Raw genomic sequence first — 71,511 nt, 5'->3', positions numbered from 1 at the left:
AGGGAGGTAAGAGGAAAAACTAGTGCGGGGCTGCAGGACTGAAACGGAGGAATTGAAAGACGAAAGCCAGGAAGCAGGAGAGTTTGAGAAAAGGAGAGAGGAAAGAAGAGACATGCAGCCAGACGAGGGCTTAGTGAGAGAGGCTGGGACAGAGAACAGGATGAGAAGGAAATAAGGCAAGGCTAGGCCAAAGGACGTTTCTTTGATTTATATTTTCTACCACATTCATCTGGAGATGAGGAGGAAAGCCATCAGACCTTATGGATTAGGCCCAAACAAAAGCCCCGGCTACTTGAGACACTTAGACTAAGCCTAAACCACAAAGATCTCTCCATAAAGATGGTTTTTATACTGTACTTCCACAATCTTCTGGCAGTACAGAAGAACAAGCGGCAGATGTACTTAGGCTGAGTCATGGTGGTTTGGTGCAGAGACCATGCATATCATGGGAATAGTTCAGCATTTCTGCTCTGGTTTTCAGTGTATTACACCAAAACACCCACCTGATGACATCATTTCAAGAGCAAAAGCAGCAATTTGCAGAATTCGGCTTCTTGGGAGAACTGAGCAATTGCTGAGCTGACACCACGTCCTGCTGGGTCCCTGTCACCTGCAGAGTGCCCGCATCCTCACCACGGTAGCGGGCATTGTGACAAAGGTTCTATGTCAGCTGGGTGTGGCAGCCGAGCGCCCGCTAGGGGAGGGGGAGCCTGTCAGCCCCGGGCCTGTCACTGCCTGCTGTCCCCCCTGTCACCAGCGAGGCCTCTGAAAAGTTTCCAAAACATCCCCAGACTTGGCTCCAAAGTGGCCAAAAGTCTCCAAGAGACAAGTCGGGAAGAAGGATATGGAACAGAGGGAGACAGGCACGGGAGCAGGCCAAAGGGAGGTAAGAGGAAAAACTAGTGCGGGGCTGCAGGACTGAAACGGAGGAATTGAAAGACGAAAGCCAGGAAGCAGGAGAGTTTGAGAAAAGGAGAGAGGAAAGAAGAGACATGCAGCCAGACGAGGGCTTAGTGAGAGAGGCTGGGACAGAGAACAGGATGAGAAGGAAATAAGGCAAGGCAAGGCTAGGCCAAAGGACGTTTCTTTGATTTATATTTTCTACCACATTCATCTGGAGATGAGGAGGAAAGCCATCAGACCTTATGGATTAGGCCCAAACAAAAGCCCCGGCTACTTGAGACACTTAGACTAAGCCTAAACCACAAAGATCTCTCCATAAAGATGGTTTTTATACTGTACTTCTACAATCTTCTGGCAGTACAGAAGAACAAGCGGCAGATGTACTTAGGCTGAGTCATGGTGGTTTGGTGCAGAGACCATGCATATCATGGGAATAGTTCAGCATTTCTGCTCTGGTTTTCAGTGTATTACACCAAAACACCCACCTGATGACATCATTTCAAGAGCAAAAGCAGCAATTTGCAGAATTCGGCTTCTTTGGGGAACTGAGCAATTGCTGAGCTGACACCACGTCCTGCTGGGTCCCTGTCACCTGCAGAGTGCCCGCATCCTCACCACGGTAGCGGGCATTGTGACAAAGGTTCTATGTCAGCTGGGTGTGGCAGCCGAGCGCCCGCTAGGGGAGGGGGAGCCTGTCAGCCCCGGGCCCGTCACTGCCTGCTGTCCCCCCTGTCACCAGCGAGGCCTCTGAAAAGTTTCCAAAACATCCCCAGACTTGGCTCCAAAGTGGCCAAAAGTCTCCAAGAGACAAGTCGGGAAGAAGGATATGGAACAGAGGGAGACAGGCACGGGAGCAGGCCAAAGGGAGGTAAGAGGAAAAACTAGTGCGGGGCTGCAGGACTGAAACGGAGGAATTGAAAGACGAAAGCCAGGAAGCAGGAGAGTTTGAGAAAAGGAGAGAGGAAAGAAGAGACATGCAGCCAGACGAGGGCTTAGTGAGAGAGGCTGGGACAGAGAACAGGATGAGAAGGAAATAAGGCAAGGCTAGGCCAAAGGACGTTTCTTTGATTTATATTTTCTACCACATTCATCTGGAGATGAGGAGGAAAGCCATCAGACCTTATGGATTAGGCCCAAACAAAAGCCCCGGCTACTTGAGACACTTAGACTAAGCCTAAACCACAAAGATCTCTCCATAAAGATGGTTTTTATACTGTACTTCCACAATCTTCTGGCAGTACAGAAGAACAAGCGGCAGATGTACTTAGGCTGAGTCATGGTGGTTTGGTGCAGAGACCATGCATATCATGGGAATAGTTCAGCATTTCTGCTCTGGTTTTCAGTGTATTACACCAAAACACCCACCTGATGACATCATTTCAAGAGCAAAAGCAGCAATTTGCAGAATTCAGCTTCTTTGGGGAACTGAGCAATTGCTGAGCTGACACCACGTCCTGCTGGGTCCCTGTCACCTGCAGAGTGCCCGCATCCTCACCACGGTAGCGGGCATTGTGACAAAGGTTCTATGTCAGCTGGGTGTGGCAGCCGAGCGCCCGCTAGGGGAGGGGGAGCCTGTCAGCCCCGGGCCTGTCACTGCCTGCTGTCCCCCCTGTCACCAGCGAGGCCTCTGAAAAGTTTCCAAAACATCCCCAGACTTGGCTCCAAAGTGGCCAAAAGTCTCCAAGAGACAAGTCGGGAAGAAGGATATGGAACAGAGGGAGACAGGCTCGGGAGCAGGCCAAAGGGAGGTAAGAGGAAAAACTAGTGCGGGGCTGCAGGACTGAAACGGAGGAATTGAAAGACGAAAGCCAGGAAGCAGGAGAGTTTGAGAAAAGGAGAGAGGAAAGAAGAGACATGCAGCCAGACGAGGGCTTAGTGAGAGAGGCTGGGACAGAGAACAGGATGAGAAGGAAATAAGGCAAGGCAAGGCTAGGCCAAAGGACGTTTCTTTGATTTATATTTTCTACCACATTCATCTGGAGATGAGGAGGAAAGCCATCAGACCTTATGGATTAGGCCCAAACAAAAGCCCCGGCTACTTGAGACACTTAGACTAAGCCTAAACCACAAAGATCTCTCCATAAAGATGGTTTTTATACTGTACTTCCACAATCTTCTGGCAGTACAGAAGAACAAGCGGCAGATGTACTTAGGCTGAGTCATGGTGGTTTGGTGCAGAGACCATGCATATCATGGGAATAGTTCAGCATTTCTGCTCTGGTTTTCAGTGTATTACACCAAAACACCCACCTGATGACATCATTTCAAGAGCAAAAGCAGCAATTTGCAGAATTCGGCTTCTTTGGGGAACTGAGCAATTGCTGAGCTGACACCACGTCCTGCTGGGTCCCTGTCACCTGCAGAGTGCCCGCATCCTCACCACGGTAGCGGGCATTGTGACAAAGGTTCTATGTCAGCTGGGTGTGGCAGCCGAGCGCCCGCTAGGGGAGGGGGAGCCTGTCAGCCCCGGGCCTGTCACTGCCTGCTGTCCCCCCTGTCACCAGCGAGGCCTCTGAAAAGTTTCCAAAACATCCCCAGACTTGGCTCCAAAGTGGCCAAAAGTCTCCAAGAGACAAGTCGGGAAGAAGGATATGGAACAGAGGGAGACAGGCACGGGAGCAGGCCAAAGGGAGGTAAGAGGAAAAACTAGTGCGGGGCTGCAGGACTGAAACGGAGGAATTGAAAGACGAAAGCCAGGAAGCAGGAGAGTTTGAGAAAAGGAGAGAGGAAAGAAGAGACATGCAGCCAGACGAGGGCTTAGTGAGAGAGGCTGGGACAGAGAACAGGATGAGAAGGAAATAAGGCAAGGCAAGGCAAGGCTAGGCCAAAGGACGTTTCTTTGATTTATATTTTCTACCACATTCATCTGGAGATGAGGAGGAAAGCCATCAGACCTTATGGATTAGGCCCAAACAAAAGCCCCGGCTACTTGAGACACTTAGACTAAGCCTAAACCACAAAGATCTCTCCATAAAGATGGTTTTTATACTGTACTTCTACAATCTTCTGGCAGTACAGAAGAACAAGCGGCAGATGTACTTAGGCTGAGTCATGGTGGTTTGGTGCAGAGACCATGCATATCATGGGAATAGTTCAGCATTTCTGCTCTGGTTTTCAGTGTATTACACCAAAACACCCACCTGATGACATCATTTCAAGAGCAAAAGCAGCAATTTGCAGAATTCGGCTTCTTTGGGGAACTGAGCAATTGCTGAGCTGACACCACGTCCTGCTGGGTCCCTGTCACCTGCAGAGTGCCCGCATCCTCACCACGGTAGCGGGCATTGTGACAAAGGTTCTATGTCAGCTGGGTGTGGCAGCCGAGCGCCCGCTAGGGGAGGGGGAGCCTGTCAGCCCCGGGCCCGTCACTGCCTGCTGTCCCCCCTGTCACCAGCGAGGCCTCTGAAAAGTTTCCAAAACATCCCCAGACTTGGCTCCAAAGTGGCCAAAAGTCTCCAAGAGACAAGTCGGGAAGAAGGATATGGAACAGAGGGAGACAGGCACGGGAGCAGGCCAAAGGGAGGTAAGAGGAAAAACTAGTGCGGGGCTGCAGGACTGAAACGGAGGAATTGAAAGACGAAAGCCAGGAAGCAGGAGAGTTTGAGAAAAGGAGAGAGGAAAGAAGAGACATGCAGCCAGACGAGGGCTTAGTGAGAGAGGCTGGGACAGAGAACAGGATGAGAAGGAAATAAGGCAAGGCTAGGCCAAAGGACGTTTCTTTGATTTATATTTTCTACCACATTCATCTGGAGATGAGGAGGAAAGCCATCAGACCTTATGGATTAGGCCCAAACAAAAGCCCCGGCTACTTGAGACACTTAGACTAAGCCTAAACCACAAAGATCTCTCCATAAAGATGGTTTTTATACTGTACTTCCACAATCTTCTGGCAGTACAGAAGAACAAGCGGCAGATGTACTTAGGCTGAGTCATGGTGGTTTGGTGCAGAGACCATGCATATCATGGGAATAGTTCAGCATTTCTGCTCTGGTTTTCAGTGTATTACACCAAAACACCCACCTGATTACATCATTTCAAGAGCAAAAGCAGCAATTTGCAGAATTCAGCTTCTTTGGGGAACTGAGCAATTGCTGAGCTGACACCACGTCCTGCTGGGTCCCTGTCACCTGCAGAGTGCCCGCATCCTCACCACGGTAGCGGGCATTGTGACAAAGGTTCTATGTCAGCTGGGTGTGGCAGCCGAGCGCCCGCTAGGGGAGGGGGAGCCTGTCAGCCCCGGGCCTGTCACTGCCTGCTGTCCCCCCTGTCACCAGCGAGGCCTCTGAAAAGTTTCCAAAACATCCCCAGACTTGGCTCCAAAGTGGCCAAAAGTCTCCAAGAGACAAGTCGGGAAGAAGGATATGGAACAGAGGGAGACAGGCTCGGGAGCAGGCCAAAGGGAGGTAAGAGGAAAAACTAGTGCGGGGCTGCAGGACTGAAACGGAGGAATTGAAAGACGAAAGCCAGGAAGCAGGAGAGTTTGAGAAAAGGAGAGAGGAAAGAAGAGACATGCAGCCAGACGAGGGCTTAGTGAGAGAGGCTGGGACAGAGAACAGGATGAGAAGGAAATAAGGCAAGGCAAGGCTAGGCCAAAGGACGTTTCTTTGATTTATATTTTCTACCACATTCATCTGGAGATGAGGAGGAAAGCCATCAGACCTTATGGATTAGGCCCAAACAAAAGCCCCGGCTACTTGAGACACTTAGACTAAGCCTAAACCACAAAGATCTCTCCATAAAGATGGTTTTTATACTGTACTTCCACAATCTTCTGGCAGTACAGAAGAACAAGCGGCAGATGTACTTAGGCTGAGTCATGGTGGTTTGGTGCAGAGACCATGCATATCATGGGAATAGTTCAGCATTTCTGCTCTGGTTTTCAGTGTATTACACCAAAACACCCACCTGATGACATCATTTCAAGAGCAAAAGCAGCAATTTGCAGAATTCGGCTTCTTTGGGGAACTGAGCAATTGCTGAGCTGACACCACGTCCTGCTGGGTCCCTGTCACCTGCAGAGTGCCCGCATCCTCACCACGGTAGCGGGCATTGTGACAAAGGTTCTATGTCAGCTGGGTGTGGCAGCCGAGCGCCCGCTAGGGGAGGGGGAGCCTGTCAGCCCCGGGCCTGTCACTGCCTGCTGTCCCCCCTGTCACCAGCGAGGCCTCTGAAAAGTTTCCAAAACATCCCCAGACTTGGCTCCAAAGTGGCCAAAAGTCTCCAAGAGACAAGTCGGGAAGAAGGATATGGAACAGAGGGAGACAGGCACGGGAGCAGGCCAAAGGGAGGTAAGAGGAAAAACTAGTGCGGGGCTGCAGGACTGAAACGGAGGAATTGAAAGACGAAAGCCAGGAAGCAGGAGAGTTTGAGAAAAGGAGAGAGGAAAGAAGAGACATGCAGCCAGACGAGGGCTTAGTGAGAGAGGCTGGGACAGAGAACAGGATGAGAAGGAAATAAGGCAAGGCAAGGCTAGGCCAAAGGACGTTTCTTTGATTTATATTTTCTACCACATTCATCTGGAGATGAGGAGGAAAGCCATCAGACCTTATGGATTAGGCCCAAACAAAAGCCCCGGCCACTTGAGACACTTAGACTAAGCCTAAACCACAAAGATCTCTCCATAAAGATGGTTTTTATACTGTACTTCTACAATCTTCTGGCAGTACAGAAGAACAAGCGGCAGATGTACTTAGGCTGAGTCATGGTGGTTTGGTGCAGAGACCATGCATATCATGGGAATAGTTCAGCATTTCTGCTCTGGTTTTCAGTGTATTACACCAAAACACCCACCTGATGACATCATTTCAAGAGCAAAAGCAGCAATTTGCAGAATTCGGCTTCTTTGGGGAACTGAGCAATTGCTGAGCTGACACCACGTCCTGCTGGGTCCCTGTCACCTGCAGAGTGCCCGCATCCTCACCACGGTAGCGGGCATTGTGACAAAGGTTCTATGTCAGCTGGGTGTGGCAGCCGAGCGCCCGCTAGGGGAGGGGGAGCCTGTCAGCCCCGGGCCCGTCACTGCCTGCTGTCCCCCCTGTCACCAGCGAGGCCTCTGAAAAGTTTCCAAAACATCCCCAGACTTGGCTCCAAAGTGGCCAAAAGTCTCCAAGAGACAAGTCGGGAAGAAGGATATGGAACAGAGGGAGACAGGCACGGGAGCAGGCCAAAGGGAGGTAAGAGGAAAAACTAGTGCGGGGCTGCAGGACTGAAACGGAGGAATTGAAAGACGAAAGCCAGGAAGCAGGAGAGTTTGAGAAAAGGAGAGAGGAAAGAAGAGACATGCAGCCAGACGAGGGCTTAGTGAGAGAGGCTGGGACAGAGAACAGGATGAGAAGGAAATAAGGCAAGGCTAGGCCAAAGGACGTTTCTTTGATTTATATTTTCTACCACATTCATCTGGAGATGAGGAGGAAAGCCATCAGACCTTATGGATTAGGCCCAAACAAAAGCCCCGGCCACTTGAGACACTTAGACTAAGCCTAAACCACAAAGATCTCTCCATAAAGATGGTTTTTATACTGTACTTCCACAATCTTCTGGCAGTACAGAAGAACAAGCAGCAGATGTACTTAGGCTGAGTCATGGTGGTTTGGTGCAGAGACCATGCATATCATGGGAATAGTTCAGCATTTCTGCTCTGGTTTTCAGTGTATTACACCAAAACACCCACCTGATGACATCATTTCAAGAGCAAAAGCAGCAATTTGCAGAATTCAGCTTCTTTGGGGAACTGAGCAATTGCTGAGCTGACACCACGTCCTGCTGGGTCCCTGTCACCTGCAGAGTGCCCGCATCCTCACCACGGTAGCGGGCATTGTGACAAAGGTTCTATGTCAGCTGGGTGTGGCAGCCGAGCGCCCGCTAGGGGAGGGGGAGCCTGTCAGCCCCGGGCCCGTCACTGCCTGCTGTCCCCCCTGTCACCAGCGAGGCCTCTGAAAAGTTTCCAAAACATCCCCAGACTTGGCTCCAAAGTGGCCAAAAGTCTCCAAGAGACAAGTCGGGAAGAAGGATATGGAACAGAGGGAGACAGGCACGGGAGCAGGCCAAAGGGAGGTAAGAGGAAAAACTAGTGCGGGGCTGCAGGACTGAAACGGAGGAATTGAAAGACGAAAGCCAGGAAGCAGGAGAGTTTGAGAAAAGGAGAGAGGCAAGAAGAGACATGCAGCCAGACGAGGGCTTAGTGAGAGAGGCTGGGACAGAGAACAGGATGAGAAGGAAATAAGGCAAGGCTAGGCCAAAGGACGTTTCTTTGATTTATATTTTCTACCACATTCATCTGGAGATGAGGAGGAAAGCCATCAGACCTTATGGATTAGGCCCAAACAAAAGCCCCGGCTACTTGAGACACTTAGACTAAGCCTAAACCACAAAGATCTCTCCATAAAGATGGTTTTTATACTGTACTTCCACAATCTTCTGGCAGTACAGAAGAACAAGCGGCAGATGTACTTAGGCTGAGTCATGGTGGTTTGGTGCAGAGACCATGCATATCATGGGAATAGTTCAGCATTTCTGCTCTGGTTTTCAGTGTATTACACCAAAACACCCACCTGATGACATCATTTCAAGAGCAAAAGCAGCAATTTGCAGAATTCGGCTTCTTTGGGGAACTGAGCAATTGCTGAGCTGACACCACGTCCTGCTGGGTCCCTGTCACCTGCAGAGTGCCCGCATCCTCACCACGGTAGCGGGCATTGTGACAAAGGTTCTATGTCAGCTGGGTGTGGCAGCCGAGCGCCCGCTAGGGGAGGGGGAGCCTGTCAGCCCCGGGCCCGTCACTGCCTGCTGTCCCCCCTGTCACCAGCGAGGCCTCTGAAAAGTTTCCAAAACATCCCCAGACTTGGCTCCAAAGTGGCCAAAAGTCTCCAAGAGACAAGTCGGGAAGAAGGATATGGAACAGAGGGAGACAGGCACGGGAGCAGGCCAAAGGGAGGTAAGAGGAAAAACTAGTGCGGGGCTGCAGGACTGAAACGGAGGAATTGAAAGACGAAAGCCAGGAAGCAGGAGAGTTTGAGAAAAGGAGAGAGGCAAGAAGAGACATGCAGCCAGACGAGGGCTTAGTGAGAGAGGCTGGGACAGAGAACAGGATGAGAAGGAAATAAGGCAAGGCTAGGCCAAAGGACGTTTCTTTGATTTATATTTTCTACCACATTCATCTGGAGATGAGGAGGAAAGCCATCAGACCTTATGGATTAGGCCCAAACAAAAGCCCCGGCTACTTGAGACACTTAGACTAAGCCTAAACCACAAAGATCTCTCCATAAAGATGGTTTTTATACTGTACTTCCACAATCTTCTGGCAGTACAGAAGAACAAGCGGCAGATGTACTTAGGCTGAGTCATGGTGGTTTGGTGCAGAGACCATGCATATCATGGGAATAGTTCAGCATTTCTGCTCTGGTTTTCAGTGTATTACACCAAAACACCCACCTGATGACATCATTTCAAGAGCAAAAGCAGCAATTTGCAGAATTCGGCTTCTTTGGGGAACTGAGCAATTGCTGAGCTGACACCACGTCCTGCTGGGTCCCTGTCACCTGCAGAGTGCCCGCATCCTCACCACGGTAGCGGGCATTGTGACAAAGGTTCTATGTCAGCTGGGTGTGGCAGCCGAGCGCCCGCTAGGGGAGGGGGAGCCTGTCAGCCCCGGGCCCGTCACTGCCTGCTGTCCCCCCTGTCACCAGCGAGGCCTCTGAAAAGTTTCCAAAACATCCCCAGACTTGGCTCCAAAGTGGCCAAAAGTCTCCAAGAGACAAGTCGGGAAGAAGGATATGGAACAGAGGGAGACAGGCACGGGAGCAGGCCAAAGGGAGGTAAGAGGAAAAACTAGTGCGGGGCTGCAGGACTGAAACGGAGGAATTGAAAGACGAAAGCCAGGAAGCAGGAGAGTTTGAGAAAAGGAGAGAGGAAAGAAGAGACATGCAGCCAGACGAGGGCTTAGTGAGAGAGGCTGGGACAGAGAACAGGATGAGAAGGAAATAAGGCAAGGCTAGGCCAAAGGACGTTTCTTTCATTTATATTTTCTACCACATTCATCTGGAGATGAGGAGGAAAGCCATCAGACCTTATGGATTAGGCCCAAACAAAAGCCCCGGCTACTTGAGACACTTAGACTAAGCCTAAACCACAAAGATCTCTCCATAAAGATGGTTTTTATACTGTACTTCCACAATCTTCTGGCAGTACAGAAGAACAAGCGGCAGATGTACTTAGGCTGAGTCATGGTGGTTTGGTGCAGAGACCATGCATATCATGGGAATAGTTCAGCATTTCTGCTCTGGTTTTCAGTGTATTACACCAAAACACCCACCTGATGACATCATTTCAAGAGCAAAAGCAGCAATTTGCAGAATTCGGCTTCTTTGGGGAACTGAGCAATTGCTGAGCTGACACCACGTCCTGCTGGGTCCCTGTCACCTGCAGAGTGCCCGCATCCTCACCACGGTAGCGGGCATTGTGACAAAGGTTCTATGTCAGCTGGGTGTGGCAGCCGAGCGCCCGCTAGGGGAGGGGGAGCCTGTCAGCCCCGGGCCCGTCACTGCCTGCTGTCCCCCCTGTCACCAGCGAGGCCTCTGAAAAGTTTCCAAAACATCCCCAGACTTGGCTCCAAAGTGGCCAAAAGTCTCCAAGAGACAAGTCGGGAAGAAGGATATGGAACAGAGGGAGACAGGCACGGGAGCAGGCCAAAGGGAGGTAAGAGGAAAAACTAGTGCGGGGCTGCAGGACTGAAACGGAGGAATTGAAAGACGAAAGCCAGGAAGCAGGAGAGTTTGAGAAAAGGAGAGAGGAAAGAAGAGACATGCAGCCAGACGAGGGCTTAGTGAGAGAGGCTGGGACAGAGAACAGGATGAGAAGGAAATAAGGCAAGGCTAGGCCAAAGGACGTTTCTTTCATTTATATTTTCTACCACATTCATCTGGAGATGAGGAGGAAAGCCATCAGACCTTATGGATTAGGCCCAAACAAAAGCCCCGGCTACTTGAGACACTTAGACTAAGCCTAAACCACAAAGATCTCTCCATAAAGATGGTTTTTATACTGTACTTCCACAATCTTCTGGCAGTACAGAAGAACAAGCGGCAGATGTACTTAGGCTGAGTCATGGTGGTTTGGTGCAGAGACCATGCATATCATGGGAATAGTTCAGCATTTCTGCTCTGGTTTTCAGTGTGTTACACCAAAACACCCACCTGATGACATCATTTCAAGAGCAAAAGCAGCAATTTGCAGAATTCGGCTTCTTTGGGGAACTGAGCAATTGCTGAGCTGACACCACGTCCTGCTGGGTCCCTGTCACCTGCAGAGTGCCCGCATCCTCACCACGGTAGCGGGCATTGTGACAAAGGTTCTATGTCAGCTGGGTGTGGCAGCCGAGCGCCCGCTAGGGGAGGGGGAGCCTGTCAGCCCCGGGCCCGTCACTGCCTGCTGTCCCCGCTGTCACCAGCGAGGCCTCTGAAAAGTTTCCAAAACATCCCCAGACTTGGCTCCAAAGTGGCCAAAAGTCTCCAAGAGACAAGTCGGGAAGAAGGATATGGAACAGAGGGAGACAGGCACGGGAGCAGGCCAAAGGGAGGTAAGAGGAAAAACTAGTGCGGGGCTGCAGGACTGAAACGGAGGAATTGAAAGACGAAAGCCAGGAAGCAGGAGAGTTTGAGAAAAGGAGAGAGGAAAGAAGAGACATGCAGCCAGACGAGGGCTTAGTGAGAGAGGCTGGGACAGAGAACAGGATGAGAAGGAAATAAGGCAAGGCAAGGCTAGGCCAAAGGACGTTTCTTTGATTTATATTTTCTACCACATTCATCTGGAGATGAGGAGGAAAGCCATCAGACCTTATGGATTAGGCCCAAACAAAAGCCCCGGCTACTTGAGACTCTTAGACTAAGCCTAAACCACAAAGATCTCTCCATAAAGATGGTTTTTATACTGTACTTCTACAATCTTCTGGCAGTACAGAAGAACAAGCGGCAGATGTACTTAGGCTGAGTCATGGTGGTTTGGTGCAGAGACCATGCATATCATGGGAATAGTTCAGCATTTCTGCTCTGGTTTTCAGTGTATTACACCAAAACACCCACCTGATGACATCATTTCAAGAGCAAAAGCAGCAATTTGCAGAATTCAGCTTCTTTGGGGAACTGAGCAATTGCTGAGCTGACACCACGTCCTGCTGGGTCCCTGTCACCTGCAGAGTGCCCGCATCCTCACCACGGTAGCGGGCATTGTGACAAAGGTTCTATGTCAGCTGGGTGTGGCAGCCGAGCGCCCGCTAGGGGAGGGGGAGCCTGTCAGCCCCGGGCCCGTCACTGCCTGCTGTCCCCCCTGTCACCAGCGAGGCCTCTGAAAAGTTTCCAAAACATCCCCAGACTTGGCTCCAAAGTGGCCAAAAGTCTCCAAGAGACAAGTCGGGAAGAAGGATATGGAACAGAGGGAGACAGGCACGGGAGCAGGCCAAAGGGAGGTAAGAGGAAAAACTAGTGCGGGGCTGCAGGACTGAAACGGAGGAATTGAAAGACGAAAGCCAGGAAGCAGGAGAGTTTGAGAAAAGGAGAGAGGAAAGAAGAGACATGCAGCCAGACGAGGGCTTAGTGAGAGAGGCTGGGACAGAGAACAGGATGAGAAGGAAATAAGGCAAGGCTAGGCCAAAGGACGTTTCTTTCATTTATATTTTCTACCACATTCATCTGGAGATGGGGAGGAAAGCCATCAGACCTTATGGATTAGGCCCAAACAAAAGCCCCGGCTACTTGAGACACTTAGACTAAGCCTAAACCACAAAGATCTCTCCATAAAGATGGTTTTTATACTGTACTTCCACAATCTTCTGGCAGTACAGAAGAACAAGCGGCAGATGTACTTAGGCTGAGTCATGGTGGTTTGGTGCAGAGACCATGCATATCATGGGAATAGTTCAGCATTTCTGCTCTGGTTTTCAGTGTATTACACCAAAACACCCACCTGATGACATCATTTCAAGAGCAAAAGCAGCAATTTGCAGAATTCGGCTTCTTTGGGGAACTGAGCAATTGCTGAGCTGACACCACGTCCTGCTGGGTCCCTGTCACCTGCAGAGTGCCCGCATCCTCACCACGGTAGCGGGCATTGTGACAAAGGTTCTATGTCAGCTGGGTGTGGCAGCCGAGCGCCCGCTAGGGGAGGGGGAGCCTGTCAGCCCCGGGCCCGTCACTGCCTGCTGTCCCCCCTGTCACCAGCGAGGCCTCTGAAAAGTTTCCAAAACATCCCCAGACTTGGCTCCAAAGTGGCCAAAAGTCTCCAAGAGACAAGTCGGGAAGAAGGATATGGAACAGAGGGAGACAGGCACGGGAGCAGGCCAAAGGGAGGTAAGAGGAAAAACTAGTGCGGGGCTGCAGGACTGAAACGGAGGAATTGAAAGACGAAAGCCAGGAAGCAGGAGAGTTTGAGAAAAGGAGAGAGGAAAGAAGAGACATGCAGCCAGACGAGGGCTTAGTGAGAGAGGCTGGGACAGAGAACAGGATGAGAAGGAAATAAGGCAAGGCAAGGCAAGGCTAGGCCAAAGGACGTTTCTTTGATTTATATTTTCTACCACATTCATCTGGAGATGAGGAGGAAAGCCATCAGACCTTATGGATTAGGCCCAAACAAAAGCCCCGGCCACTTGAGACACTTAGACTAAGCCTAAACCACAAAGATCTCTCCATAAAGATGGTTTTTATACTGTACTTCCACAATCTTCTGGCAGTACAGAAGAACAAGCAGCAGATGTACTTAGGCTGAGTCATGGTGGTTTGGTGCAGAGACCATGCATATCATGGGAATAGTTCAGCATTTCTGCTCTGGTTTTCAGTGTATTACACCAAAACACCCACCTGATGACATCATTTCAAGAGCAAAAGCAGCAATTTGCAGAATTCAGCTTCTTTGGGGAACTGAGCAATTGCTGAGCTGACACCACGTCCTGCTGGGTCCCTGTCACCTGCAGAGTGCCCGCATCCTCACCACGGTAGCGGGCATTGTGACAAAGGTTCTATGTCAGCTGGGTGTGGCAGCCGAGCGCCCGCTAGGGGAGGGGGAGCCTGTCAGCCCCGGGCCCGTCACTGCCTGCTGTCCCCCCTGTCACCAGCGAGGCCTCTGAAAAGTTTCCAAAACATCCCCAGACTTGGCTCCAAAGTGGCCAAAAGTCTCCAAGAGACAAGTCGGGAAGAAGGATATGGAACAGAGGGAGACAGGCACGGGAGCAGGCCAAAGGGAGGTAAGAGGAAAAACTAGTGCGGGGCTGCAGGACTGAAACGGAGGAATTGAAAGACGAAAGCCAGGAAGCAGGAGAGTTTGAGAAAAGGAGAGAGGCAAGAAGAGACATGCAGCCAGACGAGGGCTTAGTGAGAGAGGCTGGGACAGAGAACAGGATGAGAAGGAAATAAGGCAAGGCTAGGCCAAAGGACGTTTCTTTGATTTATATTTTCTACCACATTCATCTGGAGATGAGGAGGAAAGCCATCAGACCTTATGGATTAGGCCCAAACAAAAGCCCCGGCTACTTGAGACACTTAGACTAAGCCTAAACCACAAAGATCTCTCCATAAAGATGGTTTTTATACTGTACTTCCACAATCTTCTGGCAGTACAGAAGAACAAGCGGCAGATGTACTTAGGCTGAGTCATGGTGGTTTGGTGCAGAGACCATGCATATCATGGGAATAGTTCAGCATTTCTGCTCTGGTTTTCAGTGTATTACACCAAAACACCCACCTGATGACATCATTTCAAGAGCAAAAGCAGCAATTTGCAGAATTCGGCTTCTTTGGGGAACTGAGCAATTGCTGAGCTGACACCACGTCCTGCTGGGTCCCTGTCACCTGCAGAGTGCCCGCATCCTCACCACGGTAGCGGGCATTGTGACAAAGGTTCTATGTCAGCTGGGTGTGGCAGCCGAGCGCCCGCTAGGGGAGGGGGAGCCTGTCAGCCCCGGGCCCGTCACTGCCTGCTGTCCCCCCTGTCACCAGCGAGGCCTCTGAAAAGTTTCCAAAACATCCCCAGACTTGGCTCCAAAGTGGCCAAAAGTCTCCAAGAGACAAGTCGGGAAGAAGGATATGGAACAGAGGGAGACAGGCACGGGAGCAGGCCAAAGGGAGGTAAGAGGAAAAACTAGTGCGGGGCTGCAGGACTGAAACGGAGGAATTGAAAGACGAAAGCCAGGAAGCAGGAGAGTTTGAGAAAAGGAGAGAGGCAAGAAGAGACATGCAGCCAGACGAGGGCTTAGTGAGAGAGGCTGGGACAGAGAACAGGATGAGAAGGAAATAAGGCAAGGCTAGGCCAAAGGACGTTTCTTTGATTTATATTTTCTACCACATTCATCTGGAGATGAGGAGGAAAGCCATCAGACCTTATGGATTAGGCCCAAACAAAAGCCCCGGCTACTTGAGACACTTAGACTAAGCCTAAACCACAAAGATCTCTCCATAAAGATGGTTTTTATACTGTACTTCCACAATCTTCTGGCAGTACAGAAGAACAAGCGGCAGATGTACTTAGGCTGAGTCATGGTGGTTTGGTGCAGAGACCATGCATATCATGGGAATAGTTCAGCATTTCTGCTCTGGTTTTCAGTGTATTACACCAAAACACCCACCTGATGACATCATTTCAAGAGCAAAAGCAGCAATTTGCAGAATTCGGCTTCTTTGGGGAACTGAGCAATTGCTGAGCTGACACCACGTCCTGCTGGGTCCCTGTCACCTGCAGAGTGCCCGCATCCTCACCACGGTAGCGGGCATTGTGACAAAGGTTCTATGTCAGCTGGGTGTGGCAGCCGAGCGCCCGCTAGGGGAGGGGGAGCCTGTCAGCCCCGGGCCCGTCACTGCCTGCTGTCCCCCCTGTCACCAGCGAGGCCTCTGAAAAGTTTCCAAAACATCCCCAGACTTGGCTCCAAAGTGGCCAAAAGTCTCCAAGAGACAAGTCGGGAAGAAGGATATGGAACAGAGGGAGACAGGCACGGGAGCAGGCCAAAGGGAGGTAAGAGGAAAAACTAGTGCGGGGCTGCAGGACTGAAACGGAGGAATTGAAAGACGAAAGCCAGGAAGCAGGAGAGTTTGAGAAAAGGAGAGAGGAAAGAAGAGACATGCAGCCAGACGAGGGCTTAGTGAGAGAGGCTGGGACAGAGAACAGGATGAGAAGGAAATAAGGCAAGGCTAGGCCAAAGGACGTTTCTTTCATTTATATTTTCTACCACATTCATCTGGAGATGAGGAGGAAAGCCATCAGACCTTATGGATTAGGCCCAAACAAAAGCCCCGGCTACTTGAGACACTTAGACTAAGCCTAAACCACAAAGATCTCTCCATAAAGATGGTTTTTATACTGTACTTCCACAATCTTCTGGCAGTACAGAAGAACAAGCGGCAGATGTACTTAGGCTGAGTCATGGTGGTTTGGTGCAGAGACCATGCATATCATGGGAATAGTTCAGCATTTCTGCTCTGGTTTTCAGTGTATTACACCAAAACACCCACCTGATGACATCATTTCAAGAGCAAAAGCAGCAATTTGCAGAATTCGGCTTCTTTGGGGAACTGAGCAATTGCTGAGCTGACACCACGTCCTGCTGGGTCCCTGTCACCTGCAGAGTGCCCGCATCCTCACCACGGTAGCGGGCATTGTGACAAAGGTTCTATGTCAGCTGGGTGTGGCAGCCGAGCGCCCGCTAGGGGAGGGGGAGCCTGTCAGCCCCGGGCCCGTCACTGCCTGCTGTCCCCCCTGTCACCAGCGAGGCCTCTGAAAAGTTTCCAAAACATCCCCAGACTTGGCTCCAAAGTGGCCAAAAGTCTCCAAGAGACAAGTCGGGAAGAAGGATATGGAACAGAGGGAGACAGGCACGGGAGCAGGCCAAAGGGAGGTAAGAGGAAAAACTAGTGCGGGGCTGCAGGACTGAAACGGAGGAATTGAAAGACGAAAGCCAGGAAGCAGGAGAGTTTGAGAAAAGGAGAGAGGAAAGAAGAGACATGCAGCCAGACGAGGGCTTAGTGAGAGAGGCTGGGACAGAGAACAGGATGAGAAGGAAATAAGGCAAGGCTAGGCCAAAGGACGTTTCTTTCATTTATATTTTCTACCACATTCATCTGGAGATGAGGAGGAAAGCCATCAGACCTTATGGATTAGGCCCAAACAAAAGCCCCGGCTACTTGAGACACTTAGACTAAGCCTAAACCACAAAGATCTCTCCATAAAGATGGTTTTTATACTGTACTTCCACAATCTTCTGGCAGTACAGAAGAACAAGCGGCAGATGTACTTAGGCTGAGTCATGGTGGTTTGGTGCAGAGACCATGCATATCATGGGAATAGTTCAGCATTTCTGCTCTGGTTTTCAGTGTGTTACACCAAAACACCCACCTGATGACATCATTTCAAGAGCAAAAGCAGCAATTTGCAGAATTCGGCTTCTTTGGGGAACTGAGCAATTGCTGAGCTGACACCACGTCCTGCTGGGTCCCTGTCACCTGCAGAGTGCCCGCATCCTCACCACGGTAGCGGGCATTGTGACAAAGGTTCTATGTCAGCTGGGTGTGGCAGCCGAGCGCCCGCTAGGGGAGGGGGAGCCTGTCAGCCCCGGGCCCGTCACTGCCTGCTGTCCCCGCTGTCACCAGCGAGGCCTCTGAAAAGTTTCCAAAACATCCCCAGACTTGGCTCCAAAGTGGCCAAAAGTCTCCAAGAGACAAGTCGGGAAGAAGGATATGGAACAGAGGGAGACAGGCACGGGAGCAGGCCAAAGGGAGGTAAGAGGAAAAACTAGTGCGGGGCTGCAGGACTGAAACGGAGGAATTGAAAGACGAAAGCCAGGAAGCAGGAGAGTTTGAGAAAAGGAGAGAGGAAAGAAGAGACATGCAGCCAGACGAGGGCTTAGTGAGAGAGGCTGGGACAGAGAACAGGATGAGAAGGAAATAAGGCAAGGCAAGGCTAGGCCAAAGGACGTTTCTTTGATTTATATTTTCTACCACATTCATCTGGAGATGAGGAGGAAAGCCATCAGACCTTATGGATTAGGCCCAAACAAAAGCCCCGGCTACTTGAGACTCTTAGACTAAGCCTAAACCACAAAGATCTCTCCATAAAGATGGTTTTTATACTGTACTTCTACAATCTTCTGGCAGTACAGAAGAACAAGCGGCAGATGTACTTAGGCTGAGTCATGGTGGTTTGGTGCAGAGACCATGCATATCATGGGAATAGTTCAGCATTTCTGCTCTGGTTTTCAGTGTATTACACCAAAACACCCACCTGATGACATCATTTCAAGAGCAAAAGCAGCAATTTGCAGAATTCAGCTTCTTTGGGGAACTGAGCAATTGCTGAGCTGACACCACGTCCTGCTGGGTCCCTGTCACCTGCAGAGTGCCCGCATCCTCACCACGGTAGCGGGCATTGTGACAAAGGTTCTATGTCAGCTGGGTGTGGCAGCCGAGCGCCCGCTAGGGGAGGGGGAGCCTGTCAGCCCCGGGCCCGTCACTGCCTGCTGTCCCCCCTGTCACCAGCGAGGCCTCTGAAAAGTTTCCAAAACATCCCCAGACTTGGCTCCAAAGTGGCCAAAAGTCTCCAAGAGACAAGTCGGGAAGAAGGATATGGAACAGAGGGAGACAGGCACGGGAGCAGGCCAAAGGGAGGTAAGAGGAAAAACTAGTGCGGGGCTGCAGGACTGAAACGGAGGAATTGAAAGACGAAAGCCAGGAAGCAGGAGAGTTTGAGAAAAGGAGAGAGGAAAGAAGAGACATGCAGCCAGACGAGGGCTTAGTGAGAGAGGCTGGGACAGAGAACAGGATGAGAAGGAAATAAGGCAAGGCTAGGCCAAAGGACGTTTCTTTCATTTATATTTTCTACCACATTCATCTGGAGATGGGGAGGAAAGCCATCAGACCTTATGGATTAGGCCCAAACAAAAGCCCCGGCTACTTGAGACACTTAGACTAAGCCTAAACCACAAAGATCTCTCCATAAAGATGGTTTTTATACTGTACTTCCACAATCTTCTGGCAGTACAGAAGAACAAGCGGCAGATGTACTTAGGCTGAGTCATGGTGGTTTGGTGCAGAGACCATGCATATCATGGGAATAGTTCAGCATTTCTGCTCTGGTTTTCAGTGTATTACACCAAAACACCCACCTGATGACATCATTTCAAGAGCAAAAGCAGCAATTTGCAGAATTCGGCTTCTTTGGGGAACTGAGCAATTGCTGAGCTGACACCACGTCCTGCTGGGTCCCTGTCACCTGCAGAGTGCCCGCATCCTCACCACGGTAGCGGGCATTGTGACAAAGGTTCTATGTCAGCTGGGTGTGGCAGCCGAGCGCCCGCTAGGGGAGGGGGAGCCTGTCAGCCCCGGGCCCGTCACTGCCTGCTGTCCCCCCTGTCACCAGCGAGGCCTCTGAAAAGTTTCCAAAACATCCCCAGACTTGGCTCCAAAGTGGCCAAAAGTCTCCAAGAGACAAGTCGGGAAGAAGGATATGGAACAGAGGGAGACAGGCACGGGAGCAGGCCAAAGGGAGGTAAGAGGAAAAACTAGTGCGGGGCTGCAGGACTGAAACGGAGGAATTGAAAGACGAAAGCCAGGAAGCAGGAGAGTTTGAGAAAAGGAGAGAGGAAAGAAGAGACATGCAGCCAGACGAGGGCTTAGTGAGAGAGGCTGGGACAGAGAACAGGATGAGAAGGAAATAAGGCAAGGCAAGGCAAGGCTAGGCCAAAGGACGTTTCTTTGATTTATATTTTCTACCACATTCATCTGGAGATGAGGAGGAAAGCCATCAGACCTTATGGATTAGGCCCAAACAAAAGCCCCGGCTACTTGAGACACTTAGACTAAGCCTAAACCACAAAGATCTCTCCATAAAGATGGTTTTTATACTGTACTTCCACAATCTTCTGGCAGTACAGAAGAACAAGCGGCAGATGTACTTAGGCTGAGTCATGGTGGTTTGGTGCAGAGACCATGCATATCATGGGAATAGTTCAGCATTTCTGCTCTGGTTTTCAGTGTATTACACCAAAACACCCACCTGATGACATCATTTCAAGAGCAAAAGCAGCAATTTGCAGAATTCGGCTTCTTTGGGGAACTGAGCAATTGCTGAGCTGACACCACGTCCTGCTGGGTCCCTGTCACCTGCAGAGTGCCCGCATCCTCACCACGGTAGCGGGCATTGTGACAAAGGTTCTATGTCAGCTGGGTGTGGCAGCCGAGCGCCCGCTAGGGGAGGGGGAGCCTGTCAGCCCCGGGCCCGTCACTGCCTGCTGTCCCCCCTGTCACCAGCGAGGCCTCTGAAAAGTTTCCAAAACATCCCCAGACTTGGCTCCAAAGTGGCCAAAAGTCTCCAAGAGACAAGTCGGGAAGAAGGATATGGAACAGAGGGAGACAGGCACGGGAGCAGGCCAAAGGGAGGTAAGAGGAAAAACTAGTGCGGGGCTGCAGGACTGAAACGGAGGAATTGAAAGACGAAAGCCAGGAAGCAGGAGAGTTTGAGAAAAGGAGAGAGGAAAGAAGAGACATGCAGCCAGACGAGGGCTTAGTGAGAGAGGCTGGGACAGAGAACAGGATGAGAAGGAAATAAGGCAAGGCTAGGCCAAAGGACGTTTCTTTCATTTATATTTTCTACCACATTCATCTGGAGATGAGGAGGAAAGCCATCAGACCTTATGGATTAGGCCCAAACAAAAGCCCCGGCTACTTGAGACACTTAGACTAAGCCTAAACCACAAAGATCTCTCCATAAAGATGGTTTTTATACTGTACTTCCACAATCTTCTGGCAGTACAGAAGAACAAGCGGCAGATGTACTTAGGCTGAGTCATGGTGGTTTGGTGCAGAGACCATGCATATCATGGGAATAGTTCAGCATTTCTGCTCTGGTTTTCAGTGTATTACACCAAAACACCCACCTGATGACATCATTTCAAGAGCAAAAGCAGCAATTTGCAGAATTCGGCTTCTTTGGGGAACTGAGCAATTGCTGAGCTGACACCACGTCCTGCTGGGTCCCTGTCACCTGCAGAGTGCCCGCATCCTCACCACGGTAGCGGGCATTGTGACAAAGGTTCTATGTCAGCTGGGTGTGGCAGCCGAGCGCCCGCTAGGGGAGGGGGAGCCTGTCAGCCCCGGGCCCGTCACTGCCTGCTGTCCCCCCTGTCACCAGCGAGGCCTCTGAAAAGTTTCCAAAACATCCCCAGACTTGGCTCCAAAGTGGCCAAAAGTCTCCAAGAGACAAGTCGGGAAGAAGGATATGGAACAGAGGGAGACAGGCACGGGAGCAGGCCAAAGGGAGGTAAGAGGAAAAACTAGTGCGGGGCTGCAGGACTGAAACGGAGGAATTGAAAGACGAAAGCCAGGAAGCAGGAGAGTTTGAGAAAAGGAGAGAGGAAAGAAGAGACATGCAGCCAGACGAGGGCTTAGTGAGAGAGGCTGGGACAGAGAACAGGATGAGAAGGAAATAAGGCAAGGCTAGGCCAAAGGACGTTTCTTTCATTTATATTTTCTACCACATTCATCTGGAGATGAGGAGGAAAGCCATCAGACCTTATGGATTAGGCCCAAACAAAAGCCCCGGCTACTTGAGACACTTAGACTAAGCCTAAACCACAAAGATCTCTCCATAAAGATGGTTTTTATACTGTACTTCCACAATCTTCTGGCAGTACAGAAGAACAAGCGGCAGATGTACTTAGGCTGAGTCATGGTGGTTTGGTGCAGAGACCATGCATATCATGGGAATAGTTCAGCATTTCTGCTCTGGTTTTCAGTGTGTTACACCAAAACACCCACCTGATGACATCATTTCAAGAGCAAAAGCAGCAATTTGCAGAATTCGGCTTCTTTGGGGAACTGAGCAATTGCTGAGCTGACACCACGTCCTGCTGGGTCCCTGTCACCTGCAGAGTGCCCGCATCCTCACCACGGTAGCGGGCATTGTGACAAAGGTTCTATGTCAGCTGGGTGTGGCAGCCGAGCGCCCGCTAGGGGAGGGGGAGCCTGTCAGCCCCGGGCCCGTCACTGCCTGCTGTCCCCGCTGTCACCAGCGAGGCCTCTGAAAAGTTTCCAAAACATCCCCAGACTTGGCTCCAAAGTGGCCAAAAGTCTCCAAGAGACAAGTCGGGAAGAAGGATATGGAACAGAGGGAGACAGGCACGGGAGCAGGCCAAAGGGAGGTAAGAGGAAAAACTAGTGCGGGGCTGCAGGACTGAAACGGAGGAATTGAAAGACGAAAGCCAGGAAGCAGGAGAGTTTGAGAAAAGGAGAGAGGAAAGAAGAGACATGCAGCCAGACGAGGGCTTAGTGAGAGAGGCTGGGACAGAGAACAGGATGAGAAGGAAATAAGGCAAGGCAAGGCTAGGCCAAAGGACGTTTCTTTGATTTATATTTTCTACCACATTCATCTGGAGATGAGGAGGAAAGCCATCAGACCTTATGGATTAGGCCCAAACAAAAGCCCCGGCTACTTGAGACTCTTAGACTAAGCCTAAACCACAAAGATCTCTCCATAAAGATGGTTTTTATACTGTACTTCTACAATCTTCTGGCAGTACAGAAGAACAAGCGGCAGATGTACTTAGGCTGAGTCATGGTGGTTTGGTGCAGAGACCATGCATATCATGGGAATAGTTCAGCATTTCTGCTCTGGTTTTCAGTGTATTACACCAAAACACCCACCTGATGACATCATTTCAAGAGCAAAAGCAGCAATTTGCAGAATTCAGCTTCTTTGGGGAACTGAGCAATTGCTGAGCTGACACCACGTCCTGCTGGGTCCCTGTCACCTGCAGAGTGCCCGCATCCTCACCACGGTAGCGGGCATTGTGACAAAGGTTCTATGTCAGCTGGGTGTGGCAGCCGAGCGCCCGCTAGGGGAGGGGGAGCCTGTCAGCCCCGGGCCCGTCACTGCCTGCTGTCCCCCCTGTCACCAGCGAGGCCTCTGAAAAGTTTCCAAAACATCCCCAGACTTGGCTCCAAAGTGGCCAAAAGTCTCCAAGAGACAAGTCGGGAAGAAGGATATGGAACAGAGGGAGACAGGCACGGGAGCAGGCCAAAGGGAGGTAAGAGGAAAAACTAGTGCGGGGCTGCAGGACTGAAACGGAGGAATTGAAAGACGAAAGCCAGGAAGCAGGAGAGTTTGAGAAAAGGAGAGAGGAAAGAAGAGACATGCAGCCAGACGAGGGCTTAGTGAGAGAGGCTGGGACAGAGAACAGGATGAGAAGGAAATAAGGCAAGGCTAGGCCAAAGGACGTTTCTTTCATTTATATTTTCTACCACATTCATCTGGAGATGGGGAGGAAAGCCATCAGACCTTATGGATTAGGCCCAAACAAAAGCCCCGGCTACTTGAGACACTTAGACTAAGCCTAAACCACAAAGATCTCTCCATAAAGATGGTTTTTATACTGTACTTCCACAATCTTCTGGCAGTACAGAAGAACAAGCGGCAGATGTACTTAGGCTGAGTCATGGTGGTTTGGTGCAGAGACCATGCATATCATGGGAATAGTTCAGCATTTCTGCTCTGGTTTTCAGTGTATTACACCAAAACACCCACCTGATGACATCATTTCAAGAGCAAAAGCAGCAATTTGCAGAATTCGGCTTCTTTGGGGAACTGAGCAATTGCTGAGCTGACACCACGTCCTGCTGGGTCCCTGTCACCTGCAGAGTGCCCGCATCCTCACCACGGTAGCGGGCATTGTGACAAAGGTTCTATGTCAGCTGGGTGTGGCAGCCGAGCGCCCGCTAGGGGAGGGGGAGCCTGTCAGCCCCGGGCCCGTCACTGCCTGCTGTCCCCCCTGTCACCAGCGAGGCCTCTGAAAAGTTTCCAAAACATCCCCAGACTTGGCTCCAAAGTGGCCAAAAGTCTCCAAGAGACAAGTCGGGAAGAAGGATATGGAACAGAGGGAGACAGGCACGGGAGCAGGCCAAAGGGAGGTAAGAGGAAAAACTAGTGCGGGGCTGCAGGACTGAAACGGAGGAATTGAAAGACGAAAGCCAGGAAGCAGGAGAGTTTGAGAAAAGGAGAGAGGAAAGAAGAGACATGCAGCCAGACGAGGGCTTAGTGAGAGAGGCTGGGACAGAGAACAGGATGAGAAGGAAATAAGGCAAGGCAAGGCAAGGCTAGGCCAAAGGACGTTTCTTTGATTTATATTTTCTACCACATTCATCTGGAGATGAGGAGGAAAGCCATCAGACCTTATGGATTAGGCCCAAACAAAAGCCCCGGCTACTTGAGACACTTAGACTAAGCCTAAACCACAAAGATCTCTCCATAAAGATGGTTTTTATACTGTACTTCCACAATCTTCTGGCAGTACAGAAGAACAAGCGGCAGATGTACTTAGGCTGAGTCATGGTGGTTTGGTGCAGAGACCATGCATATCATGGGAATAGTTCAGCATTTCTGCTCTGGTTTTCAGTGTATTACACCAAAACACCCACCTGATGACATCATTTCAAGAGCAAAAGCAGCAATTTGCAGAATTCGGCTTCTTTGGGGAACTGAGCAATTGCTGAGCTGACACCACGTCCTGCTGGGTCCCTGTCACCTGCAGAGTGCCCGCATCCTCACCACGGTAGCGGGCATTGTGACAAAGGTTCTATGTCAGCTGGGTGTGGCAGCCGAGCGCCCGCTAGGGGAGGGGGAGCCTGTCAGCCCCGGGCCCGTCACTGCCTGCTGTCCCCCCTGTCACCAGCGAGGCCTCTGAAAAGTTTCCAAAACATCCCCAGACTTGGCTCCAAAGTGGCCAAAAGTCTCCAAGAGACAAGTCGGGAAGAAGGATATGGAACAGAGGGAGACAGGCACGGGAGCAGGCCAAAGGGAGGTAAGAGGAAAAACTAGTGCGGGGCTGCAGGACTGAAACGGAGGAATTGAAAGACGAAAGCCAGGAAGCAGGAGAGTTTGAGAAAAGGAGAGAGGAAAGAAGAGACATGCAGCCAGACGAGGGCTTAGTGAGAGAGGCTGGGACAGAGAACAGGATGAGAAGGAAATAAGGCAAGGCTAGGCCAAAGGACGTTTCTTTCATTTATATTTTCTACCACATTCATCTGGAGATGAGGAGGAAAGCCATCAGACCTTATGGATTAGGCCCAAACAAAAGCCCCGGCTACTTGAGACACTTAGACTAAGCCTAAACCACAAAGATCTCTCCATAAAGATGGTTTTTATACTGTACTTCCACAATCTTCTGGCAGTACAGAAGAACAAGCGGCAGATGTACTTAGGCTGAGTCATGGTGGTTTGGTGCAGAGACCATGCATATCATGGGAATAGTTCAGCATTTCTGCTCTGGTTTTCAGTGTATTACACCAAAACACCCACCTGATGACATCATTTCAAGAGCAAAAGCAGCAATTTGCAGAATTCGGCTTCTTTGGGGAACTGAGCAATTGCTGAGCTGACACCACGTCCTGCTGGGTCCCTGTCACCTGCAGAGTGCCCGCATCCTCACCACGGTAGCGGGCATTGTGACAAAGGTTCTATGTCAGCTGGGTGTGGCAGCCGAGCGCCCGCTAGGGGAGGGGGAGCCTGTCAGCCCCGGGCCCGTCACTGCCTGCTGTCCCCCCTGTCACCAGCGAGGCCTCTGAAAAGTTTCCAAAACATCCCCAGACTTGGCTCCAAAGTGGCCAAAAGTCTCCAAGAGACAAGTCGGGAAGAAGGATATGGAACAGAGGGAGACAGGCACGGGAGCAGGCCAAAGGGAGGTAAGAGGAAAAACTAGTGCGGGGCTGCAGGACTGAAACGGAGGAATTGAAAGACGAAAGCCAGGAAGCAGGAGAGTTTGAGAAAAGGAGAGAGGAAAGAAGAGACATGCAGCCAGACGAGGGCTTAGTGAGAGAGGCTGGGACAGAGAACAGGATGAGAAGGAAATAAGGCAAGGCTAGGCCAAAGGACGTTTCTTTGATTTATATTTTCTACCACATTCATCTGGAGATGAGGAGGAAAGCCATCAGACCTTATGGATTAGGCCCAAACAAAAGCCCCGGCTACTTGAGACACTTAGACTAAGCCTAAACCACAAAGATCTCTCCATAAAGATGGTTTTTATACTGTACTTCCACAATCTTCTGGCAGTACAGAAGAACAAGCGGCAGATGTACTTAGGCTGAGTCATGGTGGTTTGGTGCAGAGACCATGCATATCATGGGAATAGTTCAGCATTTCTGCTCTGGTTTTCAGTGTATTACACCAAAACACCCACCTGATGACATCATTTCAAGAGCAAAAGCAGCAATTTGCAGAATTCGGCTTCTTTGGGGAACTGAGCAATTGCTGAGCTGACACCACGTCCTGCTGGGTCCCTGTCACCTGCAGAGTGCCCGCATCCTCACCACGGTAGCGGGCATTGTGACAAAGGTTCTATGTCAGCTGGGTGTGGCAGCCGAGCGCCCGCTAGGGGAGGGGGAGCCTGTCAGCCCCGGGCCCGTCACTGCCTGCTGTCCCCCCTGTCACCAGCGAGGCCTCTGAAAAGTTTCCAAAACATCCCCAGACTTGGCTCCAAAGTGGCCAAAAGTCTCCAAGAGACAAGTCGGGAAGAAGGATATGGAACAGAGGGAGACAGGCACGGGAGCAGGCCAAAGGGAGGTAAGAGGAAAAACTAGTGCGGGGCTGCAGGACTGAAACGGAGGAATTGAAAGACGAAAGCCAGGAAGCAGGAGAGTTTGAGAAAAGGAGAGAGGAAAGAAGAGACATGCAGCCAGACGAGGGCTTAGTGAGAGAGGCTGGGACAGAGAACAGGATGAGAAGGAAATAAGGCAAGGCTAGGCCAAAGGACGTTTCTTTCATTTATATTTTCTACCACATTCATCTGGAGATGAGGAGGAAAGCCATCAGACCTTATGGATTAGGCCCAAACAAAAGCCCCGGCTACTTGAGACACTTAGACTAAGCCTAAACCACAAAGATCTCTCCATAAAGATGGTTTTTATACTGTACTTCCACAATCTTCTGGCAGTACAGAAGAACAAGCGGCAGATGTACTTAGGCTGAGTCATGGTGGTTTGGTGCAGAGACCATGCATATCATGGGAATAGTTCAGCATTTCTGCTCTGGTTTTCAGTGTATTACACCAAAACACCCACCTGATGACATCATTTCAAGAGCAAAAGCAGCAATTTGCAGAATTCGGCTTCTTTGGGGAACTGAGCAATTGCTGAGCTGACACCACGTCCTGCTGGGTCCCTGTCACCTGCAGAGTGCCCGCATCCTCACCACGGTAGCGGGCATTGTGACAAAGGTTCTATGTCAGCTGGGTGTGGCAGCCGAGCGCCCGCTAGGGGAGGGGGAGCCTGTCAGCCCCGGGCCCGTCACTGCCTGCTGTCCCCCCTGTCACCAGCGAGGCCTCTGAAAAGTTTCCAAAACATCCCCAGACTTGGCTCCAAAGTGGCCAAAAGTCTCCAAGAGACAAGTCGGGAAGAAGGATATGGAACAGAGGGAGACAGGCACGGGAGCAGGCCAAAGGGAGGTAAGAGGAAAAACTAGTGCGGGGCTGCAGGACTGAAACGGAGGAATTGAAAGACGAAAGCCAGGAAGCAGGAGAGTTTGAGAAAAGGAGAGAGGAAAGAAGAGACATGCAGCCAGACGAGGGCTTAGTGAGAGAGGCTGGGACAGAGAACAGGATGAGAAGGAAATAAGGCAAGGCTAGGCCAAAGGACGTTTCTTTCATTTATATTTTCTACCACATTCATCTGGAGATGAGGAGGAAAGCCATCAGACCTTATGGATTAGGCCCAAACAAAAGCCCCGGCTACTTGAGACACTTAGACTAAGCCTAAACCACAAAGATCTCTCCATAAAGATGGTTTTTATACTGTACTTCCACAATCTTCTGGCAGTACAGAAGAACAAGCGGCAGATGTACTTAGGCTGAGTCATGGTGGTTTGGTGCAGAGACCATGCATATCATGGGAATAGTTCAGCATTTCTGCTCTGGTTTTCAGTGTATTACACCAAAACACCCACCTGATGACATCATTTCAAGAGCAAAAGCAGCAATTTGCAGAATTCGGCTTCTTTGGGGAACTGAGCAATTGCTGAGCTGACACCACGTCCTGCTGGGTCCCTGTCACCTGCAGAGTGCCCGCATCCTCACCACGGTAGCGGGCATTGTGACAAAGGTTCTATGTCAGCTGGGTGTGGCAGCCGAGCGCCCGCTAGGGGAGGGGGAGCCTGTCAGCCCCGGGCCCGTCACTGCCTGCTGTCCCCCCTGTCACCAGCGAGGCCTCTGAAAAGTTTCCAAAACATCCCCAGACTTGGCTCCAAAGTGGCCAAAAGTCTCCAAGAGACAAGTCGGGAAGAAGGATATGGAACAGAGGGAGACAGGCACGGGAGCAGGCCAAAGGGAGGTAAGAGGAAAAACTAGTGCGGGGCTGCAGGACTGAAACGGAGGAATTGAAAGACGAAAGCCAGGAAGCAGGAGAGTTTGAGAAAAGGAGAGAGGAAAGAAGAGACATGCAGCCAGACGAGGGCTTAGTGAGAGAGGCTGGGACAGAGAACAGGATGAGAAGGAAATAAGGCAAGGCTAGGCCAAAGGACGTTTCTTTCATTTATATTTTCTACCACATTCATCTGGAGATGAGGAGGAAAGCCATCAGACCTTATGGATTAGGCCCAAACAAAAGCCCCGGCTACTTGAGACACTTAGACTAAGCCTAAACCACAAAGATCTCTCCATAAAGATGGTTTTTATACTGTACTTCCACAATCTTCTGGCAGTACAGAAGAACAAGCGGCAGATGTACTTAGGCTGAGTCATGGTGGTTTGGTGCAGAGACCATGCATATCATGGGAATAGTTCAGCATTTCTGCTCTGGTTTTCAGTGTATTACACCAAAACACCCACCTGATGACATCATTTCAAGAGCAAAAGCAGCAATTTGCAGAATTCGGCTTCTTTGGGGAACTGAGCAATTGCTGAGCTGACACCACGTCCTGCTGGGTCCCTGTCACCTGCAGAGTGCCCGCATCCTCACCACGGTAGCGGGCATTGTGACAAAGGTTCTATGTCAGCTGGGTGTGGCAGCCGAGCGCCCGCTAGGGGAGGGGGAGCCTGTCAGCCCCGGGCCCGTCACTGCCTGCTGTCCCCCCTGTCACCAGCGAGGCCTCTGAAAAGTTTCCAAAACATCCCCAGACTTGGCTCCAAAGTGGCCAAAAGTCTCCAAGAGACAAGTCGGGAAGAAGGATATGGAACAGAGGGAGACAGGCACGGGAGCAGGCCAAAGGGAGGTAAGAGGAAAAACTAGTGCGGGGCTGCAGGACTGAAACGGAGGAATTGAAAGACGAAAGCCAGGAAGCAGGAGAGTTTGAGAAAAGGAGAGAGGAAAGAAGAGACATGCAGCCAGACGAGGGCTTAGTGAGAGAGGCTGGGACAGAGAACAGGATGAGAAGGAAATAAGGCAAGGCTAGGCCAAAGGACGTTTCTTTCATTTATATTTTCTACCACATTCATCTGGAGATGAGGAGGAAAGCCATCAGACCTTATGGATTAGGCCCAAACAAAAGCCCCGGCTACTTGAGACACTTAGACTAAGCCTAAACCACAAAGATCTCTCCATAAAGATGGTTTTTATACTGTACTTCCACAATCTTCTGGCAGTACAGAAGAACAAGCGGCAGATGTACTTAGGCTGAGTCATGGTGGTTTGGTGCAGAGACCATGCATATCATGGGAATAGTTCAGCATTTCTGCTCTGGTTTTCAGTGTATTACACCAAAACACCCACCTGATGACATCATTTCAAGAGCAAAAGCAGCAATTTGCAGAATTCGGCTTCTTTGGGGAACTGAGCAATTGCTGAGCTGACACCACGTCCTGCTGGGTCCCTGTCACCTGCAGAGTGCCCGCATCCTCACCACGGTAGCGGGCATTGTGACAAAGGTTCTATGTCAGCTGGGTGTGGCAGCCGAGCGCCCGCTAGGGGAGGGGGAGCCTGTCAGCCCCGGGCCCGTCACTGCCTGCTGTCCCCCCTGTCACCAGCGAGGCCTCTGAAAAGTTTCCAAAACATCCCCAGACTTGGCTCCAAAGTGGCCAAAAGTCTCCAAGAGACAAGTCGGGAAGAAGGATATGGAACAGAGGGAGACAGGCACGGGAGCAGGCCAAAGGGAGGTAAGAGGAAAAACTAGTGCGGGGCTGCAGGACTGAAACGGAGGAATTGAAAGACGAAAGCCAGGAAGCAGGAGAGTTTGAGAAAAGGAGAGAGGAAAGAAGAGACATGCAGCCAGACGAGGGCTTAGTGAGAGAGGCTGGGACAGAGAACAGGATGAGAAGGAAATAAGGCAAGGCTAGGCCAAAGGACGTTTCTTTGATTTATATTTTCTACCACATTCATCTGGAGATGAGGAGGAAAGCCATCAGACCTTATGGATTAGGCCCAAACAAAAGCCCCGGCTACTTGAGACACTTAGACTAAGCCTAAACCACAAAGATCTCTCCATAAAGATGGTTTTTATACTGTACTTCCACAATCTTCTGGCAGTACAGAAGAACAAGCGGCAGATGTACTTAGGCTGAGTCATGGTGGTTTGGTGCAGAGACCATGCATATCATGGGAATAGTTCAGCATTTCTGCTCTGGTTTTCAGTGTATTACACCAAAACACCCACCTGATGACATCATTTCAAGAGCAAAAGCAGCAATTTGCAGAATTCGGCTTCTTTGGGGAACTGAGCAATTGCTGAGCTGACACCACGTCCTGCTGGGTCCCTGTCACCTGCAGAGTGCCCGCATCCTCACCACGGTAGCGGGCATTGTGACAAAGGTTCTATGTCAGCTGGGTGTGGCAGCCGAGCGCCCGCTAGGGGAGGGGGAGCCTGTCAGCCCCGGGCCCGTCACTGCCTGCTGTCCCCCCTGTCACCAGCGAGGCCTCTGAAAAGTTTCCAAAACATCCCCAGACTTGGCTCCAAAGTGGCCAAAAGTCTCCAAGAGACAAGTCGGGAAGAAGGATATGGAACAGAGGGAGACAGGCACGGGAGCAGGCCAAAGGGAGGTAAGAGGAAAAACTAGTGCGGGGCTGCAGGACTGAAACGGAGGAATTGAAAGACGAAAGCCAGGAAGCAGGAGAGTTTGAGAAAAGGAGAGAGGAAAGAAGAGACATGCAGCCAGACGAGGGCTTAGTGAGAGAGGCTGGGACAGAGAACAGGATGAGAAGGAAATAAGGCAAGGCAAGGCCAAAGGACGTTTCTTTCATTTATATTTTCTACCACATTCATCTGGAGATGAGGAGGAAAGCCATCAGACCTTATGGATTAGGCCCAAACAAAAGCCCCGGCTACTTGAGACACTTAGACTAAGCCTAAACCACAAAGATCTCTCCATAAAGATGGTTTTTATACTGTACTTCCACAATCTTCTGGCAGTACAGAAGAACAAGCGGCAGATGTACTTAGGCTGAGTCATGGTGGTTTGGTGCAGAGACCATGCATATCATGGGAATAGTTCAGCATTTCTGCTCTGGTTTTCAGTGTATTACACCAAAACACCCACCTGATGACATCATTTCAAGAGCAAAAGCAGCAATTTGCAGAATTCGGCTTCTTTGGGGAACTGAGCAATTGCTGAGCTGACACCACGTCCTGCTGGGTCCCTGTCACCTGCAGAGTGCCCGCATCCTCACCACGGTAGCGGGCATTGTGACAAAGGTTCTATGTCAGCTGGGTGTGGCAGCCGAGCGCCCGCTAGGGGAGGGGGAGCCTGTCAGCCCCGGGCCCGTCACTGCCTGCTGTCCCCCCTGTCACCAGCGAGGCCTCTGAAAAGTTTCCAAAACATCCCCAGACTTGGCTCCAAAGTGGCCAAAAGTCTCCAAGAGACAAGTCGGGAAGAAGGATATGGAACAGAGGGAGACAGGCACGGGAGCAGGCCAAAGGGAGGTAAGAGGAAAAACTAGTGCGGGGCTGCAGGACTGAAACGGAGGAATTGAAAGACGAAAGCCAGGAAGCAGGAGAGTTTGAGAAAAGGAGAGAGGAAAGAAGAGACATGCAGCCAGACGAGGGCTTAGTGAGAGAGGCTGGGACAGAGAACAGGATGAGAAGGAAATAAGGCAAGGCTAGGCCAAAGGACGTTTCTTTCATTTATATTTTCTACCACATTCATCTGGAGATGAGGAGGAAAGCCATCAGACCTTATGGATTAGGCCCAAACAAAAGCCCCGGCTACTTGAGACACTTAGACTAAGCCTAAACCACAAAGATCTCTCCATAAAGATGGCTTTTATACTGTACTTCCACAATCTTCTGGCAGTACAGAAGAACAAGCGGCAGATGTACTTAGGCTGAGTCATGGTGGTTTGGTGCAGAGACCATGCATATCATGGGAATAGTTCAGCATTTCTGCTCTGGTTTTCAGTGTATTACACCAAAACACCCACCTGATGACATCATTTCAAGAGCAAAAGCAGCAATTTGCAGAATTCGGCTTCTTTGGGGAACTGAGCAATTGCTGAGCTGACACCACGTCCTGCTGGGTCCCTGTCACCTGCAGAGTGCCCGCATCCTCACCACGGTAGCGGGCATTGTGACAAAGGTTCTATGTCAGCTGGGTGTGGCAGCCGAGCGCCCGCTAGGGGAGGGGGAGCCTGTCAGCCCCGGGCCCGTCACTGCCTGCTGTCCCCGCTGTCACCAGCGAGGCCTCTGAAAAGTTTCCAAAACATCCCCAGACTTGGCTCCAAAGTGGCCAAAAGTCTCCAAGAGACAAGTCGGGAAGAAGGATATGGAACAGAGGGAGACAGGCACGGGAGCAGGCCAAAGGGAGGTAAGAGGAAAAACTAGTGCGGGGCTGCAGGACTGAAACGGAGGAATTGAAAGACGAAAGCCAGGAAGCAGGAGAGTTTGAGAAAAGGAGAGAGGAAAGAAGAGACATGCAGCCAGACGAGGGCTTAGTGAGAGAGGCTGGGACAGAGAACAGGATGAGAAGGAAATAAGGCAAGGCAAGGCTAGGCCAAAGGACGTTTCTTTCATTTATATTTTCTACCACATTCATCTGGAGATGAGGAGGAAAGCCATCAGACCTTATGGATTAGGCCCAAACAAAAGCCCCGGCTACTTGAGACTCTTAGACTAAGCCTAAACCACAAAGATCTCTCCATAAAGATGGTTTTTATACTGTACTTCTACAATCTTCTGGCAGTACAGAAGAACAAGCGGCAGATGTACTTAGGCTGAGTCATGGTGGTTTGGTGCAGAGACCATGCATATCATGGGAATAGTTCAGCATTTCTGCTCTGGTTTTCAGTGTATTACACCAAAACACCCACCTGATGACATCATTTCAAGAGCAAAAGCAGCAATTTGCAGAATTCGGCTTCTTTGGGGAACTGAGCAATTGCTGAGCTGACACCACGTCCTGCTGGGTCCCTGTCACCTGCAGAGTGCCCGCATCCTCACCACGGTAGCGGGCATTGTGACAAAGGTTCTATGTCAGCTGGGTGTGGCAGCCGAGCGCCCGCTAGGGGAGGGGGAGCCTGTCAGCCCCGGGCCCGTCACTGCCTGCTGTCCCCCCTGTCACCAGCGAGGCCTCTGAAAAGTTTCCAAAACATCCCCAGACTTGGCTCCAAAGTGGCCAAAAGTCTCCAAGAGACAAGTCGGGAAGAAGGATATGGAACAGAGGGAGACAGGCACGGGAGCAGGCCAAAGGGAGGTAAGAGGAAAAACTAGTGCGGGGCTGCAGGACTGAAACGGAGGAATTGAAAGACGAAAGCCAGGAAGCAGGAGAGTTTGAGAAAAGGAGAGAGGAAAGAAGAGACATGCAGCCAGACGAGGGCTTAGTGAGAGAGGCTGGGACAGAGAACAGGATGAGAAGGAAATAAGGCAAGGCAAGGCAAGGCTAGGCCAAAGGACGTTTCTTTGATTTATATTTTCTACCACATTCATCTGGAGATGAGGAGGAAAGCCATCAGACCTTATGGATTAGGCCCAAACAAAAGCCCCGGCTACTTGAGACACTTAGACTAAGCCTAAACCACAAAGATCTCTCCATAAAGATGGTTTTTATACTGTACTTCCACAATCTTCTGGCAGTACAGAAGAACAAGCGGCAGATGTACTTAGGCTGAGTCATGGTGGTTTGGTGCAGAGACCATGCATATCATGGGAATAGTTCAGCATTTCTGCTCTGGTTTTCAGTGTATTACACCAAAACACCCACCTGATGACATCATTTCAAGAGCAAAAGCAGCAATTTGCAGAATTCAGCTTCTTTGGGGAACTGAGCAATTGCTGAGCTGACACCACGTCCTGCTGGGTCCCTGTCACCTGCAGAGTGCCCGCATCCTCACCACGGTAGCGGGCATTGTGACAAAGGTTCTATGTCAGCTGGGTGTGGCAGCCGAGCGCCCGCTAGGGGAGGGGGAGCCTGTCAGCCCCGGGCCCGTCACTGCCTGCTGTCCCCCCTGTCACCAGCGAGGCCTCTGAAAAGTTTCCAAAACATCCCCAGACTTGGCTCCAAAGTGGCCAAAAGTCTCCAAGAGACAAGTCGGGAAGAAGGATATGGAACAGAGGGAGACAGGCACGGGAGCAGGCCAAAGGGAGGTAAGAGGAAAAACTAGTGCGGGGCTGCAGGACTGAAACGGAGGAATTGAAAGACGAAAGCCAGGAAGCAGGAGAGTTTGAGAAAAGGAGAGAGGAAAGAAGAGACATGCAGCCAGACGAGGGCTTAGTGAGAGAGGCTGGGACAGAGAACAGGATGAGAAGGAAATAAGGCAAGGCTAGGCCAAAGGACGTTTCTTTCATTTATATTTTCTACCACATTCATCTGGAGATGGGGAGGAATGCCATCAGACCTTATGGATTAGGCCCAAACAAAAGCCCCGGCTACTTGAGACACTTAGACTAAGCCTAAACCACAAAGATCTCTCCATAAAGATGGTTTTTATACTGTACTTCCACAATCTTCTGGCAGTACAGAAGAACAAGCGGCAGATGTACTTAGGCTGAGTCATGGTGGTTTGGTGCAGAGACCATGCATATCATGGGAATAGTTCAGCATTTCTGCTCTGGTTTTCAGTGTATTACACCAAAACACCCACCTGATGACATCATTTCAAGAGCAAAAGCAGCAATTTGCAGAATTCGGCTTCTTTGGGGAACTGAGCAATTGCTGAGCTGACACCACGTCCTGCTGGGTCCCTGTCACCTGCAGAGTGCCCGCATCCTCACCACGGTAGCGGGCATTGTGACAAAGGTTCTATGTCAGCTGGGTGTGGCAGCCGAGCGCCCGCTAGGGGAGGGGGAGCCTGTCAGCCCCGGGCCCGTCACTGCCTGCTGTCCCCCCTGTCACCAGCGAGGCCTCTGAAAAGTTTCCAAAACATCCCCAGACTTGGCTCCAAAGTGGCCAAAAGTCTCCAAGAGACAAGTCGGGAAGAAGGATATGGAACAGAGGGAGACAGGCACGGGAGCAGGCCAAAGGGAGGTAAGAGGAAAAACTAGTGCGGGGCTGCAGGACTGAAACGGAGGAATTGAAAGACGAAAGCCAGGAAGCAGGAGAGTTTGAGAAAAAGAGAGAGGAAAGAAGAGACATGCAGCCAGACGAGGGCTTAGTGAGAGAGGCTGGGACAGAGAACAGGATGAGAAGGAAATAAGGCAAGGCTAGGCCAAAGGACGTTTCTTTGATTTATATTTTCTACCACATTCATCTGGAGATGAGGAGGAAAGCCATCAGACCTTATGGATTAGGCCCAAACAAAAGCCCCGGCTACTTGAGACACTTAGACTAAGCCTAAACCACAAAGATCTCTCCATAAAGATGGTTTTTATACTGTACTTCCACAATCTTCTGGCAGTACAGAAGAACAAGCGGCAGATGTACTTAGGCTGAGTCATGGTGGTTTGGTGCAGAGACCATGCATATCATGGGAATAGTTCAGCATTTCTGCTCTGGTTTTCAGTGTATTACACCAAAACACCCACCTGATGACATCATTTCAAGAGCAAAAGCAGCAATTTGCAGAATTCGGCTTCTTTGGGGAACTGAGCAATTGCTGAGCTGACACCACGTCCTGCTGGGTCCCTGTCACCTGCAGAGTGCCCGCAACCTCACCACGGTAGCGGGCATTGTGACAAAGGTTCTATGTCAGCTGGGTGTGGCAGCCGAGCGCCCGCTAGGGGAGGGGGAGCCTGTCAGCCCCGGGCCCGTCACTGCCTGCTGTCCCCGCTGTCACCAGCGAGGCCTCTGAAAAGTTTCCAAAACATCCCCAGACTTGGCTCCAAAGTGGCCAAAAGTCTCCAAGAGACAAGTCGGGAAGAAGGATATGGAACAGAGGGAGACAGGCACGGGAGCAGGCCAAAGGGAGGTAAGAGGAAAAACTAGTGCGGGGCTGCAGGACTGAAACGGAGGAATTGAAAGACGAAAGCCAGGAAGCAGGAGAGTTTGAGAAAAGGAGAGAGGAAAGAAGAGACATGCAGCCAGACGAGGGCTTAGTGAGAGAGGCTGGGACAGAGAACAGGATGAGAAGGAAATAAGGCAAGGCTAGGCCAAAGGACGTTTCTTTGATTTATATTTTCTACCACATTCATCTGGAGATGAGGAGGAAAGCCATCAGACCTTATGGATTAGGCCCAAACAAAAGCCCCGGCCACTTGAGACACTTAGACTAAGCCTAAACCACAAAGATCTCTCCATAAAGATGGTTTTTATACTGTACTTCCACAATCTTCTGGCAGTACAGAAGAACAAGCAGCAGATGTACTTAGGCTGAGTCATGGTGGTTTGGTGCAGAGACCATGCATATCATGGGAATAGTTCAGCATTTCTGCTCTGGTTTTCAGTGTATTACACCAAAACACCCACCTGATGACATCATTTCAAGAGCAAAAGCAGCAATTTGCAGAATTCAGCTTCTTTGGGGAACTGAGCAATTGCTGAGCTGACACCACGTCCTGCTGGGTCCCTGTCACCTGCAGAGTGCCCGCATCCTCACCACGGTAGCGGGCATTGTGACAAAGGTTCTATGTCAGCTGGGTGTGGCAGCCGAGCGCCCGCTAGGGGAGGGGGAGCCTGTCAGCCCCGGGCCCGTCACTGCCTGCTGTCCCCCCTGTCACCAGCGAGGCCTCTGAAAAGTTTCCAAAACATCCCCAGACTTGGCTCCAAAGTGGCCAAAAGTCTCCAAGAGACAAGTCGGGAAGAAGGATATGGAACAGAGGGAGACAGGCACGGGAGCAGGCCAAAGGGAGGTAAGAGGAAAAACTAGTGCGGGGCTGCAGGACTGAAACGGAGGAATTGAAAGACGAAAGCCAGGAAGCAGGAGAGTTTGAGAAAAGGAGAGAGGAAAGAAGAGACATGCAGCCAGACGAGGGCTTAGTGAGAGAGGCTGGGACAGAGAACAGGATGAGAAGGAAATAAGGCAAGGCTAGGCCAAAGGACGTTTCTTTCATTTATATTTTCTACCACATTCATCTGGAGATGAGGAGGAAAGCCATCAGACCTTATGGATTAGGCCCAAACAAAAGCCCCGGCTACTTGAGACACTTAGACTAAGCCTAAACCACAAAGATCTCTCCATAAAGATGGTTTTTATACTGTACTTCCACAATCTTCTGGCAGTACAGAAGAACAAGCGGCAGATGTACTTAGGCTGAGTCATGGTGGTTTGGTGCAGAGACCATGCATATCATGGGAATAGTTCAGCATTTCTGCTCTGGTTTTCAGTGTATTACACCAAAACACCCACCTGATGACATCATTTCAAGAGCAAAAGCAGCAATTTGCAGAATTCGGCTTCTTTGGGGAACTGAGCAATTGCTGAGCTGACACCACGTCCTGCTGGGTCCCTGTCACCTGCAGAGTGCCCGCATCCTCACCACGGTAGCGGGCATTGTGACAAAGGTTCTATGTCAGCTGGGTGTGGCAGCCGAGCGCCCGCTAGGGGAGGGGGAGCCTGTCAGCCCCGGGCCCGTCACTGCCTGCTGTCCCCCCTGTCACCAGCGAGGCCTCTGAAAAGTTTCCAAAACATCCCCAGACTTGGCTCCAAAGTGGCCAAAAGTCTCCAAGAGACAAGTCGGGAAGAAGGATATGGAACAGAGGGAGACAGGCACGGGAGCAGGCCAAAGGGAGGTAAGAGGAAAAACTAGTGCGGGGCTGCAGGACTGAAACGGAGGAATTGAAAGACGAAAGCCAGGAAGCAGGAAAGTTTGAGAAAAGGAGAGAGGAAAGAAGAGACATGCAGCCAGACGAGGGCTTAGTGAGAGAGGCTGGGACAGAGAACAGGATGAGAAGGAAATAAGGCAAGGCTAGGCCAAAGGACGTTTCTTTCATTTATATTTTCTACCACATTCATCTGGAGATGAGGAGGAAAGCCATCAGACCTTATGGATTAGGCCCAAACAAAAGCCCCGGCTACTTGAGACACTTAGACTAAGCCTAAACCACAAAGATCTCTCCATAAAGATGGTTTTTATACTGTACTTCCACAATCTTCTGGCAGTACAGAAGAACAAGCGGCAGATGTACTTAGGCTGAGTCATGGTGGTTTGGTGCAGAGACCATGCATATCATGGGAATAGTTCAGCATTTCTGCTCTGGTTTTCAGTGTATTACACCAAAACACCCACCTGATGACATCATTTCAAGAGCAAAAGCAGCAATTTGCAGAATTCGGCTTCTTTGGGGAACTGAGCAATTGCTGAGCTGACACCACGTCCTGCTGGGTCCCTGTCACCTGCAGAGTGCCCGCATCCTCACCACGGTAGCGGGCATTGTGACAAAGGTTCTATGTCAGCTGGGTGTGGCAGCCGAGCGCCCGCTAGGGGAGGGGGAGCCTGTCAGCCCCGGGCCCGTCACTGCCTGCTGTCCCCCCTGTCACCAGCGAGGCCTCTGAAAAGTTTCCAAAACATCCCCAGACTTGGCTCCAAAGTGGCCAAAAGTCTCCAAGAGACAAGTCGGGAAGAAGGATATGGAACAGAGGGAGACAGGCACGGGAGCAGGCCAAAGGGAGGTAAGAGGAAAAACTAGTGCGGGGCTGCAGGACTGAAACGGAGGAATTGAAAGACGAAAGCCAGGAAGCAGGAGAGTTTGAGAAAAGGAGAGAGGAAAGAAGAGACATGCAGCCAGACGAGGGCTTAGTGAGAGAGGCTGGGACAGAGAACAGGATGAGAAGGAAATAAGGCAAGGCTAGGCCAAAGGACGTTTCTTTCATTTATATTTTCTACCACATTCATCTGGAGATGAGGAGGAAAGCCATCAGACCTTATGGATTAGGCCCAAACAAAAGCCCCGGCTACTTGAGACACTTAGACTAAGCCTAAACCACAAAGATCTCTCCATAAAGATGGTTTTTATACTGTACTTCCACAATCTTCTGGCAGTACAGAAGAACAAGCGGCAGATGTACTTAGGCTGAGTCATGGTGGTTTGGTGCAGAGACCATGCATATCATGGGAATAGTTCAGCATTTCTGCTCTGGTTTTCAGTGTATTACACCAAAACACCCACCTGATGACATCATTTCAAGAGCAAAAGCAGCAATTTGCAGAATTCGGCTTCTTTGGGGAACTGAGCAATTGCTGAGCTGACACCACGTCCTGCTGGGTCCCTGTCACCTGCAGAGTGCCCGCATCCTCACCACGGTAGCGGGCATTGTGACAAAGGTTCTATGTCAGCTGGGTGTGGCAGCCGAGCGCCCGCTAGGGGAGGGGGAGCCTGTCAGCCCCGGGCCCGTCACTGCCTGCTGTCCCCGCTGTCACCAGCGAGGCCTCTGAAAAGTTTCCAAAACATCCCCAGACTTGGCTCCAAAGTGGCCAAAAGTCTCCAAGAGACAAGTCGGGAAGAAGGATATGGAACAGAGGGAGACAGGCACGGGAGCAGGCCAAAGGGAGGTAAGAGGAAAAACTAGTGCGGGGCTGCAGGACTGAAACGGAGGAATTGAAAGACGAAAGCCAGGAAGCAGGAGAGTTTGAGAAAAGGAGAGAGGAAAGAAGAGACATGCAGCCAGACGAGGGCTTAGTGAGAGAGGCTGGGACAGAGAACAGGATGAGAAGGAAATAAGGCAAGGCTAGGCCAAAGGACGTTTCTTTCATTTATATTTTCTACCACATTCATCTGGAGATGGGGAGGAAAGCCATCAGACCTTATGGATTAGGCCCAAACAAAAGCCCCGGCTACTTGAGACACTTAGACTAAGCCTAAACCACAAAGATCTCTCCATAAAGATGGTTTTTATACTGTACTTCCACAATCTTCTGGCAGTACAGAAGAACAAGCGGCAGATGTACTTAGGCTGAGTCATGGTGGTTTGGTGCAGAGACCATGCATATCATGGGAATAGTTCAGCATTTCTGCTCTGGTTTTCAGTGTATTACACCAAAACACCCACCTGATGACATCATTTCAAGAGCAAAAGCAGCAATTTGCAGAATTCGGCTTCTTTGGGGAACTGAGCAATTGCTGAGCTGACACCATGTCCTGCTGGGTCCCTGTCACCTGCAGAGTGCCCGCATCCTCACCACGGTAGCGGGCATTGTGACAAAGGTTCTATGTCAGCTGGGTGTGGCAGCCGAGCGCCCGCTAGGGGAGGGGGAGCCTGTCAGCCCCGGGCCCGTCACTGCCTGCTGTCCCCCCTGTCACCAGCGAGGCCTCTGAAAAGTTTCCAAAACATCCCCAGACTTGGCTCCAAAGTGGCCAAAAGTCTCCAAGAGACAAGTCGGGAAGAAGGATATGGAACAGAGGGAGACAGGCACGGGAGCAGGCCAAAGGGAGGTAAGAGGAAAAACTAGTGCGGGGCTGCAGGACTGAAACGGAGGAATTGAAAGACGAAAGCCAGGAAGCAGGAGAGTTTGAGAAAAGGAGAGAGGAAAGAAGAGACATGCAGCCAGACGAGGGCTTAGTGAGAGAGGCTGGGACAGAGAACAGGATGAGAAGGAAATAAGGCAAGGCAAGGCAAGGCTAGGCCAAAGGACGTTTCTTTGATTTATATTTTCTACCACATTCATCTGGAGATGAGGAGGAAAGCCATCAGACCTTATGGATTAGGCCCAAACAAAAGCCCCGGCTACTTGAGACACTTAGACTAAGCCTAAACCACAAAGATCTCTCCATAAAGATGGTTTTTATACTGTACTTCCACAATCTTCTGGCAGTACAGAAGAACAAGCGGCAGATGTACTTAGGCTGAGTCATGGTGGTTTGGTGCAGAGACCATGCATATCATGGGAATAGTTCAGCATTTCTGCTCTGGTTTTCAGTGTATTACACCAAAACACCCACCTGATGACATCATTTCAAGAGCAAAAGCAGCAATTTGCAGAATTCAGCTTCTTTGGGGAACTGAGCAATTGCTGAGCTGACACCACGTCCTGCTGGGTCCCTGTCACCTGCAGAGTGCCCGCATCCTCACCACGGTAGCGGGCATTGTGACAAAGGTTCTATGTCAGCTGGGTGTGGCAGCCGAGCGCCCGCTAGGGGAGGGGGAGCCTGTCAGCCCCGGGCCCGTCACTGCCTGCTGTCCCCCCTGTCACCAGCGAGGCCTCTGAAAAGTTTCCAAAACATCCCCAGACTTGGCTCCAAAGTGGCCAAAAGTCTCCAAGAGACAAGTCGGGAAGAAGGATATGGAACAGAGGGAGACAGGCACGGGAGCAGGCCAAAGGGAGGTAAGAGGAAAAACTAGTGCGGGGCTGCAGGACTGAAACGGAGGAATTGAAAGACGAAAGCCAGGAAGCAGGAGAGTTTGAGAAAAGGAGAGAGGAAAGAAGAGACATGCAGCCAGACGAGGGCTTAGTGAGAGAGGCTGGGACAGAGAACAGGATGAGAAGGAAATAAGGCAAGGCTAGGCCAAAGGACGTTTCTTTCATTTATATTTTCTACCACATTCATCTGGAGATGGGGAGGAAAGCCATCAGACCTTATGGATTAGGCCCAAACAAAAGCCCCGGCTACTTGAGACACTTAGACTAAGCCTAAACCACAAAGATCTCTCCATAAAGATGGTTTTTATACTGTACTTCCACAATCTTCTGGCAGTACAGAAGAACAAGCGGCAGATGTACTTAGGCTGAGTCATGGTGGTTTGGTGCAGAGACCATGCATATCATGGGAATAGTTCAGCATTTCTGCTCTGGTTTTCAGTGTATTACACCAAAACACCCACCTGATGACATCATTTCAAGAGCAAAAGCAGCAATTTGCAGAATTCGGCTTCTTTGGGGAACTGAGCAATTGCTGAGCTGACACCACGTCCTGCTGGGTCCCTGTCACCTGCAGAGTGCCCGCATCCTCACCACGGTAGCGGGCATTGTGACAAAGGTTCTATGTCAGCTGGGTGTGGCAGCCGAGCGCCCGCTAGGGGAGGGGGAGCCTGTCAGCCCCGGGCCCGTCACTGCCTGCTGTCCCCCCTGTCACCAGCGAGGCCTCTGAAAAGTTTCCAAAACATCCCCAGACTTGGCTCCAAAGTGGCCAAAAGTCTCCAAGAGACAAGTCGGGAAGAAGGATATGGAACAGAGGGAGACAGGCACGGGAGCAGGCCAAAGGGAGGTAAGAGGAAAAACTAGTGCGGGGCTGCAGGACTGAAACGGAGGAATTGAAAGACGAAAGCCAGGAAGCAGGAGAGTTTGAGAAAAGGAGAGAGGAAAGAAGAGACATGCAGCCAGACGAGGGCTTAGTGAGAGAGGCTGGGACAGAGAACAGGATGAGAAGGAAATAAGGCAAGGCTAGGCCAAAGGACGTTTCTTTGATTTATATTTTCTACCACATTCATCTGGAGATGAGGAGGAAAGCCATCAGACCTTATGGATTAGGCCCAAACAAAAGCCCCGGCTACTTGAGACACTTAGACTAAGCCTAAACCACAAAGATCTCTCCATAAAGATGGTTTTTATACTGTACTTCCACAATCTTCTGGCAGTACAGAAGAACAAGCGGCAGATGTACTTAGGCTGAGTCATGGTGGTTTGGTGCAGAGACCATGCATATCATGGGAATAGTTCAGCATTTCTGCTCTGGTTTTCAGTGTATTACACCAAAACACCCACCTGATGACATCATTTCAAGAGCAAAAGCAGCAATTTGCAGAATTCGGCTTCTTTGGGGAACTGAGCAATTGCTGAGCTGACACCACGTCCTGCTGGGTCCCTGTCACCTGCAGAGTGCCCGCATCCTCACCACGGTAGCGGGCATTGTGACAAAGGTTCTATGTCAGCTGGGTGTGGCAGCCGAGCGCCCGCTAGGGGAGGGGGAGCCTGTCAGCCCCGGGCCCGTCACTGCCTGCTGTCCCCCCTGTCACCAGCGAGGCCTCTGAAAAGTTTCCAAAACATCCCCAGACTTGGCTCCAAAGTGGCCAAAAGTCTCCAAGAGACAAGTCGGGAAGAAGGATATGGAACAGAGGGAGACAGGCACGGGAGCAGGCCAAAGGGAGGTAAGAGGAAAAACTAGTGCGGGGCTGCAGGACTGAAACGGAGGAATTGAAAGACGAAAGCCAGGAAGCAGGAGAGTTTGAGAAAAGGAGAGAGGAAAGAAGAGACATGCAGCCAGACGAGGGCTTAGTGAGAGAGGCTGGGACAGAGAACAGGATGAGAAGGAAATAAGGCAAGGCTAGGCCAAAGGACGTTTCTTTCATTTATATTTTCTACCACATTCATCTGGAGATGAGGAGGAAAGCCATCAGACCTTATGGATTAGGCCCAAACAAAAGCCCCGGCTACTTGAGACACTTAGACTAAGCCTAAACCACAAAGATCTCTCCATAAAGATGGTTTTTATACTGTACTTCCACAATCTTCTGGCAGTACAGAAGAACAAGCGGCAGATGTACTTAGGCTGAGTCATGGTGGTTTGGTGCAGAGACCATGCATATCATGGGAATAGTTCAGCATTTCTGCTCTGGTTTTCAGTGTATTACACCAAAACACCCACCTGATGACATCATTTCAAGAGCAAAAGCAGCAATTTGCAGAATTCGGCTTCTTTGGGGAACTGAGCAATTGCTGAGCTGACACCACGTCCTGCTGGGTCCCTGTCACCTGCAGAGTGCCCGCATGCTCACCACGGTAGCGGGCATTGTGACAAAGGTTCTATGTCAGCTGGGTGTGGCAGCCGAGCGCCCGCTAGGGGAGGGGGAGCCTGTCAGCCCCGGGCCCGTCACTGCCTGCTGTCCCCCCTGTCACCAGCGAGGCCTCTGAAAAGTTTCCAAAACATCCCCAGACTTGGCTCCAAAGTGGCCAAAAGTCTCCAAGAGACAAGTCGGGAAGAAGGATATGGAACAGAGGGAGACAGGCACGGGAGCAGGCCAAAGGGAGGTAAGAGGAAAAACTAGTGCGGGGCTGCAGGACTGAAACGGAGGAATTGAAAGACGAAAGCCAGGAAGCAGGAGAGTTTGAGAAAAGGAGAGAGGAAAGAAGAGACATGCAGCCAGACGAGGGCTTAGTGAGAGAGGCTGGGACAGAGAACAGGATGAGAAGGAAATAAGGCAAGGCTAGGCCAAAGGACGTTTCTTTGATTTATATTTTCTACCACATTCATCTGGAGATGAGGAGGAAAGCCATCAGACCTTATGGATTAGGCCCAAACAAAAGCCCCGGCTACTTGAGACACTTAGACTAAGCCTAAACCACAAAGATCTCTCCATAAAGATGGTTTTTATACTGTACTTCCACAATCTTCTGGCAGTACAGAAGAACAAGCGGCAGATGTACTTAGGCTGAGTCATGGTGGTTTGGTGCAGAGACCATGCATATCATGGGAATAGTTCAGCATTTCTGCTCTGGTTTTCAGTGTATTACACCAAAACACCCACCTGATGACATCATTTCAAGAGCAAAAGCAGCAATTTGCAGAATTCGGCTTCTTTGGGGAACTGAGCAATTGCTGAGCTGACACCACGTCCTGCTGGGTCCCTGTCACCTGCAGAGTGCCCGCATCCTCACCACGGTAGCGGGCATTGTGACAAAGGTTCTATGTCAGCTGGGTGTGGCAGCCGAGCGCCCGCTAGGGGAGGGGGAGCCTGTCAGCCCCGGGCCCGTCACTGCCTGCTGTCCCCCCTGTCACCAGCGAGGCCTCTGAAAAGTTTCCAAAACATCCCCAGACTTGGCTCCAAAGTGGCCAAAAGTCTCCAAGAGACAAGTCGGGAAGAAGGATATGGAACAGAGGGAGACAGGCACGGGAGCAGGCCAAAGGGAGGTAAGAGGAAAAACTAGTGCGGGGCTGCAGGACTGAAACGGAGGAATTGAAAGACGAAAGCCAGGAAGCAGGAGAGTTTGAGAAAAGGAGAGAGGAAAGAAGAGACATGCAGCCAGACGAGGGCTTAGTGAGAGAGGCTGGGACAGAGAACAGGATGAGAAGGAAATAAGGCAAGGCTAGGCCAAAGGACGTTTCTTTCATTTATATTTTCTACCACATTCATCTGGAGATGAGGAGGAAAGCCATCAGACCTTATGGATTAGGCCCAAACAAAAGCCCCGGCTACTTGAGACACTTAGACTAAGCCTAAACCACAAAGATCTCTCCATAAAGATGGTTTTTATACTGTACTTCCACAATCTTCTGGCAGTACAGAAGAACAAGCGGCAGATGTACTTAGGCTGAGTCATGGTGGTTTGGTGCAGAGACCATGCATATCATGGGAATAGTTCAGCATTTCTGCTCTGGTTTTCAGTGTATTACACCAAAACACCCACCTGATGACATCATTTCAAGAGCAAAAGCAGCAATTTGCAGAATTCGGCTTCTTTGGGGAACTGAGCAATTGCTGAGCTGACACCACGTCCTGCTGGGTCCCTGTCACCTGCAGAGTGCCCGCATCCTCACCACGGTAGCGGGCATTGTGACAAAGGTTCTATGTCAGCTGGGTGTGGCAGCCGAGCGCCCGCTAGGGGAGGGGGAGCCTGTCAGCCCCGGGCCCGTCACTGCCTGCTGTCCCCCCTGTCACCAGCGAGGCCTCTGAAAAGTTTCCAAAACATCCCCAGACTTGGCTCCAAAGTGGCCAAAAGTCTCCAAGAGACAAGTCGGGAAGAAGGATATGGAACAGAGGGAGACAGGCACGGGAGCAGGCCAAAGGGAGGTAAGAGGAAAAACTAGTGCGGGGCTGCAGGACTGAAACGGAGGAATTGAAAGACGAAAGCCAGGAAGCAGGAGAGTTTGAGAAAAGGAGAGAGGAAAGAAGAGACATGCAGCCAGACGAGGGCTTAGTGAGAGAGGCTGGGACAGAGAACAGGATGAGAAGGAAATAAGGCAAGGCTAGGCCAAAGGACGTTTCTTTCATTTATATTTTCTACCACATTCATCTGGAGATGAGGAGGAAAGCCATCAGACCTTATGGATTAGGCCCAAACAAAAGCCCCGGCTACTTGAGACACTTAGACTAAGCCTAAACCACAAAGATCTCTCCATAAAGATGGTTTTTATACTGTACTTCCACAATCTTCTGGCAGTACAGAAGAACAAGCGGCAGATGTACTTAGGCTGAGTCATGGTGGTTTGGTGCAGAGACCATGCATATCATGGGAATAGTTCAGCATTTCTGCTCTGGTTTTCAGTGTATTACACCAAAACACCCACCTGATGACATCATTTCAAGAGCAAAAGCAGCAATTTGCAGAATTCGGCTTCTTTGGGGAACTGAGCAATTGCTGAGCTGACACCACGTCCTGCTGGGTCCCTGTCACCTGCAGAGTGCCCGCATCCTCACCACGGTAGCGGGCATTGTGACAAAGGTTCTATGTCAGCTGGGTGTGGCAGCCGAGCGCCCGCTAGGGGAGGGGGAGCCTGTCAGCCCCAGGCCCGTCACTGCCTGCTGTCCCCGCTGTCACCAGCGAGGCCTCTGAAAAGTTTCCAAAACATCCCCAGACTTGGCTCCAAAGTGGCCAAAAGTCTCCAAGAGACAAGTCGGGAAGAAGGATATGGAACAGAGGGAGACAGGCACGGGAGCAGGCCAAAGGGAGGTAAGAGGAAAAACTAGTGCGGGGCTGCAGGACTGAAACGGAGGAATTGAAAGACGAAAGCCAGGAAGCAGGAGAGTTTGAGAAAAGGAGAGAGGAAAGAAGAGACATGCAGCCAGACGAGGGCTTAGTGAGAGAGGCTGGGACAGAGAACAGGATGAGAAGGAAATAAGGCAAGGCAAGGCAAGGCTAGGCCAAAGGACGTTTCTTTGATTTATATTTTCTACCACATTCATCTGGAGATGAGGAGGAAAGCCATCAGACCTTATGGATTAGGCCCAAACAAAAGCCCCGGCTACTTGAGACACTTACACTAAGCCTAAACCACAAAGATCTCTCCATAAAGATGGTTTTTATACTGTACTTCCACAATCTTCTGGCAGTACAGAAGAACAAGCGGCAGATGTACTTAGGCTGAGTCATGGTGGTTTGGTGCAGAGACCATGCATATCATGGGAATAGTTCAGCATTTCTGCTCTGGTTTTCAGTGTATTACACCAAAACACCCACCTGATGACATCATTTCAAGAGCAAAAGCAGCAATTTGCAGAATTCAGCTTCTTTGGGGAACTGAGCAATTGCTGAGCTGACACCACGTCCTGCTGGGTCCCTGTCACCTGCAGAGTGCCCGCATCCTCACCACGGTAGCGGGCATTGTGACAAAGGTTCTATGTCAGCTGGGTGTGGCAGCCGAGCGCCCGCTAGGGGAGGGGGAGCCTGTCAGCCCCGGGCCCGTCACTGCCTGCTGTCCCCCCTGTCACCAGCGAGGCCTCTGAAAAGTTTCCAAAACATCCCCAGACTTGGCTCCAAAGTGGCCAAAAGTCTCCAAGAGACAAGTCGGGAAGAAGGATATGGAACAGAGGGAGACAGGCACGGGAGCAGGCCAAAGGGAGGTAAGAGGAAAAACTAGTGCGGGGCTGCAGGACTGAAACGGAGGAATTGAAAGACGAAAGCCAGGAAGCAGGAGAGTTTGAGAAAAGGAGAGAGGAAAGAAGAGACATGCAGCCAGACGAGGGCTTAGTGAGAGAGGCTGGGACAGAGAACAGGATGAGAAGGAAATAAGGCAAGGCTAGGCCAAAGGACGTTTCTTTCATTTATATTTTCTACCACATTCATCTGGAGATGGGGAGGAAAGCCATCAGACCTTATGGATTAGGCCCAAACAAAAGCCCCGGCTATTTGAGACACTTAGACTAAGCCTAAACCACAAAGATCTCTCCATAAAGATGGTTTTTATACTGTACTTCCACAATCTTCTGGCAGTACAGAAGAACAAGCGGCAGATGTACTTAGGCTGAGTCATGGTGGTTTGGTGCAGAGACCATGCATATCATGGGAATAGTTCAGCATTTCTGCTCTGGTTTTCAGTGTATTACACCAAAACACCCACCTGATGACATCATTTCAAGAGAAAAAGCAGCAATTTGCAGAATTCAGCTTCTTTGGGGAACTGAGCAATTGCTGAGCTGACACCACGTCCTGCTGGGTCCCTGTCACCTGCAGAGTGCCCGCATCCTCACCAAGGTAGCGGGCATTGTGACAAAGGTTCTATGTCAGCTGGGTGTGGCAGCCGAGCGCCCGCTAGGGGAGGGGGAGCCTGTCAGCCCTGGGCCCGTCACTGCCTGCTGTCCCCCCTGTCAGCAGCGAGGCCTCTGAAAAGTTTCCAAAACATCCCCAGACATGGCTCCAAAGTGGCCAAAAGTCTCCAAGAGACAAGTCGGGAAGAAGGATATGGAACAGAGGGAGACAGGCACGGGAGCAGGCCAAAGGGAGGTAAGAGGAAAAACTAGTGCGGGGCTGCAGGACTGAAACGGAGGAATTGAAAGACGAAAGCCAGGAAGCAGGAGAGTTTGAGAAAAGGAGAGAGGAAAGAAGAGACATGCAGCCAGACGAGGGCTTAGTGAGAGAGGCTGGGACAGAGAACAGGATGAGAAGAAAATAAGGCAAGGCTAGGCCAAAGGACGTTTCTTTGATTTATATTTTCTACCACATTCATCTGGAGATGAGGAGGAAAGCCATCAGACCTTATGGATTAGGCCCAAACAAAAGCCCCGGCTACTTGAGACACTTAGACTAAGCCTAAACCACAAAGATCTCTCCATAAAGATGGTTTTTATACTGTACTTCCACAATCTTCTGGCAGTACAGAAGAACAAGCGGCAGATGTACTTAGGCTGAGTCATGGTGGTTTGGTGCAGAGACCATGCATATCATGGGAATAGTTCAGCATTTCTGCTCTGGTTTTCAGTGTATTACACCAAAACACCCACCTGATGACATCATTTCAAGAGCAAAAGCAGCAATTTGCAGAATTCGGCTTCTTTGGGGAACTGAGCAATTGCTGAGCTGACACCACGTCCTGCTGGGTCCCTGTCACCTGCAGAGTGCCCGCATCCTCACCACGGTAGCGGGCATTGTGACAAAGGTTCTATGTCAGCTGGGTGTGGCAGCCGAGCGCCCGCTAGGGGAGGGGGAGCCTGTCAGCCCCGGGCCCGTCACTGCCTGCTGTCCCCCCTGTCACCAGCGAGGCCTCTGAAAAGTTTCCAAAACATCCCCAGACTTGGCTCCAAAGTGGCCAAAAGTCTCCAAGAGACAAGTCGGGAAGAAGGATATGGAACAGAGGGAGACAGGCACGGGAGCAGGCCAAAGGGAGGTAAGAGGAAAAACTAGTGCGGGGCTGCAGGACTGAAACGGAGGAATTGAAAGACGAAAGCCAGGAAGCAGGAGAGTTTGAGAAAAAGAGAGAGGAAAGAAGAGACATGCAGCCAGACGAGGGCTTAGTGAGAGAGGCTGGGACAGAGAACAGGATGAGAAGGAAATAAGGCAAGGCAAGGCTAGGCCAAAGGACGTTTCTTTGATTTATATTTTCTACCACATTCATCTGGAGATGAGGAGGAAAGCCATCAGACCTTATGGATTAGGCCCAAACAAAAGCCCCGGCTACTTGAGACACTTAGACTAAGCCTAAACCACAAAGATCTCTCCATAAAGATGGTTTTTATACTGTACTTCCACAATCTTCTGGCAGTACAGAAGAACAAGCGGCAGATGTACTTAGGCTGAGTCATGGTGGTTTGGTGCAGAGACCATGCATATCATGGGAATAGTTCAGCATTTCTGCTCTGGTTTTCAGTGTATTACACCAAAACACCCACCTGATGACATCATTTCAAGAGCAAAAGCAGCAATTTGCAGAATTCGGCTTCTTTGGGGAACTGAGCAATTGCTGAGCTGACACCACGTCCTGCTGGGTCCCTGTCACCTGCAGAGTGCCCGCATCCTCACCACGGTAGCGGGCATTGTGACAAAGGTTCTATGTCAGCTGGGTGTGGCAGCCGAGCGCCCGCTAGGGGAGGGGGAGCCTGTCAGCCCCGGGCCCGTCACTGCCTGCTGTCCCCCCTGTCACCAGCGAGGCCTCTGAAAAGTTTCCAAAACATCCCCAGACTTGGCTCCAACGTGGCCAAAAGTCTCCAAGAGACAAGTCGGGAAGAAGGATATGGAACAGAGGGAGACAGGCACGGGAGCAGGCCAAAGGGAGGTAAGAGGAAAAACTAGTGCGGGGCTGCAGGACTGAAACGGAGGAATTGAAAGACGAAAGCCAGGAAGCAGGAGAGTTTGAGAAAAGGAGAGAGGAAAGAAGAGACATGCAGCCAGACGAGGGCTTAGTGAGAGGCTGGGACAGAGAACAGGATGAGAAGGAAATAAGGCAAGGCTAGGCCAAAGGACGTTTCTTTGATTTATATTTTCTACCACATTCATCTGGAGATGAGGAGGAAAGCCATCAGACCTTATGGATTAGGCCCAAACAAAAGCCCCGGCTACTTGAGACACTTAGACTAAGCCTAAACCACAAAGATCTCTCCATAAAGATGGTTTTTATACTGTACTTCCACAATCTTCTGGCAGTACAGAAGAACAAGCGGCAGATGTACTTAGGCTGAGTCATGGTGGTTTGGTGCAGAGACCATGCATATCATGGGAATAGTTCAGCATTTCTGCTCTGGTTTTCAGTGTATTACACCAAAACACCCACCTGATGACATCATTTCAAGAGCAAAAGCAGCAATTTGCAGAATTCGGCTTCTTTGGGGAACTGAGCAATTGCTGAGCTGACACCACGTCCTGCTGGGTCCCTGTCACCTGCAGAGTGCCCGCATCCTCACCACGGTAGCGGGCATTGTGACAAAGTTTCTATGTCAGCTGGGTGTGGCAGCCGAGCGCCCGCTAGGGGAGGGGGAGCCTGTCAGCCCCGGGCCTGTCACTGCCTGCTGTCCCCCCTGTCACCAGCGAGGCCTCTGAAAAGTTTCCAAAACATCCCCAGACTTGGCTCCAAAGTGGCCAAAAGTCTCCAAGAGCCAAGTCGGGAAGAAGGATATGGAACAGAGGGAGACAGGCACGGGAGCAGGCCAAAGGGAGGTAAGAGGAAAAACTAGTGCGGGGCTGCAGGACTGAAACGGAGGAATTGAAAGACGAAAGCCAGGAAGCAGGAGAGTTTGAGAAAAGGAGAGAGGAAAGAAGAGACATGCAGCCAGACGAGGGCTTAGTGAGAGAGGCTGGGACAGAGAACAGGATGAGAAGGAAATAAGGCAAGGCTAGGCCAAAGGACGTTTCTTTGATTTATATTTTCTACCACATTCATCTGGAGATGAGGAGGAAAGCCATCAGACCTTATGGATTAGGCCCAAACAAAAGCCCCGGCTACTTGAGACACTTAGACTAAGCCTAAACCACAAAGATCTCTCCATAAAGATGGTTTTTATACTGTACTTCCACAATCTTCTGGCAGTACAGAAGAACAAGCGGCAGATGTACTTAGGCTGAGTCATGGTGGTTTGGTGCAGAGACCATGCATATCATGGGAATAGTTCAGCATTTCTGCTCTGGTTTTCAGTGTATTACACCAAAACACCCACCTGATGACATCATTTCAAGAGCAAAAGCAGCAATTTGCAGAATTCGGCTTCTTTGGGGAACTGAGCAATTGCTGAGCTGACACCACGTCCTGCTGGGTCCCTGTCACCTGCAGAGTGCCCGCATCCTCACCACGGTAGCGGGCATTGTGACAAAGGTTCTATGTCAGCTGGGTGTGGCAGCCGAGCGCCCGCTAGGGGAGGGGGAGCCTGTCAGCCCCGGGCCCGTCACTGCCTGCTGTCCCCCCTGTCACCAGCGAGGCCTCTGAAAAGTTTCCAAAACATGCCCAGACTTGGCTCCAAAGTGGCCAAAAGTCTCCAAGAGACAAGTCGGGAAGAAGGATATGGAACAGAGGGAGACAGGCACGGGAGCAGGCCAAAGGGAGGTAAGAGGAAAAACTAGTGCGGGGCTGCAGGACTGAAACGGAGGAATTGAAAGACGAAAGCCAGGAAGCAGGAGAGTTTGAGAAAAAGAGAGAGGAAAGAAGAGACATGCAGCCAGACGAGGGCTTAGTGAGAGAGGCTGGGACAGAGAACAGGATGAGAAGGAAATAAGGCAAGGCAAGGCTAGGCCAAAGGACGTTTCTTTGATTTATATTTTCTACCACATTCATCTGGAGATGAGGAGGAAAGCCATCAGACCTTATGGATTAGGCCCAAACAAAAGCCCCGGCTACTTGAGACACTTAGACTAAGCCTAAACCACAAAGATCTCTCCATAAAGATGGTTTTTATACTGTACTTCCACAATCTTCTGGCAGTACAGAAGAACAAGCGGCAGATGTACTTAGGCTGAGTCATGGTGGTTTGGTGCAGAGACCATGCATATCATGGGAATAGTTCAGCATTTCTGCTCTGGTTTTCAGTGTATTACACCAAAACACCCACCTGATGACATCATTTCAAGAGCAAAAGCAGCAATTTGCAGAATTCGGCTTCTTTGGGGAACTGAGCAATTGCTGAGCTGACACCACGTCCTGCTGGGTCCCTGTCACCTGCAGAGTGCCCGCATCCTCACCACGGTAGCGGGCATTGTGACAAAGGTTCTATGTCAGCTGGGTGTGGCAGCCGAGCGCCCGCTAGGGGAGGGGGAGCCTGTCAGCCCCGGGCCTGTCACTGCCTGCTGTCCCCCCTGTCACCAGCGAGGCCTCTGAAAAGTTTCCAAAACATCCCCAGACTTGGCTCCAAAGTGGCCAAAAGTCTCCAAGAGACAAGTCGGGAAGAAGGATATGGAACAGAGGGAGACAGGCACGGGAGCAGGCCAAAGGGAGGTAAGAGGAAAAACTAGTGCGGGGCTGCAGGACTGAAACGGAGGAATTGAAAGACGAAAGCCAGGAAGCAGGAGAGTTTGAGAAAAGGAGAGAGGAAAGAAGAGACATGCAGCCAGACGAGGGCTTAGTGAGAGAGGCTGGGACAGAGAACAGGATGAGAAGGAAATAAGGCAAGGCTAGGCCAAAGGACGTTTCTTTGATTTATATTTTCTACCACATTCATCTGGAGATGAGGAGGAAAGCCATCAGACCTTATGGATTAGGCCCAAACAAAAGCCCCGGCTACTTGAGACACTTAGACTAAGCCTAAACCACAAAGATCTCTCCATAAAGATGGTTTTTATACTGTACTTCTACAATCTTCTGGCAGTACAGAAGAACAAGCGGCAGATGTACTTAGGCTGAGTCATGGTGGTTTGGTGCAGAGACCATGCATATCATGGGAATAGTTCAGCATTTCTGCTCTGGTTTTCAGTGTATTACACCAAAACACCCACCTGATGACATCATTTCAAGAGCAAAAGCAGCAATTTGCAGAATTCAGCTTCTTTGGGGAACTGAGCAATTGCTGAGCTGACACCACGTCCTGCTGGGTCCCTGTCACCTGCAGAGTGCCCGCATCCTCACCACGGTAGCGGGCATTGTGACAAAGGTTCTATGTCAGCTGGGTGTGGCAGCCGAGCGCCCGCTAGGGGAGGGGGAGCCTGTCAGCCCCGGGCCCGTCACTGCCTGCTGTCCCCCCTGTCACCAGCGAGGCCTCTGAAAAGTTTCCAAAACATCCCCAGACTTGGCTCCAAAGTGGCCAAAAGTCTCCAAGAGACAAGTCGGGAAGAAGGATATGGAACAGAGGGAGACAGGCACGGGAGCAGGCCAAAGGGAGGTAAGAGGAAAAACTAGTGCGGGGCTGCAGGACTGAAACGGAGGAATTGAAAGACGAAAGCCAGGAAGCAGGAGAGTTTGAGAAAAGGAGAGAGGAAAGAAGAGACATGCAGCCAGACGAGGGCTTAGTGAGAGAGGCTGGGACAGAGAACAGGATGAGAAGGAAATAAGGCAAGGCAAGGCTAGGCCAAAGGACGTTTCTTTGATTTATATTTTCTACCACATTCATCTGGAGATGAGGAGGAAAGCCATCAGACCTTATGGATTAGGCCCAAACAAAAGCCCCGGCTACTTGAGACACTTAGACTAAGCCTAAACCACAAAGATCTCTCCATAAAGATGGTTTTTATACTGTACTTCTACAATCTTCTGGCAGTACAGAAGAACAAGCGGCAGATGTACTTAGGCTGAGTCATGGTGGTTTGGTGCAGAGACCATGCATATCATGGGAATAGTTCAGCATTTCTGCTCTGGTTTTCAGTGTATTACACCAAAACACCCACCTGATGACATCATTTCAAGAGCAAAAGCAGCAATTTGCAGAATTCGGCTTCTTTGGGGAACTGAGCAATTGCTGAGCTGACACCACGTCCTGCTGGGTCCCTGTCACCTGCAGAGTGCCCGCATCCTCACCACGGTAGCGGGCATTGTGACAAAGGTTCTATGTCAGCTGGGTGTGGCAGCCGAGCGCCCGCTAGGGGAGGGGGAGCCTGTCAGCCCCGGGCCCGTCACTGCCTGCTGTCCCCCCTGTCACCAGCGAGGCCTCTGAAAAGTTTCCAAAACATCCCCAGACTTGGCTCCAAAGTGGCAAAAAGTCTCCAAGAGACAAGTCGGGAAGAAGGATATGGAACAGAGGGAGACAGGCACGGGAGCAGGCCAAAGGGAGGTAAGAGGAAAAACTAGTGCGGGGCTGCAGGACTGAAACGGAGGAATTGAAAGACGAAAGCCAGGAAGCAGGAGAGTTTGAGAAAAGGAGAGAGGAAAGAAGAGACATGCAGCCAGACGAGGGCTTAGTGAGAGAGGCTGGGACAGAGAAGAGGATGAGAAGGAAATAAGGCAAGGCAAGGCTAGGCCAAAGGACGTTTCTTTGATTTATATTTTCTACCACATTCATCTGGAGATGAGGAGGAAAGCCATCAGACCTTATGGATTAGGCCCAAACAAAAGCCCCGGCTACTTGAGACACTTAGACTAAGCCTAAACCACAAAGATCTCTCCATAAAGATGGTTTTTATACTGTACTTCTACAATCTTCTGGCAGTACAGAAGAACAAGCGGCAGATGTACTTAGGCTGAGTCATGGTGGTTTGGTGCAGAGACCATGCATATCATGGGAATAGTTCAGCATTTCTGCTCTGGTTTTCAGTGTATTACACCAAAACACCCACCTGATGACATCATTTCAAGAGCAAAAGCAGCAATTTGCAGAATTCGGCTTCTTTGGGGAACTGAGCAATTGCTGAGCTGACACCACGTCCTGCTGGGTCCCTGTCACCTGCAGAGTGCCCGCATCCTCACCACGGTAGCGGGCATTGTGACAAAGGTTCTATGTCAGCTGGGTGTGGCAGCCGAGCGCCCGCTAGGGGAGGGGGAGCCTGTCAGCCCCGGGCCCGTCACTGCCTGCTGTCCCCGCTGTCACCAGCGAGGCCTCTGAAAAGTTTCCAAAACATCCCCAGACTTGGCTCCAAAGTGGCCAAAAGTCTCCAAGAGACAAGTCGGGAAGAAGGATATGGAACAGAGGGAGACAGGCACGGGAGCAGGCCAAAGGGAGGTAAGAGGAAAAACTAGTGCGGGGCTGCAGGACTGAAACGGAGGAATTGAAAGACGAAAGCCAGGAAGCAGGAGAGTTTGAGAAAAGGAGAGAGGAAAGAAGAGACATGCAGCCAGACGAGGGCTTAGTGAGAGAGGCTGGGACAGAGAACAGGATGAGAAGGAAATAAGGCAAGGCAAGGCAAGGCTAGGCCAAAGGACGTTTCTTTGATTTATATTTTCTACCACATTCATCTGGAGATGAGGAGGAAAGCCATCAGACCTTATGGATTAGGCCCAAACAAAAGCCCCGGCTACTTGAGACACTTAGACTAAGCCTAAACCACAAAGATCTCTCCATAAAGATGGTTTTTATACTGTACTTCCACAATCTTCTGGCAGTACAGAAGAACAAGCGGCAGATGTACTTAGGCTGAGTCATGGTGGTTTGGTGCAGAGACCATGCATATCATGGGAATAGTTCAGCATTTCTGCTCTGGTTTTCAGTGTATTACACCAAAACACCTACCTGATGACATCATTTCAAGAGCAAAAGCAGCAATTTGCAGAATTCAGCTTCTTTGGGGAACTGAGCAATTGCTGAGCTGACACCACGTCCTGCTGGGTCCCTGTCACCTGCAGAGTGCCCGCATCCTCACCACGGTAGCGGGCATTGTGACAAAGGTTCTATGTCAGCTGGGTGTGGCAGCCGAGCGCCCGCTAGGGGAGGGGGAGCCTGTCAGCCCCGGGCCCGTCACTGCCTGCTGTCCCCCCTGTCACCAGCGAGGCCTCTGAAAAGTTTCCAAAACATCCCCAGACTTGGCTCCAAAGTGGCCAAAAGTCTCCAAGAGACAAGTCGGGAAGAAGGATATGGAACAGAGGGAGACAGGCACGGGAGCAGGCCAAAGGGAGGTAAGAGGAAAAACTAGTGCGGGGCTGCAGGACTGAAACGGAGGAATTGAAAGACGAAAGCCAGGAAGCAGGAGAGTTTGAGAAAAGGAGAGAGGAAAGAAGAGACATGCAGCCAGACGAGGGCTTAGTGAGAGAGGCTGGGACAGAGAACAGGATGAGAAGGAAATAAGGCAAGGCTAGGCCAAAGGACGTTTCTTTGATTTATATTTTCTACCACATTCATCTGGAGATGGGGAGGAAAGCCATCAGACCTTATGGATTAGGCCCAAACAAAAGCCCCGGCTACTTGAGACACTTAGACTAAGCCTAAACCACAAAGATCTCTCCATAAAGATGGTTTTTATACTGTACTTCCACAATCTTCTGGCAGTACAGAAGAACAAGCGGCAGATGTACTTAGGCTGAGTCATGGTGGTTTGGTGCAGAGACCATGCATATCATGGGAATAGTTCAGCATTTCTGCTCTGGTTTTCAGTGTATTACACCAAAACACCCACCTGATGACATCATTTCAAGAGCAAAAGAAGCAATTTGCAAAATTCAGCTTCTTTGGGGAACTGAGCAATTGCTGAGCTGACACCACGTCCTGCTGGGTCCCTGTCACCTGCAGAGTGCCCGCATCCTCACCACGGTAGCGGGCATTGTGACAAAGGTTCTATGTCAGCTGGGTGTGGAAGCCGAGCGCCCGCTAGGGGAGGGGGAGCCTGTCAGCCCTGGGCCTGTCACTGCCTGCTGTCCCTCCTGTCACCAGCGAGGCCTCTGAAAAGTTTCCAAAACATCCCCAGACATGGCTCCAAAGTGGCCAAAAGTCTCCAAGAGACAAGTCGGGAAGAAGGATATGGAACAGAGGGAGACAGGCACGGGAGCAGGCCAAAGGGAGGTAAGAGGAAAAACTAGTGCGGGGCTGCAGGACTGAAACGGAGGAATTGAAAGACGAAAGCCAGGAAGCAGGAGAGTTTGAGAAAAGGAGAGAGGAAAGAAGAGACATGCAGCCAGACGAGGGCTTAGTGAGAGAGGCTGGGACAGAGAACAGGATGAGAAGGAAATAAGGCAAGGCAAGGCAAGGCTAGGCCAAAGGACGTTTCTTTGATTTATATTTTCTACCACATTCATCTGGAGATGAGGAGGAAAGCCATCAGACCTTATGGATTAGGCCCAAACAAAAGCCCCGGCTACTTGAGACACTTAGACTAAGCCTAAACCACAAAGATCTCTCCATAAAGATGGTTTTTATACTGTACTTCTACAATCTTCTGGCAGTACAGAAGAACAAGCGGCAGATGTACTTAGGCTGAGTCATGGTGGTTTGGTGCAGAGACCATGCATATCATGGGAATAGTTCAGCATTTCTGCTCTGGTTTTCAGTGTATTACACCAAAACACCCACCTGATGACATCATTTCAAGAGCAAAAGCAGCAATTTGCAGAATTCAGCTTCTTTGGGGAACTGAGCAATTGCTGAGCTGACACCACGTCCTGCTGGGTCCCTGTCACCTGCAGAGTGCCCGCATCCTCACCACGGTAGCGGGCATTGTGACAAAGGTTCTATGTCAGCTGGGTGTGGCAGCCGAGCGCCCGCTAGGGGAGGGGGAGCCTGTCAGCCCCGGGCCCGTCACTGCCTGCTGTCCCCCCTGTCACCAGCGAGGCCTCTGAAAAGTTTCCAAAACATCCCCAGACTTGGCTCCAAAGTGGCCAAAAGTCTCCAAGAGCCAAGTCGGGAAGAAGGATATGGAACAGAGGGAGACAGGCACGGGAGCAGGCCAAAGGGAGGTAAGAGGAAAAACTAGTGCGGGGCTGCAGGACTGAAACGGAGGAATTGAAAGACGAAAGCCAGGAAGCAGGAGAGTTTGAGAAAAGGAGAGAGGAAAGAAGAGACATGCAGCCAGACGAGGGCTTAGTGAGAGAGGCTGGGACAGAGAACAGGATGAGAAGGAAATAAGGCAAGGCAAGGCTAGGCCAAAGGACGTTTCTTTGATTTATATTTTCTACCACATTCATCTGGAGATGAGGAGGAAAGCCATCAGACCTTATGGATTAGGCCCAAACAAAAGCCCCGGCTACTTGAGACACTTAGACTAAGCCTAAACCACAAAGATCTCTCCATAAAGATGGTTTTTATACTGTACTTCCACAATCTTCTGGCAGTACAGAAGAACAAGCGGCAGATGTACTTAGGCTGAGTCATGGTGGTTTGGTGCAGAGACCATGCATATCATGGGAATAGTTCAGCATTTCTGCTCTGGTTTTCAGTGTATTACACCAAAACACCCACCTGATGACATCATTTCAAGAGCAAAAGCAGCAATTTGCAGAATTCGGCTTCTTTGGGGAACTGAGCAATTGCTGAGCTGACACCACGTCCTGCTGGGTCCCTGTCACCTGCAGAGTGCCCGCATCCTCACCACGGTAGCGGGCATTGTGACAAAGGTTCTATGTCAGCTGGGTGTGGCAGCCGAGCGCCCGCTAGGGGAGGGGGAGCCTGTCAGCCCCGGGCCTGTCACTGCCTGCTGTCCCCCCTGTCACCAGCGAGGCCTCTGAAAAGTTTCCAAAACATCCCCAGACTTGGCTCCAAAGTGGCCAAAAGTCTCCAAGAGACAAGTCGGGAAGAAGGATATGGAACAGAGGGAGACAGGCACGGGAGCAGGCCAAAGGGAGGTAAGAGGAAAAACTAGTGCGGGGCTGCAGGACTGAAACGGAGGAATTGAAAGACGAAAGCCAGGAAGCAGGAGAGTTTGAGAAAAGGAGAGAGGAAAGAAGAGACATGCAGCCAGACGAGGGCTTAGTGAGAGAGGCTGGGACAGAGAACAGGATGAGAAGGAAATAAGGCAAGGCAAGGCAAGGCTAGGCCAAAGGACGTTTCTTTGATTTATATTTTCTACCACATTCATCTGGAGATGAGGAGGAAAGCCATCAGACCTTATGGATTAGGCCCAAACAAAAGCCCCGGCTACTTGAGACACTTAGACTAAGCCTAAACCACAAAGATCTCTCCATAAAGATGGTTTTTATACTGTACTTCTACAATCTTCTGGCAGTACAGAAGAACAAGCGGCAGATGTACTTAGGCTGAGTCATGGTGGTTTGGTGCAGAGACCATGCATATCATGGGAATAGTTCAGCATTTCTGCTCTGGTTTTCAGTGTATTACACCAAAACACCCACCTGATGACATCATTTCAAGAGCAAAAGCAGCAATTTGCAGAATTCAGCTTCTTTGGGGAACTGAGCAATTGCTGAGCTGACACCACGTCCTGCTGGGTCCCTGTCACCTGCAGAGTGCCCGCATCCTCACCACGGTAGCGGGCATTGTGACAAAGGTTCTATGTCAGCTGGGTGTGGCAGCCGAGCGCCCGCTAGGGGAGGGGGAGCCTGTCAGCCCCGGGCCCGTCACTGCCTGCTGTCCCCCCTGTCACCAGCGAGGCCTCTGAAAAGTTTCCAAAACATCCCCAGACTTGGCTCCAAAGTGGCCAAAAGTCTCCAAGAGACAAGTCGGGAAGAAGGATATGGAACAGAGGGAGACAGGCACGGGAGCAGGCCAAAGGGAGGTAAGAGGAAAAACTAGTGCGGGGCTGCAGGACTGAAACGGAGGAATTGAAAGACGAAAGCCAGGAAGCAGGAGAGTTTGAGAAAAAGAGAGAGGAAAGAAGAGACATGCAGCCAGACGAGGGCTTAGTGAGAGAGGCTGGGACAGAGAACAGGATGAGAAGGAAATAAGGCAAGGCAAGGCTAGGCCAAAGGACGTTTCTTTGATTTATATTTTCTACCACATTCATCTGGAGATGAGGAGGAAAGCCATCAGACCTTATGGATTAGGCCCAAACAAAAGCCCCGGCTACTTGAGACACTTAGACTAAGCCTAAACCACAAAGATCTCTCCATAAAGATGGTTTTTATACTGTACTTCCACAATCTTCTGGCAGTACAGAAGAACAAGCGGCAGATGTACTTAGGCTGAGTCATGGTGGTTTGGTGCAGAGACCATGCATATCATGGGAATAGTTCAGCATTTCTGCTCTGGTTTTCAGTGTATTACACCAAAACACCCACCTGATGACATCATTTCAAGAGCAAAAGCAGCAATTTGCAGAATTCGGCTTCTTTGGGGAACTGAGCAATTGCTGAGCTGACACCACGTCCTGCTGGGTCCCTGTCACCTGCAGAGTGCCCGCATCCTCACCACGGTAGCGGGCATTGTGACAAAGGTTCTATGTCAGCTGGGTGTGGCAGCCGAGCGCCCGCTAGGGGAGGGGGAGCCTGTCAGCCCCGGGCCTGTCACTGCCTGCTGTCCCCCCTGTCACCAGCGAGGCCTCTGAAAAGTTTCCAAAACATCCCCAGACTTGGCTCCAAAGTGGCCAAAAGTCTCCAAGAGACAAGTCGGGAAGAAGGATATGGAACAGAGGGAGACAGGCACGGGAGCAGGCCAAAGGGAGGTAAGAGGAAAAACTAGTGCGGGGCTGCAGGACTGAAATGGAGGAATTGAAAGACGAAAGCCAGGAAGCAGGAGAGTTTGAGAAAAGGAGAGAGGAAAGAAGAGACATGCAGCCAGACGAGGGCTTAGTGAGAGAGGCTGGGACAGAGAACAGGATGAGAAGGAAATAAGGCAAGGCAAGGCTAGGCCAAAGGACGTTTCTTTGATTTATATTTTCTACCACATTCATCTGGAGATGAGGAGGAAAGCCATCAGACCTTATGGATTAGGCCCAAACAAAAGCCCCGGCTACTTGAGACACTTAGACTAAGCCTAAACCACAAAGATCTCTCCATAAAGATGGTTTTTATACTGTACTTCTACAATCTTCTGGCAGTACAGAAGAACAAGCGGCAGATGTACTTAGGCTGAGTCATGGTGGTTTGGTGCAGAGACCATGCATATCATGGGAATAGTTCAGCATTTCTGCTCTGGTTTTCAGTGTATTACAACAAAACACCCACCTGATGACATCATTTCAAGAGCAAAAGCAGCAATTTGCAGAATTCGGCTTCTTTGGGGAACTGAGCAATTGCTGAGCTGACACCACGTCCTGCTGGGTCCCTGTCACCTGCAGAGTGCCCGCATCCTCACCACGGTAGCGGGCATTGTGACAAAGGTTCTATGTCAGCTGGGTGTGGCAGCCGAGCGCCCGCTAGGGGAGGGGGAGCCTGTCAGCCCCGGGCCCGTCACTGCCTGCTGTCCCCCCTGTCACCAGCGAGGCCTCTGAAAAGTTTCCAAAACATCCCCAGACTTGGCTCCAAAGTGGCCAAAAGTCTCCAAGAGCCAAGTCGGGAAGAAGGATATGGAACAGAGGGAGACAGGCACGGGAGCAGGCCAAAGGGAGGTAAGAGGAAAAACTAGTGCGGGGCTGCAGGACTGAAACGGAGGAATTGAAAGACGAAAGCCAGGAAGCAGGAGAGTTTGAGAAAAGGAGAGAGGAAAGAAGAGACATGCAGCCAGACGAGGGCTTAGTGAGAGAGGCTGGGACAGAGAACAGGATGAGAAGGAAATAAGGCAAGGCAAGGCAAGGCTAGGCCAAAGGACGTTTCTTTGATTTATATTTTCTACCACATTCATCTGGAGATGAGGAGGAAAGCCATCAGACCTTATGGATTAGGCCCAAACAAAAGCCCCGGCTACTTGAGACACTTAGACTAAGCCTAAACCACAAAGATCTCTCCATAAAGATGGTTTTTATACTGTACTTCCACAATCTTCTGGCAGTACAGAAGAACAAGCGGCAGATGTACTTAGGCTGAGTCATGGTGGTTTGGTGCAGAGACCATGCATATCATGGGAATAGTTCAGCATTTCTGCTCTGGTTTTCAGTGTATTACACCAAAACACCTACCTGATGACATCATTTCAAGAGCAAAAGCAGCAATTTGCAGAATTCAGCTTCTTTGGGGAACTGAGCAATTGCTGAGCTGACACCACGTCCTGCTGGGTCCCTGTCACCTGCAGAGTGCCCGCATCCTCACCACGGTAGCGGGCATTGTGACAAAGGTTCTATGTCAGCTGGGTGTGGCAGCCGAGCGCCCGCTAGGGGAGGGGGAGCCTGTCAGCCCCGGGCCCGTCACTGCCTGCTGTCCCCCCTGTCACCAGCGAGGCCTCTGAAAAGTTTCCAAAACATCCCCAGACTTGGCTCCAAAGTGGCCAAAAGTCTCCAAGAGACAAGTCGGGAAGAAGGATATGGAACAGAGGGAGACAGGCACGGGAGCAGGCCAAAGGGAGGTAAGAGGAAAAACTAGTGCGGGGCTGCAGGACTGAAACGGAGGAATTGAAAGACGAAAGCCAGGAAGCAGGAGAGTTTGAGAAAAGGAGAGAGGAAAGAAGAGACATGCAGCCAGACGAGGGCTTAGTGAGAGAGGCTGGGACAGACAACAGGATGAGAAGGAAATAAGGCAAGGCTAGGCCAAAGGACGTTTCTTTGATTTATATTTTCTACCACATTCATCTGGAGATGGGGAGGAAAGCCATCAGACCTTATGGATTAGGCCCAAACAAAAGCCCCGGCTACTTGAGACACTTAGACTAAGCCTAAACCACAAAGATCTCTCCATAAAGATGGTTTTTATACTGTACTTCCACAATCTTCTGGCAGTACAGAAGAACAAGCGGCAGATGTACTTAGGCTGAGTCATGGTGGTTTGGTGCAGAGACCATGCATATCATGGGAATAGTTCAGCATTTCTGCTCTGGTTTTCAGTGTATTACACCAAAACACCCACCTGATGACATCATTTCAAGAGCAAAAGCAGCAATTTGCAGAATTCAGCTTCTTTGGGGAACTGAGCAATTGCTGAGCTGACACCACGTCCTGCTGGGTCCCTGTCACCTGCAGAGTGCCCGCATCCTCACCACGGTAGCGGGCATTGTGACAAAGGTTCTATGTCAGCTGGGTGTGGCAGCCGAGCGCCCGCTAGGGGAGGGGGAGCCTGTCAGCCCTGGGCCTGTCACTGCCTGCTGTCCCCCCTGTCACCAGCGAGGCCTCTGAAAAGTTTCCAAAACATCCCCAGACATGGCTCCAAAGTGGCCAAAAGTCTCCAAGAGACAAGTTGGGAAGAAGGATATGGAACAGAGGGAGACAGGCACGGGAGCAGGCCAAAGGGAGGTAAGAGGAAAAACTAGTGCGGGGCTGCAGGACTGAAACGGAGGAATTGAAAGACGAAAGCCAGGAAGCAGGAGAGTTTGAGAAAAGGAGAGAGGAAAGAAGAGACATGCAGCCAGACGAGGGCTTAGTGAGAGGCTGGGACAGAGAACAGGATGAGAAGGAAATAAGGCAAGGCTAGGCCAAAGGACGTTTCTTTGATTTATATTTTCTACCACATTCATCTGGAGATGAGGAGGAAAGCCATCAGACCTTATGGATTAGGCCCAAACAAAAGCCCCGGCTACTTGAGACACTTAGACTAAGCCTAAACCACAAAGATCTCTCCATAAAGATGGTTTTTATACTGTACTTCCACAATCTTCTGGCAGTACAGAAGAACAAGCGGCAGATGTACTTAGGCTGAGTCATGGTGGTTTGGTGCAGAGACCATGCATATCATGGGAATAGTTCAGCATTTCTGCTCTGGTTTTCAGTGTATTACACCAAAACACCCACCTGATGACATCATTTCAAGAGCAAAAGCAGCAATTTGCAGAATTCGGCTTCTTTGGGGAACTGAGCAATTGCTGAGCTGACACCACGTCCTGCTGGGTCCCTGTCACCTGCAGAGTGCCCGCATCCTCACCACGGTAGCGGGCATTGTGACAAAGGTTCTATGTCAGCTGGGTGTGGCAGCCGAGCGCCCGCTAGGGGAGGGGGAGCCTGTCAGCCCCGGGCCCGTCACTGCCTGCTGTCCCCCCTGTCACCAGCGAGGCCTCTGAAAAGTTTCCAAAACATCCCCAGACTTGGCTCCAAAGTGGCCAAAAGTCTCCAAGAGACAAGTCGGGAAGAAGGATATGGAACAGAGGGAGACAGGCACGGGAGCAGGCCAAAGGGAGGTAAGAGGAAAAACTAGTGCGGGGCTGCAGGACTGAAACGGAGGAATTGAAAGACGAAAGCCAGGAAGCAGGAGAGTTTGAGAAAAGGAGAGAGGAAAGAAGAGACATGCAGCCAGACGAGGGCTTAGTGAGAGAGGCTGGGACAGAGAACAGGATGAGAAGGAAATAAGGCAAGGCTAGGCCAAAGGACGTTTCTTTGATTTATATTTTCTACCACATTCATCTGGAGATGGGGAGGAAAGCCATCAGACCTTATGGATTAGGCCCAAACAAAAGCCCCGGCTACTTGAGACACTTAGACTAAGCCTAAACCACAAAGATCTCTCCATAAAGATGGTTTTTATACTGTACTTCCACAATCTTCTGGCAGTACAGAAGAACAAGCGGCAGATGTACGTAGGCTGAGTCATGGTGGTTTGGTGCAGAGACCATGCATATCATGGGAATAGTTCAGCATTTCTGCTCTGGTTTTCAGTGTATTACACCAAAACACCCACCTGATGACATCATTTCAAGAGCAAAAGCAGCAATTTGCAGAATTCAGCTTCTTTGGGGAACTGAGCAATTGCTGAGCTGACACCACGTCCTGCTGGGTCCCTGTCACCTGCAGAGTGCCCGCATCCTCACCACGGTAGCGGGCATTGTGACAAAGGTTCTATGTCAGCTGGGTGTGGCAGCCGAGCGCCCGCTAGGGGAGGGGGAGCCTGTCAGCCCTGGGCCTGTCACTGCCTGCTGTCCCCCCTGTCACCAGCGAGGCCTCTGAAAAGTTTCCAAAACATCCCCAGACATGGCTCCAAAGTGGCCAAAAGTCTCCAAGAGACAAGTTGGGAAGAAGGATATGGAACAGAGGGAGACAGGCACGGGAGCAGGCCAAAGGGAGGTAAGAGGAAAAACTAGTGCGGGGCTGCAGGACTGAAACGGAGGAATTGAAAGACGAAAGCCAGGAAGCAGGAGAGTTTGAGAAAAGGAGAGAGGAAAGAAGAGACATGCAGCCAGACGAGGGCTTAGTGAGAGGCTGGGACAGAGAACAGGATGAGAAGGAAATAAGGCAAGGCTAGGCCAAAGGACGTTTCTTTGATTTATATTTTCTACCACATTCATCTGGAGATGAGGAGGAAAGCCATCAGACCTTATGGATTAGGCCCAAACAAAAGCCCCGGCTACTTGAGACACTTAGACTAAGCCTAAACCACAAAGATCTCTCCATAAAGATGGTTTTTATACTGTACTTCCACAATCTTCTGGCAGTACAGAAGAACAAGCGGCAGATGTACTTAGGCTGAGTCATGGTGGTTTGGTGCAGAGACCATGCATATCATGGGAATAGTTCAGCATTTCTGCTCTGGTTTTCAGTGTATTACACCAAAACACCCACCTGATGACATCATTTCAAGAGCAAAAGCAGCAATTTGCAGAATTCGGCTTCTTTGGGGAACTGAGCAATTGCTGAGCTGACACCACGTCCTGCTGGGTCCCTGTCACCTGCAGAGTGCCCGCATCCTCACCACGGTAGCGGGCATTGTGACAAAGGTTCTATGTCAGCTGGGTGTGGCAGCCGAGCGCCCGCTAGGGGAGGGGGAGCCTGTCAGCCCCGGGCCCGTCACTGCCTGCTGTCCCCCCTGTCACCAGCGAGGCCTCTGAAAAGTTTCCAAAACATCCCCAGACTTGGCTCCAAAGTGGCCAAAAGTCTCCAAGAGACAAGTCGGGAAGAAGGATATGGAACAGAGGGAGACAGGCACGGGAGCAGGCCAAAGGGAGGTAAGAGGAAAAACTAGTGCGGGGCTGCAGGACTGAAACGGAGGAATTGAAAGACGAAAGCCAGGAAGCAGGAGAGTTTGAGAAAAGGAGAGAGGAAAGAAGAGACATGCAGCCAGACGAGGGCTTAGTGAGAGAGGCTGGGACAGAGAACAGGATGAGAAGGAAATAAGGCAAGGCTAGGCCAAAGGACGTTTCTTTGATTTATATTTTCTACCACATTCATCTGGAGATGGGGAGGAAAGCCATCAGACCTTATGGATTAGGCCCAAACAAAAGCCCCGGCTACTTGAGACACTTAGACTAAGCCTAAACCACAAAGATCTCTCCATAAAGATGGTTTTTATACTGTACTTCCACAATCTTCTGGCAGTACAGAAGAACAAGCGGCAGATGTACTTAGGATGAGTCATGGTGGTTTGGTGCAGAGACCATGCATATCATGGGAATAGTTCAGCATTTCTGCTCTGGTTTTCAGTGTATTACACCAAAACACCCACCTGATGACATCATTTCAAGAGCAAAAGCAGCAATTTGCAGAATTCAGCTTCTTTGGGGAACTGAGCAATTGCTGAGCTGACACCACGTCCTGCTGGGTCCCTGTCACCTGCAGAGTGCCCGCATCCTCACCACGGTAGCGGGCATTGTGACAAAGGTTCTATGTCAGCTGGGTGTGGAAGCCGAGCGCCCGCTAGGGGAGGGGGAGCCTGTCAGCCCTGGGCCTGTCACTGCCTGCTGTCCCCCCTGTCACCAGCGAGGCCTCTGAAAAGTTTCCAAAACATCCCCAGACATGGCTCCAAAGTGGCCAAAAGTCTCCAAGAGACAAGTTGGGAAGAAGGATATGGAACAGAGGGAGACAGGCACGGGAGCAGGCCAAAGGGAGGTAAGAGGAAAAACTAGTGCGGGGCTGCAGGACTGAAACGGAGGAATTGAAAGACGAAAGCCAGGAAGCAGGAGAGTTTGAGAAAAGGAGAGAGGAAAGAAGAGACATGCAGCCAGACGAAGGCTTAGTGAGAGAGGCTGGGACAGAGAACAGGATGAGAAGGAAATAAGGCAAGGCAAGGCTAGGCCAAAGGACGTTTCTTTGATTTATATTTTCTACCACATTCATCTGGAGATGAGGAGGAAAGCCATCAGACCTTATGGATTAGGCCCAAACAAAAGCCCCGGCTACTTGAGACACTTAGACTAAGCCTAAACCACAAAGATCTCTCCATAAAGATGGTTTTTATACTGTACTTCCACAATCTTCTGGCAGTACAGAAGAACAAGCGGCAGATGTACTTAGGCTGAGTCATGGTGGTTTGGTGCAGAGACCATGCATATCATGGGAATAGTTCAGCATTTCTGCTCTGGTTTTCAGTGTATTACACCAAAACACCCACCTGATGACATCATTTCAAGAGCAAAAGCAGCAATTTGCAGAATTCGGCTTCTTTGGGGAACTGAGCAATTGCTGAGCTGACACCACGTCCTGCTGGGTCCCTGTCACCTGCAGAGTGCCCGCATCCTCACCACGGTAGCGGGCATTGTGACAAAGGTTCTATGTCAGCTGGGTGTGGCAGCCGAGCGCCCGCTAGGGGAGGGGGAGCCTGTCAGCCCCGGGCCCGTCACTGCCTGCTGTCCCCCCTGTCACCAGCGAGGCCTCTGAAAAGTTTCCAAAACATCCCCAGACTTGGCTCCAAAGTGGCCAAAAGTCTCCAAGAGACAAGTCGGGAAGAAGGATATGGAACAGAGGGAGACAGGCACGGGAGCAGGCCAAAGGGAGGTAAGAGGAAAAACTAGTGCGGGGCTGCAGGACTGAAACGGAGGAATTGAAAGACGAAAGCCAGGAAGCAGGAGAGTTTGAGAAAAAGAGAGAGGAAAGAAGAGACATGCAGCCAGACGAGGGCTTAGTGAGAGAGGCTGGGACAGAGAACAGGATGAGAAGGAAATAAGGCAAGGCTAGGCCAAAGGACGTTTCTTTGATTTATATTTTCTACCACATTCATCTGGAGATGAGGAGGAAAGCCATCAGACCTTATGGATTAGGCCCAAACAAAAGCCCCGGCTACTTGAGACACTTAGACTAAGCCTAAACCACAAAGATCTCTCCATAAAGATGGTTTTTATACTGTACTTCCACAATCTTCTGGCAGTACAGAAGAACAAGCGGCAGATGTACTTAGGCTGAGTCATGGTGGTTTGGTGCAGAGACCATGCATATCATGGGAATAGTTCAGCATTTCTGCTCTGGTTTTCAGTGTATTACACCAAAACACCCACCTGATGACATCATTTCAAGAGCAAAAGCAGCAATTTGCAGAATTCGGCTTCTTTGGGGAACTGAGCAATTGCTGAGCTGACACCACGTCCTGCTGGGTCCCTGTCACCTGCAGAGTGCCCGCATCCTCACCACGGTAGCGGGCATTGTGACAAAGGTTCTATGTCAGCTGGGTGTGGCAGCCGAGCGCCCGCTAGGGGAGGGGGAGCCTGTCAGCCCCGGGCCCGTCACTGCCTGCTGTCCCCCCTGTCACCAGCGAGGCCTCTGAAAAGTTTCCAAAACATCCCCAGACTTGGCTCCAAAGTGGCCAAAAGTCTCCAAGAGACAAGTCGGGAAGAAGGATATGGAACAGAGGGAGACAGGCACGGGAGCAGGCCAAAGGGAGGTAAGAGGAAAAACTAGTGCGGGGCTGCAGGACTGAAACGGAGGAATTGAAAGACGAAAGCCAGGAAGCAGGAGAGTTTGAGAAAAGGAGAGAGGAAAGAAGAGACATGCAGCCAGACGAGGGCTTAGTGAGAGAGGCTGGGACAGAGAACAGGATGAGAAGGAAATAAGGCAAGGCTAGGCCAAAGGACGTTTCTTTGATTTATATTTTCTACCACATTCATCTGGAGATGGGGAGGAAAGCCATCAGACCTTATGGATTAGGCCCAAACAAAAGCCCCGGCTACTTGAGACACTTAGACTAAGCCTAAACCACAAAGATCTCTCCATAAAGATGGTTTTTATACTGTACTTCCACAATCTTCTGGCAGTACAGAAGAACAAGCGGCAGATGTACTTAGGATGAGTCATGGTGGTTTGGTGCAGAGACCATGCATATCATGGGAATAGTTCAGCATTTCTGCTCTGGTTTTCAGTGTATTACACCAAAACACCCACCTGATGACATCATTTCAAGAGCAAAAGCAGCAATTTGCAGAATTCAGCTTCTTTGGGGAACTGAGCAATTGCTGAGCTGACACCACGTCCTGCTGGGTCCCTGTCACCTGCAGAGTGCCCGCATCCTCACCACGGTAGCGGGCATTGTGACAAAGGTTCTATGTCAGCTGGGTGTGGAAGCCGAGCGCCCGCTAGGGGAGGGGGAGCCTGTCAGCCCTGGGCCTGTCACTGCCTGCTGTCCCCCCTGTCACCAGCGAGGCCTCTGAAAAGTTTCCAAAACATCCCCAGACATGGCTCCAAAGTGGCCAAAAGTCTCCAAGAGACAAGTTGGGAAGAAGGATATGGAACAGAGGGAGACAGGCACGGGAGCAGGCCAAAGGGAGGTAAGAGGAAAAACTAGTGCGGGGCTGCAGGACTGAAACGGAGGAATTGAAAGACGAAAGCCAGGAAGCAGGAGAGTTTGAGAAAAGGAGAGAGGAAAGAAGAGACATGCAGCCAGACGAAGGCTTAGTGAGAGAGGCTGGGACAGAGAACAGGATGAGAAGGAAATAAGGCAAGGCAAGGCTAGGCCAAAGGACGTTTCTTTGATTTATATTTTCTACCACATTCATCTGGAGATGAGGAGGAAAGCCATCAGACCTTATGGATTAGGCCCAAACAAAAGCCCCGGCTACTTGAGACACTTAGACTAAGCCTAAACCACAAAGATCTCTCCATAAAGATGGTTTTTATACTGTACTTCCACAATCTTCTGGCAGTACAGAAGAACAAGCGGCAGATGTACTTAGGCTGAGTCATGGTGGTTTGGTGCAGAGACCATGCATATCATGGGAATAGTTCAGCATTTCTGCTCTGGTTTTCAGTGTATTACACCAAAACACCCACCTGATGACATCATTTCAAGAGCAAAAGCAGCAATTTGCAGAATTCGGCTTCTTTGGGGAACTGAGCAATTGCTGAGCTGACACCACGTCCTGCTGGGTCCCTGTCACCTGCAGAGTGCCCGCATCCTCACCACGGTAGCGGGCATTGTGACAAAGGTTCTATGTCAGCTGGGTGTGGCAGCCGAGCGCCCGCTAGGGGAGGGGGAGCCTGTCAGCCCCGGGCCCGTCACTGCCTGCTGTCCCCCCTGTCACCAGCGAGGCCTCTGAAAAGTTTCCAAAACATCCCCAGACTTGGCTCCAAAGTGGCCAAAAGTCTCCAAGAGACAAGTCGGGAAGAAGGATATGGAACAGAGGGAGACAGGCACGGGAGCAGGCCAAAGGGAGGTAAGAGGAAAAACTAGTGCGGGGCTGCAGGACTGAAACGGAGGAATTGAAAGACGAAAGCCAGGAAGCAGGAGAGTTTGAGAAAAAGAGAGAGGAAAGAAGAGACATGCAGCCAGACGAGGGCTTAGTGAGAGAGGCTGGGACAGAGAACAGGATGAGAAGGAAATAAGGCAAGGCTAGGCCAAAGGACGTTTCTTTGATTTATATTTTCTACCACATTCATCTGGAGATGAGGAGGAAAGCCATCAGACCTTATGGATTAGGCCCAAACAAAAGCCCCGGCTACTTGAGACACTTAGACTAAGCCTAAACCACAAAGATCTCTCCATAAAGATGGTTTTTATACTGTACTTCCACAATCTTCTGGCAGTACAGAAGAACAAGCGGCAGATGTACTTAGGCTGAGTCATGGTGGTTTGGTGCAGAGACCATGCATATCATGGGAATAGTTCAGCATTTCTGCTCTGGTTTTCAGTGTATTACACCAAAACACCCACCTGATGACATCATTTCAAGAGCAAAAGCAGCAATTTGCAGAATTCGGCTTCTTTGGGGAACTGAGCAATTGCTGAGCTGACACCACGTCCTGCTGGGTCCCTGTCACCTGCAGAGTGCCCGCATCCTCACCACGGTAGCGGGCATTGTGACAAAGTTTCTATGTCAGCTGGGTGTGGCAGCCGAGCGCCCGCTAGGGGAGGGGGAGCCTGTCAGCCCCGGGCCTGTCACTGCCTGCTGTCCCCCCTGTCAGCAGCGAGGCCTCTGAAAAGTTTCCAAAACATCCCCAGACTTGGCTCCAAAGTGGCCAAAAGTCTCCAAGAGACAAGTCGGGAAGAAGGATATGGAACAGAGGGAGACAGGCACGGGAGCAGGCCAAAGGGAGGTAAGAGGAAAAACTAGTGCGGGGCTGCAGGACTGA

This window comes from Patagioenas fasciata, chromosome 8, assembly GCF_037038585.1.
Source record: "Patagioenas fasciata isolate bPatFas1 chromosome 8, bPatFas1.hap1, whole genome shotgun sequence".
Classification (NCBI taxonomy): Eukaryota; Metazoa; Chordata; class Aves; order Columbiformes; family Columbidae; genus Patagioenas; species Patagioenas fasciata.
The sequence above is the reverse complement of the archived record's forward strand: the minus strand, read 5'-3'. Positions refer to the sequence as shown.